Consider the following 72089-nt stretch of genomic DNA (forward strand, 5'->3'; position numbering starts at 1 on the left):
TAATTTTTTTCTTCATTTATTTTGGTATCTTTGGTACGAATTTGTGAAGGGGTCTGGGACAGTCCATTTTATTTATAGGTGTGAGCCCTTAAGAGAGTGACGGCAGAGCACCGGCAGTGTTTATTTTTGTTATATAGAAGGGAGTATTGACTCAGTCTTGACAAGACCGGGGAGCACTGATACGCACCTAGCCCCCCCCCCCCCCCCCCCCCCCCCCACTAAACACGAACTAGACGTATCCCTTCATTGTCTGAATAAGTATACTAACTTCACATCATCAGCACTGCTCCCACTCTCCTGGACTATACCCCTCTCAATTAGAAGCATCATCCTTTGATTCTTTCAAGAAGGCACTGAAAACTTACCTGTTCTAGTATTGATGATTGTATAATAGATGTTATGTTATGCTGTGTTTGATTGTATGTTATGTCAAGCGCACAGAGAATTTACGATAATTATTATGCGCTTTATAAATATGTGTATAATAATAATAACAATAAAAATAATAATAATAATAATGAATAATTGTCGTTGTTATTATTGTTATTATCATTATTGTTATTATTATTCTTATCATTATCATCATCATTATCATTATCGTTATTGTTGTTGTTCTTTGTACTCTTATTAGCACAGCCGTTACGAAGGCTCGATCAGTTGGAAAGATCACTTCCTTTGCTTATTATTCTTTTCAAGTTCATGGTAAGGTTCATTATAGGAAGATCTGATGTAAACAATACTCACTCACTTTTCACACTACAGAAATTAACTATAGAGCTAGGGTTTGTAGGTTACGCAGCCATGTAATACTACAAATCAAGTTACCTAAATCAATTTACCTGTTCAGTAATATTCCTTTCCCAAAGTGGGACAAAGATTCTGCAGTTCTGGCATTCTAGAGTGCGTGAACAGGTGACAGTAAACAGTATATGCTACACGTGAAACTATCATAAGGGAAGGTCCGAAGACTGAGGATACAGTTTTTGTGCATTCTAACCAATGCCTCCCAATACAACGGAAAATCTCTCCATCTACTCCCCCCTCTTTCATCCGTAGGAGCATGCATGAAAAACAGACATAATCTCTGACCCTTGGAACGCAACTTCTGCGAAATGTAGATATTATTCTACGCGTCTGCTGGAAAACACATAATTTTCTCAAGAGTGCTTGAACTTTGACCCCTCGGCCTGACGTTAATGCTGTCTCTTTTACATCATTTCAGGACGACAGATCAGATGGAATACATTCCCATAACGACAAACAGTTTAGACTACACAGATGAAGGTTCTATTCTCTTTCCGGACGCAGGGTCAAGGCATGTATACGTCACAGTTTGTTGTGGTTTAATGGAACTTTACTGTGTGACATTGCTCTGAAATCATTTTATTATACATGTACATACACTCTGGGGATACGTCTTATTGTGTATCCACGTGCCGTCAACTTTACTAAACACGTCATTTTCAACAATAGTGATATTGCAAATGACTTCTAATATTGAACACATCCCGTTTGCTAAACCTCCCTGCTAAACCCTATAACATATACTTATATACAATCCAAACTGACTTCGCCCGCTCAGATTTCCAGATAAACCTCAACGTGGCACTGAGGTCAATGTAAACACATCGCACGTGATATGATCTCATGTTTCACCTCATGGTTAAAGTATGATTTCACCTGATGTTGAAGCTGAAATCTTACACAGAGAATGGTAAAAGCTTTAGGTATGAAAATTGGCTAATCATGATAATAATGATACAATCAAGGTTATACAGCACTTTAAAAATTCATCGTTTTTCATATAACTCAATGAAATTGAATTAGTTCTATAGGCCTAATGCAAATGATTCCGTTACCACGACAAAAAAAAGATTAATCTTCTGTTGGTTTGTAAATAGAAATATTATGATCTAAATGACATTTCTTCTTGTTCACAATTAGTAACGGCAATTTCTTTAGCCTTCATTATTGCAAGGCTGACACCACAATACTCTGATGTAACGGATATTTTGTTTCTTTTTTTTTTTCATTCTTACAAAGGGAAATCTAATGACTATTTGTGTTTGCGTGAATGTGAAAACATATAAACACTTCATCAAAATCAATACACTGCAATTTCAATTAATATCATGATTCCGTCAATGTATGTGAAAAATAATTCACATATTTTAATTTTCTTATTGAATGTCCAAAATGTGAAAAAGACTTCTACCTTAATGACTCGGGTTTCTACTAGCTTACTTTGTTTATCATATATCATGTATCATGAACTTTGACTTGAATTCATTGTTCACGTTATATCAAAACAGTCATAAGCTTAGAAAGTTGAGGAATATCTGTCTTGTGTTATTAAGACCGAAGTCTGAAAGAGGAAGTCATAAAAAGCAAATTCGCCCACGCAGGAAGATGGATTTTCTGACTAAATGGGTAGCTATCAAAGAGATTTGAATTTCTTTGGTATATTGTGTAAGTGGGCATTCTCTGTTGATGTTGCAAACATTAATTTGATATTCATTTTGTTTGTTCACAATGAATTTCATACATCCAGACACTTTCTAAGGATGTACGTGTTTTATCAAACAAAACAGCAAAGGCCAAATTGTGGAGTTGTCCACCTTCATGGACATGTGGGTTGAGTAAATACTGCATTATCTAGTAGAACACATCAGTAAGAGTTTGAGGAAAATCGGACAGTCCATTCAAAAGTTATGAATTTTTGAAGTTTCTGCTCAGTCACGGCTGGATGAGAAGACTACTAAAGCTTGTGATGTCACATGTGTACAACGATATAATAGAAAGTATAAAGAAAATTCAACATTTTTTTACTTTTCTCGCATAATAAAAGAAAACTTGACTTGCCTATTCCAAAAGGCAGGGGGAATAATATTTCCTTAAACATACGTCAGTGACAAGTCGAGGAAATGTGCACTTTTTTCAAAAACTAGAATTTTGTGAAATTCTCTTTATATTTTCCCTATATCGTTCTACGCATGTGACCTCAAACACTGTAGTAGTCTTCTCATCTACCAGTGACTGCTCACAAACTTCAAAAATTCCTAACTTTTGAATTGATTGTCAGATTTTCCCCAAACTTTCACTGATGTGTTCTACTAATATTGCTGCATTTACTCAATCCAAAGTGGACTTATCCCTTAAGGGGTCTGCATGTTGAGATGTAAAAAACACTGCTCAGCTAACTCTTTGTCTGAGCAAGCGATTAGAGAAATTAAGAATCTTAAGCGGCGATCGTGAAAATCTTGATGGAAATTATGTAAACTACAGTGAGCCACATATAGTTTGACTCTCTACTTGGCCTGTGTCCCTGCTATCTACAGTCCAGGTTTAGATGTTTTCTCTGTTGTTTTACTCCAGTCAGTCAGATAGTCCACTTTCTAGATCCAAAAAAACAACAACAACAAATGTTGCTGAAAAGAAATAGAAGAAAAACATGAATTGTGTGAAAACGAAATAAAAAAACCCCAACGAAACAAGCTTAAACACCGAATGACAACATGGCTTTATATTCATAAAAAAAAGATTAGGAATATATTTATTATTGCGTATAATGAGAAGTGTGTTTTGGCTATACCCTCAATTTCCGATGTTTTTGCCAGTGTTTGATGGAGGTTGTCATTAGTAGCACGCCAGAGAGCGGCGGTGAGTGGTATTCTGTCTCCGCTTCCTCCCGACTTCCTGCCAACCAATCCTAGATGAGAGCACAGAGCTAAGTACCAAGCCTGCCGTCGAATCGCTTGATTAGCACAGACGGCTAGGCATAGGCAGACATGTAGAGGCAGCCAGGACGTGAGCGAATGGTGGTGGCGAAAAGTTACAGTGACGGATATACAATTTCAGCCGGTGAGTTACATTCTATTCTTGTCTGAAACTTTTGAGTGACATTTTGAGTAAAGAAATTGCTCTGACTTTGCTCATCTATACAAAGAAATATCGATGTGATCTGTACTCTGTCTTGCTCATCACAGACAGTGTATAGCCTGTAGGCCCCTTTATAAGATGATATTTCTTTACCGTGCAGACTGTTGGCTGGAAAGTTTCATGCCATCATTGAATGAAATACTTTAGTCTTCAACTTTTATTCAAAACAGCATACTACACTGTAGGCACACAGAATACACCTTGTGTCTGTTTAAAGAGGTAAAAAAAAAATAATGGCACGAAAAACTTAATGCACTTATTCACATCCACAAGACAGTAAAACAATGATCTATACCTAAGTTTCATTTAACTTTATGTGGAAGATGTACGGCCGTTTGAGTTAGATAATATATTTGTATGTTGTGTATGGTTTGCGTATGTTTGCTGTTGCTGTACGCATCACGTGATAATTATTTCCATTGTCTAATCGTCCATAGGGCTGTAGGGTGCATAGTAAATGACTCACTGATCGTGCATGGTTCGTAGGACAAAGGTCTACTTCGTTCCGTGTTCTTTGTTTCTGAATTTTTCCTCAGGGCATAACACTGATTGAGACCTTTCGGGTTAGATGCTGGCCCTGAACCTGTCACCATCAATCTAACCAATAAATCAAGTCATGAAGATCGCTTTTTTTCCCTCAACCGGTGTGCAGAATGTCGTTTACCGTGAAGAGCACAATCATTTGTTATCATGATAGCCATTAATACGAAATTCTGAGAATCATTATATTTTATTTCTGAAGCGTTTTCTTTAAATTATTTTCTTTAACTTTCGCAGGCGATTTGTGAAAATCTTCCATTCATCATTGTGTGAAGAGGGGCTTGAATCTGCACAAATCATTACATCGTGTAGAATATATGTGCAGAGACTATACCTATGCACTTGTTTTACAACTTTCAGTCTGTTTCAGTCATCCGACTGCATGAATGATATGGAAATTACCTGCAGCAGATCGATGAGATATATAACATCTCCTTTGAATTGCTCATTTTCTGTCATAGAGCATTTATCATCTGAAACACCTAACTCGATTGCTTTTATTAGGAAGTCCCAAAAGGGAAAAGGAAACAACACAGGAAATGTATGTTACATCAAAGGGGGTGAGGAAAGTGAAAAGGGGAAATAAGATTGACATATAGAGATGTAGATAAACACACAGGTAAGACCAAGAGGAACGGGTACTAATGTAAACGAGACACAGCCTAGAAGATAAAGAGAGGAGAGCAGAACTACAGTACAAAACAACGAACACAGTGTCCTCAGATAGTTCGTGTTTAACTGCTCGGTCGAGAATCTTGTCTACATCTAAATAAGAAGAGGATTCAGGTGTGTGTTTCTTCAATTTGTCTCCCTCTATACAAATCAAATTTGTTAAGAACGCAACTGCTGATCTGTAAATTAACAAACACGACACGTTTGAGTCCCACTGGTTCCTTTTTCCGACATGTTTGTTAATTTACAGGTCAGCAGTTGCGATCTTAAACAAATTTAATTTGTAGAGGGAGATAAATTGAAGAAACTCACACCTGAACCTTCACCCCTCTGCATAATATCTTTCTTTCAAGAAGTGGATTGCTTGAATTCAGTAAATTAGTCTGACAGTCCTCACTCTCTATCATATCTTTTCTCCTTAACAGCAACGAGCCTTAACGATTGTTTGCTTTCTTTGACTAGGATACTGATCATCACGTCACCGTTCGAGAACGTCGTCTGATTGCTGATCGTGTCTGAGACGATGACGAGTCAAGCAAAGTTCTTTGTCACGTTCGTCGTCCTTGTCATCCAGCAGGCGACTTCACAAGCCATCGTTCCAAGTGAGCACAGCTGCCTTATTTCTTTTAGAGTGTCATGAATTCCCTCAAAGCTGTTTGCAAGAGTACTTGAGACTCAGACCAATTATTTTTCGACCTCTCACTAGACTATTTCGTCTATGGATTTTCCTGTTCCCATGTGTAATAGAACTGTAGACCCTTGAAAGAAAAATGAAAAAAGAAAATACAATTACATACCCGCCTCAAGAAAGCTACATGATTTTTATGTCAACATTCTCTTTCGAACCTATATAATGACAAAATATGAGAGCATGTCTTACATCTAGCTTTATTTGCTATCCGAGTAGAAAACTTTTCTTTGAGCAAGAAAATTGAAGATTCAAAACGAGTGTAGACGCTAACTATAATTACACGTTTCTTTATGTTTTTTTTTAACATTGAACGAAGGAAGATGGAGGTTCAAATTACCCATCAGACGTACTAGTGGAAAACACACATGTTTGACTTATACTAGTACTCTTTTATCCTTTGTAAAGTATAGCTTTGTGTGCGGATGAAACCTTAAGATAAAAAAACACACATGTGTTTATCCCAGGGATAGTGAATGTTATGTCATTGATAGAGCAACATAATATGCCAAGAAAGGACTGAATGGTTGTGGGTATATGTTGTAAATGATATTTTCAGAATGGAAGTGTCACCGAATGCTATATCATAATCTTTCACGTATGGATTTCAGAACAGCTTCTTTTCAATAAAGAATTTTAGTTTAGTAGTAATGATTCAATTGCTTACGATGATAACCACAAGATTAGAGATATAAAATCTACGGTTATCGATGTGCAGTCATTTTTAAACGTACTTGTATATGACGTTTGCTTGTTTTTTTGCAAATCAGACACACTGACCAATTTCTACTTTGGGAAGTCAGCAGTGTCACTAAACTTTATTTTATTATGCAATAAAGGGGACACGAGTCGTCTTCTGTATAAAAGACACCAAAGATAAGATTGCTTTTAAAGATGAACAAAGTGACTTGTCCCTCCTCCATGATATTATTGTGTTGATGCAATAAAAACCATGCTTTAGTGACCACTTGTCTGTAAAGACCACACCTCTCCTTCAAGACCGCTATTAATCTGTTTCCGTTCAAGGTATTTTACATTTTAATGAAACTCTCTATTTAAAGATTACCCCTCATTATGACTGCTTTTGCTGTATTTACAATGTGGTCTTTATGCATGTTTCACTGTAGAACTATATGCTCATGAAAGCATGCGGTAACACTTAAAAAAAAATTGCGCTAATCTCCTAAAATCAGTTACGCAATGTACCACATACTCCCATATAATTGTAACCTTCCTATAGAGTGAATAGTGATTGCTCGTCGTGTGCTACAATGTTCAAACATAGAATTCAGTACGAAGGTTTTTTTTTTTTTTCCGATTCGCATGTCGCTCGCCAACATGAACAGACGTGAAAGTGTAAATATTTCGACCGCAATATTGAAGAATTATTGCATGTACAGGTGTATTATGCCATTGTTCTCTGCAACGTGACATAATGCAGAAATATTGTTTCTCCCTGCATTGACCGTTTACATGGTTCAGTCTATTTTATAAGAGTAGGTGTACATGCTTCTCTGATACATCACCATCTTTAGGTATACCTACTTACATGCTTACTTATGTAAAGAGAAAGAATTACAACATTTTGTACCAATGTTAGATCGAATTCTCTCGGGATATATTTCAGTCATCCCGGAAACCAATCGCTTTTTTTTTATCTGTTTGCTTGTCTGTATATATAGCGTTCTGAAACACTGCATCACCAAGTACAGTCACATCGCGAAATAGTCAATTACTTGTGATGCACTCGAGGATAAAACGTTAATTTATGCATATATGAGTTAGGTGTCGTTGATCTTTTTCTACAGACTTTCTGACTATCGCATTGTTATATATGTCTGTGTGCGTGTGCGTGCGTGTGTGTGGATGGGGAAGAAAGAGGGGTTGGGCAGGTGTATAAAGGTATGAGAGAGGTAAGGAAATCTCGGCGGTGATTAACTGATTAACCTCTGTGATGTCCTCACCCCTCTCATATCCTTATACCCCACCCCCGCTCTCCTCCTCATCCCATTCCCTGAACCCTGGCCTTCCCCTCACCCATTCCATTTTTTACCCCCTTTATTTCCTCACCATCCTATGATCCCGTCATCCCTTATTGTCCCCAATCCTACCCTTGACCCCCATTCCCTAAACTTGCCAACCCTTTGACCCCCATCTCCTCATCACTCCCCATCCCCTCAACTCGTCCCCATCCCTTGACCCCCATCCCCTCAATTCGTCCCCATCCCTTGACCCCCATCCCCTCAATTCGTCCCCATCCCTTGACCGCCTATCCCCTCAACTCGTCCCCACCCCTTGACCCCCATCCCGTCAACTCGTCCCCATCCCTTGACCCCTATCCCCTCAACCCTTCCCATCCCTTGACCCCATCTCCTCAACCCTTCCCATCCCCTGACCCCCATCTCCTCAACCCTTCCCATCCCTTGACCCCTATCCCCTAAACCCTTCCCATCCCTTGACCCCCATCTCCTCAACCCTTCCCATCCCCTGACCCCCATCTCCTCAACCCTTCCCATCCCTTGACCCCTATCCCCTAAACCCTTCCCATCCCTTGACCCCTATCCCCTATAAGCCCTTCCCATCCCTTGACCCCTATCCCCTCAACCCTTCCCATCCCTTGACCCCTATCCCCTAAACCCTCCCCTATCCCGTCCCACCCCTATCCCCTCAACCCTTCCCACCCCTTGACCCCCATCCCATAAACCCTCCCCATCCCTTGACCCCCATCCCCACAACCCTCTCCATCCCTTCACCCCTATCACCCAACCCTCTCCCATCCATTGACCGCCTATCCCCTCAACCCTCCCCATCCCCTGACCCCCATCGCCTCCACTCGTCCCCATCCCTTGATCCCTATCAAATTAACTATCCCCCTCCCTTGACCCCTACATCCCCTCAACCCTTCCCCATCTCTTGACCCGTATCCACCCTTCCCATCCCCATGGTTGAGGTGAAGATTCATGTTTTGAACATTCCTAAGTGAGATAATGAGAAACCTCTAATGAAATATGAAAGAGCATGTAATTTTAAGAAGGATTCAACGTTTATTTGATGAAAATTGGTTTTCAAATGGCTGAGATATCCAAGAAAGTGATAATGATAAAAGGCGACTGGCCACACCTTTTATTAGGATCTCTCTGTTTCACCTTGTTTTTGGGTATTTCAGCCACTTCGAAACGGATTTTCATCAGATACACTTTTGATACCCCTTAGAATTGCATGCTCTTTGACATCTCATAGAGTGGTTTCTGAATATCTGGCAAAACGTTAAAAGCTAAATCCTCACCTCAACCAGAACTGTACACACCCTTTAAGGAACACTTGAATTTGCCTTGGAATACCAGAGTAAATCCCCCACCTTCACATCACTGACTGTTGTTATGTGTGATTTATGTGATTGTAAGTGACTGATGATACATTTCAGCCATGTTTTATTCTGTTGACCTCTCAATAGCTATCTTTACACCGGATCGTAACGTCACGGCCTCAGGAGGAGATGACGTCTTACTTGAGTGTCGCCAGACCGCTGGGGCAGCGATGGTCAGCTGGAGAAAAGACGGTGTAGTGGTTGAAGCCTCCGACACGTACCGGTACGCAACGGAAATAATCGATGTTTATCAAGCTCATCACATTCCCCGAAAAAGTAAACCGTCGAATTCCTTAGTCCCCCCCCCCCCCCCTATTCATTTGTTTTGTGTCAGAAGGATCTAGATCTTAGACGTTGAAAATATGACATGATAGTTTTCGTTAAATTGTTGTTTTCGATCAATCCACAACATTAGTAAAACATGTATAATGCGAATTGTGACAGCAGGTAGGCTTGTAAACCGCATTTCAAATATCAGTATTTTTAGAAAATGCGCCTATAACGCACATCTCAACTGATAATATATCATTGTTATTTCTGTTTTATTGCCTTTTTCTCAGGGATGGCCGGGTTTACATGGCCAAAAGCGAAGGGATGTTGATTTTGAACACGGAATTGTGGGACCGCGGTTTGTACACCTGTACCATCGTCCATAGCAACGTCATCGTCATTCATCGCCTTTGGCTTGATATAGCTCCACCTATTGACTCAGATGTGCACAGCAACAGCGCTTGTAACTAAATATTTTCATTACATTTCAAAGAATGTTTAACGAAATTCTATAAGCTGATTAGCAAAAGAGGAGACACGTTTGATATTACAGTGACAGTAAACTACGACAGAGATAAGTGATTTTGTTAATTGCCTTTTTAACTGGGCAACTGGAATGAAAAACACATCGTGGACAATTTGAATTCAGAGAGTCACTTTGAACAATTTTGCCGTGTTTTCCAAAGGGCGTAAGAAAACAAAGATGTTTTCAACTTTTGACAGTACATTATAAGTCATATAATGATTGATGGGGTGTTTAATTCGAATAATTGAAATGCTGGACTTGAGATTTTGTTCTTTTGTTAGATCAATTCGCCAAACAGTAAATACCAGAAACCCATGTCACTGTAAACAGTAGCTATACGTTGACAACATTACACGCATATTACTTTAAACAGTTCAGTGTGGGTACCCCCGTGTACGTGGAAAAGTCGTTGGGGGTAAGGTGTCTAATGAGGGCCAGTCACCGTGGACAGCTTTGTTGTGGAACACCGTTCATAACGAAGCCTTCTGCGGAGCAGTACTCCTGAATCGACGTTGGGTCGTCACCGCAGCACACTGCTTCTCGTTGTCAGGGCTCTCCAAGGACGATTTTGAGGTATGAGGCATCGAGTTCTACTTGTAGGTCTATTCTCATACATAAGAATCTGATGTCTGCTTGCTTTGATTCGATACAATTATTATCTCTGAGCATCCCTTAGAATATATTTGTTTTTAGCAATGTGCGATTTGGAGATAGATAAGGGTTCACTCGACAGCTTCAAATGAGAGGTGACCTCATTTACACATCGATTTTCATGACCTTTGATGATTATCTTGTCTTTCCGTCGTGAAGATTCGACTAGGAGAACACGACACGCAGACTATTGATGGGTACGAGCGAACGTTTCGCGCCGAACAGATCATCAAACACCCGAATTACAACGAACAGACGTACGATTCGGATATCGCTCTAATTAAACTTCAGCAGCCGGTCACCTACACTGACCACATTATTCCATGTAAGTATGTGGGAAGTCGAGATGAAATTCAAACTAAATCAAACAAACAACTGGGTTTATCCAGGACAGGCTTTCGGAAGAAATTAAGAAGAATATATGATGCATTGTATTCGATGAATCTTCCCAGATATAGATCCATCGAAGACGCTGGGACTTTTAATGAGGAAAGAGTGAAAAACGGCAGGGCTGCATGCGATAGGCTTAAATCAACGAAGGTATATAAATTATCAAAACTACACTTTTAATCACAGTTACAGAAATACCCTTAATCAGATTTACAGACCGGAGTTGATGTAGAGGGGTTTTGAGAATGCAGTACCACTGCGACACATCCACGAGTCACTTAATATATTTTCCGTGTCTTCTCATAACATTTGATATTCGGACCTTTTTTTATTTCTCCCACGCAGACGTGCTCTATCAATATACAATGCGTTTCTTGTAGTCATACTGCGTAGGCCTATATAGAGGTAAGTGTATAGCTTCATATGTGGCACTGTTACATTGCTAGTGATTCGTTCTCATACACAGCTATTGGGTATATTGGGATGTAACTTGTGAATTTGGCGTGTAAATGATGCGTTTTCCAGTGTGTTTGCCGAGTGAGCTGCGAGCTGAAGAACTCCTCCAATCGGGTCTGCGAGGGTTCGTCACCGGCTGGGGGCACACTGCCGAGGACCGTCAGGGGGAAGATTACTCTCGCTTTTTACGAAAGGTACTCACCGCAACCTAATCTCTCATTCGTGTGAATTATATACTCCATCGTGTCTGTATTTCATTGCAGGCATATATGTATCACAGAAGACTAAAGCGTCTTGATTGGTTATTGTGTAATTCAGGGAAATAATGAATGCATATGAAATACATTGAAGTCATTAATCAAGTATAATAATTCTCTTGAAGGACTTCGTTGTTGGGAAATGTCATCACTACAGTGTATAGTGAGCCAATCAAACACGAATTAGGTCGACAGTTAATACCTTCCCGATGATAACCGATATCCTGTAAGCTGATTTGCCTTTCTACTGCATCAGAAATTGTCCTTTCTCTAAGGATCTTGCATCATTGATTTGCCACAAACCTGGTCCAATCTCTCGCTCGTCTTAGGTCCGGCTGGCTTTCGTCAGCCAACAGGAGTGCGGTAATCGCCACAGTGACATCATCACCAACAACATGTTTTGTGCAGACGGTGGCAACAAACCTGACAGCAGAGATGCCTGCCATGGCGACAGTGGCGGCCCCTTCGTTACCAAGGTAACCACAAATGGACACGTATTACCTCGTCCAAGATAATCTTCATCCTTGAGGCATGTTTTCTTGTAGAACGTTTAGATGTCACAAACACCATGATTTGTATGCAAATTATATTAATCTTATTAGTTGCTTATACTGCAGCTTTCTTCTTTCGATAGACAGAAATAAAGTATGGTTTGAATTGAATGCTTAAATAGAATCAGTTTAGTCTTAACTGATCATTAAATACAGTAAACATGATGTAAAACGTCTTAATCAGACACTCACTATGAATATCACTATATTCTGCGTATCAATACTTCTTTGATCCCCTTCGTAACGGTTCCAATTCTCCGCTGCAGTATTGCCTCAGGCTATCGTATCCATTTAATACACCGATCTGTTCCATGCCTCTGTATCTGCACGCGCCAAAGCTTAAATCTGATTTCATACATCCATCTGTAGTATTCATCTCCAATGTTACCTTTTGATGTTGTTTGTTCATACAGGACAAAAAGAGGTGGTACCTGCTAGGGATCGTGAGTTGGGGTATCGGATGCGCCAGGCCGGAGTACCCTGGGGTCTACACGCGAGTCCACCGCTTTAGGCAGTGGATAATGGACCTTATACAGCAAGACATGATCACCTGTGAAGGTGAGTGAGGAACATTGCTTCTTGCAAGCCACTCTACCTTCTCTTTACTCCAAGAATTCTGCACTTATAAGAGATAGAGAAAGAGGATTTAGCTTGAGCGACGACAAAATCGTACAGTGTAATAGGAATCTGGAGAGACCAGTAACGTTCTATTGTATTGCTTTTACATTGTCCTTGATTATACTATTACTAACTGTAGTCGTACTGTCGAGATCCCAGGGGTAAAATCTATATATAGGTAATGTAACCGAATGTGTGTATATACTGGATATCAGGGAATAGTGCTTTATATTGTTTATAATACTGGATCGATATAAAGTACAATTAACAGACTTCCACACATTCTCTGTTTTTTTTTTAACATGATGAAAAAGCATAGATGTAATAACATTACCTTTAACATGAAGCATAACCAAGTCGAGAGAATAAGTGTATGTACTTATAAGTATAAAAAAGAAGATATTTCGTTGAATTATCAGTTCATTTTCTTTTTATCATACCATTACTTCTTTGATATCACGATTTATTGTAGCCTTCTTATCAAGCGATGACTGGATATAGATCCATCCACACTGTAAAAATATATTTCAAGTTTTGAACGGATTGTCGCATTTCCTTCAACTTTTGATGAGTTATACTTCCCTGTGTCAGAGTCGTCGTTTGAGATGGGCGAAGATCTGCGTGCCTCTACCAAAGAGGCCAACAATCTCCGGTTACTGAACCAGGAACAAAGTCGGCAAATCGAACACCTGCAGGCGGAGCTCATTAGAAAGAACCAGGACATTTTTGAGCTTCGAGGTGAGTCACATTTTGGTCCGAGCATTCTCAAGAAAGTAAACAGTTGGGCACCCTCTCAGCTGTAATAAGGCGCCAGTAGGGGGCAGCAGGTGTAGTGTCATTGATATTATCCACCAGCCTTATAGGCAATACATGTACCATATATATATCGTGCTTTTTATCTTTTAAATGATAGTCTAGAAACGGGGAAATGTAAACGTCCTCATTTATAGTTGCCAAGCTAAGGACTATTTGGTAGAAACAAGCAGCTGTCTCCCCTCCCTCTCTCTTTGCTTTCTGTCTGTCTGTCTCTCTTCATCTGTCTACCATTTCATCTATCCACCAGTAAGTCTGGCTATTCAATTATATGATTTTGGCATATCTAATTTTAGCGATACCATCATTTTACTCTGCTAACCATCGCAATCTTTATAGAGCGAGAGCTAAACACTAACTGCGAAAATCCGTCGTCAACGACCAGTGCGTCGACAGTCACCTCTGCTCCACAATCTACCACGTCACCTCCGACCACGGAAGCGAGACCGGTGACCACGATGGCCCCCATCCCGGAAGTGTCTGTGCCTTGTCGTCATAACATGTGTTGGCACGTCAGTGTACGGGCTTCGTGTCACGGCGGACTGTGCGTCTGTAACTCGCCTGATCACTCCCGTATCACGTGCCTTCGTGAGTTCTGCATGTTCCTCAATGGTTATGATACTGATTTGAAAAGAATCTTTACGTTAGGCTAGAGCAAAGTAAAGTTCTCTCTGAAAGATTCCTTTTCAAACTGCATTTGATAATAATGCGTTACCTAGGGAAGTAGCTAAAGGGCCTATCTCAATGGAGGAGACTTTGTCGCGACTGATCAGTCGACGCGTGAGTCTTGCGACTCTAAAGACCAAAAAATGGTTTGCGCTCTCACCAAGAAGGTGACTCCTGAGCGACGTCTAAGCGTCTCCAAACAAGGTGACAACTTGTTCGCCGCGACGTCTCCGAGACATTTTCTCAGTCGCCGAGACGTCTCCGCGAAATATTCCGATAGGTCACCAACAGGTCTCCGCAAAGTCGCGGAGACGTTTCGGAGACTTCGCGGACAAAATTGGTCTCCAAGAATTGACTGCTACAATAAGGAGACGTTGCGGAGACGAACGGAGACGTCTCCGAGACCAGCTGGAGACTGGAAAATGTCTCTGAAAAATTCGAACAGTTTCAATTCTCTCGCGACTCTTCGGAGACCAGGCTATAATCTCCAGAAGACGTCACCGCGACCAGTGATACTCGAGTCGTCACCAGGTCGCCATTCAGTCTCCAAGTCAATGAGATATCCACTTTATACTTAACGTTTAAAGATGCCGTAATACTCTTCCACGAATACGAAAATTTCTAGGTATTTATATACCAATCACACCTGTCTTGATTTCTTTATTCATCTTTCTGCCTATTCATATGTTATTATCATAATGATAGGGAAAATGAATTATCGAATGAAAAGATAGACTACTACTGAATTAAACTAACCCAGAATAATTAATTGCACACAGGAATTCATTATTTTAACTTCTTTTCCCGTACCCATAGCTTCAGTAGGAGCTTGCCATATCTACCAGAACAACTCGTACGCTCTAGCTCGTGCATCATTTCGTGGCGAGTCCCGCATTGGTACGACGTTTGCGTGTAAAGGAGACCGAACCTCAAACATTCACATCATCAGTGTGCACGAGGGTCCTCATCGATCTAGACCGCCAGCGCCCGGAGACGTGCGGGTTCAAATCACTGGAGGCGATCAGGGGCCACTCACACTCCTATTTTCTTCCTACGAACCGGTCCGCTGGCTTGTCAACGTCGATCAGGGAATCGTTGTCGAGAGGGTTATTCTTGTAGGTGACATGAATTTCTCGAGAAAACAAAATCTCAACATCAAATTATACATGACATGACAAGACAAAGGATGAAAGTTGGATTGTCATTACTGTTTCGCAACAACCATAAGGACAAACTCATAGAGCAATTTGTCGATCAGTTTCAACAACCCATAAGGACATTCGACCATAAGAAATATGTAGGACAGTAACTAGAAATTCTCAGTTACATAGGGCCTATTAGTTTTATTTTTGTTTTGCCTAAAATAGGAAACGGTAATCAAAATGCGTTCATTTCTTGAACGAAGTATTCGTGCAATCCTACTGATTCTTAAATGACCAAAAAAAAAAAATGCAACCATGTACTTGTATGTTTGATTTTAATCCATATCCACTAGTTTTGATATGTAAGAATACTATTCACGACACAAGGACACTCGGCGCTGTTGGTAATCAGGTGATGAATCACTTTACTATAATATTGTTGCCTATAGCAACGGCGCATATTGTAGTCAATAAGGTTGATTGGAAGAAACTGGTATCTTTCTCACGCTAGGAGTAAAATCAGGAAACTCTGGTATACAATTAGCTACAATAGCGGTATGCAGATCAAAATGGTTTTACTTTAATAGTTTGGCCTTACATGACAGAAGTATGGAGGTTTTCTTTCATGCTGCTACAACTCTCCTGGAGTAAGATCGTATGCGCTCTATTATGAACACCAGAGTGAAAAAAGAAGAACCTAGTCACATGCTGCTAAGGACAGGGTAGAGAGACTACTACTGAGCGGAAGGCAGTCTACAGCACTGACGCGATGTTTGAACTAATCCCGCACTAGATCCTTCTTTTTCACTTGGTGTTCATGATGATACAACTCGAGCATACGGCTTTACTCAAGGAGAGGAACAGCAAAATCGAAAACCCCTGTAACTATGCACTCTCTCCGCAAAAAAAAAGCCCTTCATTCTAATGGAAAAAAGATTATCTAAACAAACTAATATTCACACGTCCCTTTCTTCACCCGTATCCTCCTTTCAAAGACGGCTTACTACCTAGCCCTCAGCAGCGTTGAACTTTCGACCTGGCCTTCTCATCCGAACACAACAGTAGTCAAAGTCAGCCGTGTTCCATTCGGCTACGGATTGGACAGTAGCGGGACACATACGGCCGACTTCCTGAAGTATGTCCGTAACACATATGGTGAGATAGGATCGTTTACTGGTACCCTTCGAGCAGACGAGTGGGTGTTGACTGTGCCCGGAGCTCCCCCGGTCCAACACTCCTTAGGAGGCTTAAGTTTGCCGCTGCCTATGGCCAGAGGTACAACGATTTCCTTTCCATCATTCATTTCATCATTATACTCCAGAGAAACACCGATTACACTTTTATTATCACCTACAACTATCATCGGGTGGGCGCGTTTTGTCTCCTTTAACATTTCGCTCTTCTACTGCTGCGTCGTAATGTTTCATGACATGTCATGATGAATAAAAATGGCTTCTCTAGGCAAAAAAAAAATATACTTCGCAAAAGGAATACAACTCATTGTCCATTTATACAGATCTCAACTGTTTTTCTGGATTGACCTGAAAGCAGTCTTTCAGTGTGCTGGAAAACTCATACAATACTTATATTTTTGTCATATGAAAATAAATCGACGATAACCTCTCATAGTTGTGCGTTAAGGGGGTATCTCACTGAGCGGCGAACGTTTGCGAACGTAGCGAATTTGGGAATTCGCCAGGGTTCGTAAAGCTGGTATCTCACTGAGCGGCGAACGTTTGCGAACGTAGCGAATTTGAGATTCGCCAACTTTTCTGACGAATGTTTGCGAAAAATCAAAGTTCGCTTCTGCCATTAGCGACAGTTAGCGACTTTTAGCGATGTTTAACGACAATTAGCAACACTTTAGCGAATGTTTGCGAAAGTGTTTGCGAACACAGGTGGCGACTATTAGCGAATGTTAGCAAATGTTAGCGACAATTTTGCAAATGTTAGCGACATTTTGCAAATATTAGCAACTGTTTGCAAATTCTTTGCGACAATTTTGCGAATGTTCTTGGACCTAGAAAAGTACCAGGCGATTGTGTATAGTAAGACCCATATAACGACATAAAACCTTCCACTGAATTCAGATCTCTTGTGACAACCATTCAAGATGGATTTCCAGGATATGGAAATAAATTTCTGCCAAGAAGAGGCTCAAGGTGTTGCTATCCTTGAAGAGCTGCTTTGTCAGGCTGCTGCTACAGCTATTCTCTCTAAAAAAGGAAGAGTGAAAATGTTCACTCTTGAAGAAGTGAATAACAGAAAAGTGTGAGTTTCAAGTGAAATTAGAGTGATTTTGGAGTGAAAATGTTCATTTTCACTCATTCTGGAGTGACCTCAGGGATCACTCCAAGATTTTCGAGTGATCCCTGAGGTCACTCCAAAATGAGTGAAAATAGATATTTTCACTCAAAATTCACTCCAATTTCACTCAAAACTCACTATTTTCTGTAATTCACTCCTTCAAGAGTGAACATTTTCACTCTTTCTTTTTTAGAGAGTTGTGCAGCATAAGAGAAATAAAATAAAGAAAAACAAGAAAGGAAGAAGAAAAGAAAGAGAGTCAGAGAGTGCTTGTTGCAGAGGACAGACTTTAGTCAATATGAAAAGCTTTTGAAGCAATTACAATCATGATGGAGATGTCAAGAGCTTCAAGAACTTTCTTAGAGTGGAACCTTGTCTGTTTCAGAAGCTTTTATATAGGAACCATGTGGTTACTTGTTCGCTAGCAGTGGCGAATCACATAAAAACGTTAGCGACACCGTATTACGACCGTTTGCGAATTCTTACGAGTGTTTTGCGAATGTTTGCGAATGTTAGCAACTGTTAGCGAAAATACAAATTCGCAAAGGTTCGCAAAGAAATTTTGAACATGTTCAAAATTTCTTTGCGACAAGAAAAACTGTTTGCGACAATAAAAACCGTTTGCGAACTTTCTTGCGAATGTTAACGAACCTTTTGCAACCGTTTACGAACCCTGGCGAATTCCCAAATTCGCTACGTTCGCAAACGTTCGCCGCTCAGTGAGATACCCCCTTAAACGGTTGCAAAAGGTTCGTTAACATTCGCAAGAAAGTTCGCAAACGGTTTTTATTGTCGCAAACAGTTTTTCTTGTCGCAAAGAAATTTTGAACATGTTCAGAATTTCTTTGCGAACCTTTGCGAATTTGTATTTTCGCTAACAGTTGCAAACATTCGCAAACATTCGCAAAACACTCGTAAGAATTCGCAAACGGTCGTAATACGGTGTCGCTAACATTTTTATATGATTCGCCACTGCTCCTATATAAAAGCTTCTGAAACAGACAAGGTTCCACTCTAAGAAAGTTCTTGAAGCTCTTGACATCTCCATCATGATTGTAATTGCTTCAAAAGCTTTTCATATTGACTAAAGTCTGTCCTCTGCAACAAGCACTCTCTGACTCTCTTTCTTTTCTTCTTCCTTTCTTGTTTTTCTTTATTTTATTTCTCTTATGCTGCACAATAGCTGTAGCAGCAGCCTGACAAAGCAGCTCTTCAAGGATAGCAACACCTTGAGCCTCTTCTTGGCAGAAATTTATTTCCATATCCTGGAAATCCATCTTGAACGGTTGTCACAAGAGATCTGAATTCAGTGGAAGGTTTTATGTCGTTTTATGGGCCTTACTATACACAATCGCCTGGTACTTTTTTAGGTCCAAGAACATTCGCAAAATTGTCGCAAAGGATTTGCAAAACTGTCGCTAACATTTGCAAAATTGTCGCTAACATTTGCAAAATTGTCGCTAACATTTTGCTAACATTCGCTAATAGTGGCCACCTGTGTTCGCAAACACTTTCGCAAACATTCGCTAAAGTGTTGCTAATTGTCGCTAAACATCGCTAAAAGTCGCTAACTGTCGCTAATGGCAGAAGCGAACTTTGATTTTTCGCAAACATTCGTCAGAAAAGTTGGCGAATCTCAAATTCGCTACGTTCGCAAACGTTCGCCGCTCAGTGAGATATCAGCTTTAGTCAGTGAAAACATTTCATATTACGACATCACGAAGAGTAGATGGACCCCCTAAAAAAGAGAAGAAATAATAAAAAACAATTAATGATAATAAAAACAGTTTTGACTATAAACCATGTGAATTTATAAGATGGCAATATGCAAGCCGCGAGTTTTATCAGTCATGGTATGACAGATATGAAGATGTAATAAAGTTTCCGTTATATCCTGTACGTCAACCTTTGCGTCGCCGTGTTTATCTCGCTTCCACAGTCCAGTCGCCGCTGTCGTACGCCCACTGGACACGTTACTCGTTCCGTTATGACAGCTCTTGGTGTGCATGTGATGGTGGAGACCAATACGTGAGGATGCTGGGCGGAGGAAACCAGCCTGGCTTCGGAGTCAAATTCGTTGGAGTGGTCCTCTGCCAGACTCCAAATCGCTACAAGATCTTTCTATCCAGCGATTTAACTGATATTTTCTTGTGAGTAACTTATTTTACGGTCAAGAAAAAAAATCACTTAAACTTCTCTAGGTGGTCAAATGTCAGAGAATGAGGTAAAAAAAAAATCAGGAAACAATGCAATCACTGTTCAAACGATGCACGTGACTTTGTGTTATACCATACGAAATTTATGAAATTGTATATGTGTTATACCATACGGTATGTGTTGTACCATACGAAATTTATTTATACCATACAAAATTTATACCATACAATAATTATACCATACAAAATTTCTGCTGAAACTTCAAACTTACTATGTAAAAACAAGGACATAGGGTGTCGCAATGAAGGATACTATAGTTCACAGCAATTAAAACGGAAATCTCACGAGTAAGTGTTCTCGACTTTTCCTCTCGAAATCTAGGTAGGTGCATGCAGTAGACATATCAATAAATACCGGCACTTTTTTGACCAGAGGTAAACGCTTCAACGTATTTACCTAAATGCAAAAAGGAACATCGCTTATTGGTATATTAGGACGAACATTACGAAACCATTCCTTTCATATTTTACAATTCATATTCATACAAACAGTAATTTGCGTGAAGTATATAATGTTCCTCTTCATATTCAATCGATACACGTAGGAACATCGGCGACTCCCATGGGCGTGGTCACGATCATTGTGAGTTTGTTGGTGCTCAAGCAGAGAACGAAAGTTTCACGCTGACCGCTAATGACTTCTTCTACGTCCCTACGGCCACAGGTAAGTATTGTTTTCAACACTTTGGACAGAAGATATTTCTTAGGCCAACGCTTTCCGATCAGACTATTAAACGGGCATGTTGTGTCTTCATCGGTTGTTGTACTGCATGGTCCAGGTGCGGGAAACTCCAACGTTTGAACCATGACGATGTAGTGGTTCTTGGGGAGTGAATTGTAATTGGTAATTGTCCTCTAAAACTTGGAGCTGCACTAGATCGATGATTGGAAGAAAGTTTGCGTGTTGCCAGTAAATCATCGGAATTGGCATTCTACGTCACTGTGGTTGTCGTTCTCATTTGATGTCAACATGACCTAGTCTCAAATCATCCGTTTTTTATTTAGATGTAGTTAGTCTTTATTCATTAAAGGTCCATAGATTTCCTCGACATTGTCTTGATAACTCTGTGTGGTTAGCAATTATTCCATAGATTCCCCCAGAATGACAAGTCAATTACCGGGTAACTATCTTCCAATCTGTAATCACGACCACTATACAAATATACATGTATAAATCACCTACTTTTCACTGATCTATTGCTTTCATTTCACTTGTTCTCCCCCCCCCCCCCCCGAATAATCACTTTAATATGAACTTTCTTTTGAAATCATTCATAATTGCACAAATCGATTTCCTTTAAAAAAATACACATTTCAGTAATGGTGGTATTAACATGATAAATATAGATGATTGGATAATTGAAAGATCACATTATTTTGTACATGCCCTTCACAAAGTTAATGAAAACAATAAATCACATGCTGTAGAATGAACTTTGAATATTACAGCTTGGTTCATTCTGCTCTGGAATGAATAGTGAATGTTTGCGACTGCTGAACAGAGTACAATGTATATTCCACGTCTTTCCAGTAATTCAAACCATTTCTTCTCTTTTTCTTCAGGCTATTATCGAGATACTTGGGGGAGCGATGTTACAGTTGGGACTATAGGGGGCGGCATCAGACATTGGACAGGCAGGACAATGGTTGGATGGTACGACTGTGGAGTACCAATACCTTGAACCTCAATCAACCAGCCAGAGTCTTGGGTGACTCATGAATGAACAGCTTGAGAGATGCTTAAAGATCTTGTACAATGTATGTCTGGCTCACAGTAATCAGGTTTTCAATATGATTGGAACTGATGTGATAGGCAACAATTCTGAATTGTTATGCTGCTGGGTTTGTTTGCTTTGATTGACTAACGTCATTTTTAACTCAAGAAGCCCAGGAAACTTCCCATACATTGTAATTGGTAGGCTGAAATGTAAAACAAGGCATTGTAATTTAGTTATTGCATCTACATGTATAGCATACAAGGAAACCTACTGGCTGTTTAACCTGTGCCAATGAGTCAAATATGCACCAATTTCACACACATACTTATGGACTGTTAATTCATGTGGCACAAAGAGATTTAGAGTTTTTTGTTTTTTTTTAATCTCTGAATGTATGGGGCAGCAGTTCCAGACTAACATGTTTTTGTACATTTATTAGTCCAGAAATGCCATTGGTTAAACCTGAAAGAAGACAAAAAACACCAACACCGTTAGTTTGTGAAGAGTACTGAATGTGTAAATCAAAAGTTGAGCAGGATGATCACACTTACTTGTTTTTTAACCCAGTTATCTGGTGCTGATCTTCACTTTAGATGATCATTTGTAGGCAGTTGGAAGAGGTTTCAGATGTCATTTTACTCAGAAACATGGAACACTTGATATCAACCCTTGTGACAAGTCTATCAATCCTGTCTTTGAAAACGCTCTATACCAGCTAATCTGCCTTACAGTTTTTGTCATAACATGTGTATATTTTTTTGTTTTCATTAACTGTGATATAAAATAGTTGAAGCATAAATATCAGTAAATGAGAAAATATGTAAAAAAAAAAAAAAAATGTGTCAAAATATCATGATTCAACATTAAATTGAATATTGTACCAGTTTGTAGCCAACATTGTTCTCCATTTCTGTGCTGTCTCTTACGCTAGGTTTACATTGTGTTCCAGGTGGCCACTGCAGCCCTATGTGCCTGAAATGTAGTGTGCTGTGGGATTTTGGTAATTTTTTCCCTCTGTATTTAAGTTTTGTTAGGTCCTGCTAAGATTTCTCATGGTCTGTCACTGTATATTGTAAGTCTCAACCCCAGAAGCTCAAAGGCGTGTCATATATAGTGCACAGTTCAGTCTTCAGTCTACCACAATGCCATTATCTTCCCTCCAGGCCTGTCCTTTTCTCATGGGGTCCTTCACACTTCTAATGTTCTGATCAAGATTTGACATGTTTTCCTCATTCTGTCAAGGCTTTCTACACAGATAAAAAATGCATACCAGGCACCTTTAAAGCAGGTTTATGCCCATGGTATAAAAAGAAGGCTTCCAAAGCAATAGCAATCTTTTTATCCTGAGACTTGATGAGACGAGATCATGAATGCCCAAGATGAATAAGATTTGTTGTTTAACTGTTTGCTGGTTGCATACACATGTATATCCAGTTTTTATGGGGGGCCTTCATACATTGCAGCTGCTTTAGTGACATCGCTTGGCCTTCTTTCTTCAGAGACTGGTCTTTGCTCTTCGTATTGTTCATGAAGATGCAGCAGTGTGTTGTCTAATGCTCACACTTGACTGAAGTTCCCCTGCCGGGCCCGGCTTTAATACTTCCCTACAACATAGAGCATTGCAACTGATTGACAAATTGCCCTACATCGACGTAAATAAGCACTGAATTGATCAGTGTTTTAGTAGTAGCCATGATAAAAAAATCATGGGCGTACATACTCGAGCAGGATTCGAACCCACGACCTCCTGATCACCGGACAGGCGTCATCTCCACTAGACCACCGAGCTTTCGCCCGACAGCAAGTGTTGGTTCTAATCCTTATAGCATGCAGCGGGTACTGCTTTGTTATTCAAATTTATGAAGTTCTTCCGTCGAGATGTTTTCATTGCAACTGATTGACAAATTGCCCTACATCGACGTAAATAAGCACTGAATTGATCAGTGTTTTAGTAGTAGCCATGATAAAAAAATCATGGGCGTACATACTCGAGCAGGATTCGAACCCACGACCTCCTGATCACCAGACAGGCGTCATCTCCACTAGACCACCGAGCTTTCGCCCGACAGCAAGTGTTGGTTCTAATCCTTATAGCATGCAGCGGGTACTGCTTTGTTATTCAAATTTATGAAGTTCTTCCGTCGAGATGTTTTCATTGCAACTGATTGACAAATTGCCCTACATCGACGTAAATAAGCACTGAATTGATCAGTGTTTTAGTAGTAGCCATGATAAAAAAATCATGGGCGTACATACTCGAGCAGGATTCGAACCCACGACCTCCTGATCACCGGACAGGCGTCATCTCCACTAGACCACCGAGCTTTCGCCCGACAGCAAGTGTTGGTTCTAATCCTTATAGCATGCAGCGGGTACTGCTTTGTTATTCAAATTTATGAAGTTCTTCCGTCGAGATGTTTTCATTGCAACTGATTGACAAATTGCCCTACATCGACGTAAATAAGCACTGAATTGATCAGTGTTTTAGTAGTAGCCATGATAAAAAAAAATCATGGGCGTACATACTCGAGCAGGATTCGAACCCACGACCTCCTGATCACCGGACAGGCGTCATCTCCACTAGACCACCGAGCTTTCGCCCGACAGCAAGTGTTGGTTCTAATCCTTATAGCATGCAGCGGGTACTGCTTTGTTATTCAAATTTATGAAGTTCTTCCGTCGAGATGTTTTCATTGCAACTGATTGACAAATTGCCCTACATCGACGTAAATAAGCACTGAATTGATCAGTGTTTTAGTAGTAGCCATGATAAAAAAATCATGGGCGTACATACTCGAGCAGGATTCGAACCCACGACCTCCTGATCACCGGACAGGCGTCATCTCCACTAGACCACCGAGCTTTCGCCCGACAGCAAGTGTTGGTTCTAATCCTTATAGCATGCAGCGGGTACTGCTTTGTTATTCAAATTTATGAAGTTCTTCCGTCGAGATGTTTTCATTGCAACTGATTGACAAATTGCCCTACATCGACGTAAATGTCTACTACTAAAACACTGATCAATTCAGTGCTTATTTACGTCGATGTAGGGCAATTTGTCAATCAGTTGCAATGAAAACATCTCGACGGAAGAACTTCATAAATTTGAATAACATAGAGCATGCTGTGTCAGACCATATACATGTGAAGTAGAACACAATGTGCCGTACGTAGCGTACATGATGAAACGGCTACCATACACCCTCACTTGCTGTCAAAACCATGGTGAAAGGTTGCAGCATTTTTTCCCAGTAACCTGGTCAACACTCTCCCTATGGCCTGATCAACACTCTTTCCATGTAACCTGGTCAGCACACTTTCCCCATGACATGGTAAAACACTCTTCCTGTGATGGGGTCAACAAACTTTGGGTAGACTAACTCAGCTCAGGATATGACCCAACTCTGAATGGAAAAGAAAAAAGTGCCTAGGAGAGTAAATTTGTGTGTGTGAGTGTGTGTTTAAAACACTTTCAAAGTAGAAGTAAATGTGATGAAATTAAATGTTATGAATTGCACGAATTCTCACAATGGAACACAAAATATAATATGCAATGATTCACCCATTTTTTTTTCAGTACACATTACAATATTCTGTACTTCACCAATTATCTTTAGTTGAGAAGCAGGGAGTTTTCGGAACATTCTGGTCTAAAAAGAAGATAATTCACATATTTGGGCCACTGACACTACAAATGCACTCTCTGATTAATCACGACTGAAACCTGTACCAAATTCATTACCTACTGATGTGGTAAGAGGCTGATATCTCCACTAGCAAACTAATACAACAATCCCCCCCCCCCCCAAAAAAAAAAAAAAATAAATAAATAAATAAATTAAAAAATAAATAAATAAATAAATAAAAAATAAATAAATAAATGAAAATTAAAAATTGAAAATAAATAAAAGAGTAATATATCTGTAAAACATACACTGTATAAGTATCAGACAAAACAGGCAGATCTGATCAAAACATCAAGAAACTGCTGGAGAAGTACCAGCAATTTTCTTTTAATAGGGAAAGCTTTTTAAAAAATGCATCAAGAGAATGTACAACTGTATGTACAAATATTGAAGATGACAAGGTACAGAGTGAAAGGAACAACACAACACATGGTAAAACCAACTATCATGAACAAGCTTTATGTGAGCCAACTGTAGACAGAACGGTCCACAGAAAGTTCATAAGCCAAATATCCTGATTTTTAAATGACTTCTGGTGTATTGATGATCTTCTTCATAATAATTCCCTACATGAAGTCATTCTTCTTTAAAGCCAAATTGGTCAAATAGAAGAAAATTGCATTCATAGTTTGCTTTGTTACTTAGTTGCAATGATATTGAAGAAAGCAACTTTTATCTTATCTTTATCTTTGTATTTACTATGAAAGCAGAGAACAACTGTTCTGGCTGGATGAATCACAAGACAGAAATAACTGTGTATGTAAATGGAGTTCTATGAGAGCATTGAAGATAACATGGCAGAATGACAAGGAAAGCCAACATTTCAAATGAATGCCACAAATATTTAAAGTCAATACCAGGCCTACTAATGGTGAATGAAAACTTGTACTACAGCTGTAATTCAACAGTGAATAGAAAGGCTTTGATTAATTTTGAATTTACCATGCACAATTTCAGTGAAAAGCAGTTACAAACATGTCTCAAATATTGTTCAATTATATCACTTTTCTGTGTTCCTTCATCTTTGTTTGAACTTTCTTCAAAACAGCACAATTCACAACACTAATAAACACTGGCAAAAATTCGATTGTCAGGATCTAGATCAAATATCATATAGATATATCAGGTTTGAATGATAGCAGTATATGATATCAAAACACATTATGATCCAATCTACTTCAGCCACTTCGTCTTCTCTAAGTCATCACTTGATCTCATGTCAATTTTAAACTCATAATATTGTTTGGTCAAAGTAAGGAAAGACTCCTAGGTGCCAAATTTTAGCAAAGCTGGAATAGTTTGCACAACAAACTTAGGGACCCACGTTAGTGTGTTACAAAGATTGTTGACATGATCAGTTTGTTTATGATTACAATGTAGATTGTGTAGAAAGTGAAAACTTTGCCAAACACCAGCTTGGCAAAGGAACCTTCATCTACAAAGAATAATAAATGTGACTTTAATAGGTAAGTTGACATGTAGGTGAGCCTGTAGTATGAGAATACCTGCCTGTAAAGGTTGCTATGCTGTTTACTCTGGGCACTATATAAACACATAACTATCAGCATGTTAACACCATCTTCAGTTTCACAAAGTCAGTTTGAATGCATTGTGAGAAATGGGGATTGTAACAGAAAACAAAAGTTGGCCAAAGCATGTAGTTTGGGATATAGCATGCCAATCACAAATAGGGGCAATCCCTCCAGCACTATAGCAGCTGGTCTTCACAAGAGGATACCAAAGTGGCGATGAAGAACAGTGGTGAGCCTACAGCTGAAGTGAGCCTACAGCTGAGTTTAGCCTATGTCTGAAGTTAGCTTAGAGCTGAGGCAGGTCTACAGCTAAGGTTTGCCTACTGGTAAGGTGAGGATGCGATGAGGTTACAGCTACAATAAGGTAAGGTTTGCATTAACACAACTCATGTATGTATAACTCCATGTATTTTTGTATTTAACAGCCTAGTGGATAGTTGAAATCTGTCAATTTGTTGCCAAGTAGAAAACTCCTCTTATAACGCACCCTGGAACTGATTTTCAAAGCTACATGTTTTCAGTCAATCCAGGGAGATATCACATAATCTCTAAAGTGAACCATTATAGTTCACAGATAAGAAGAAAACACAAAACTTGCTTCAACTAGGGCAACAGCAACAAACAGATAAACAAGCTAGCAAGCCTCCTCAACCAACACAATAATCATCATTGGTTTGACCTAGGCTACTCACATCACCCTTCCAACAGCCCTACTGTTGATTAAAAGGTATAAGAAACACTTCAATGTCAACAGGAACATGACGAAATAAGCAAAATAAATAAGAACTGATGAAATGTTGGTGTCATTCTGTAGTTGAGACATATGGCTTAGCACCTCATTCACATCTGTAGCATATTCTGGAGCTGCAATCAATGCAAAAAATGTACAACTCTTCCTTCTTTTGTGGTACTGGAAAAGCCATATGGGATGCTCTACGACAACTGTAGGAAGGAGGCAAAATGGTTACCATGGTGACAGCATGCATCACTTGACTGTTGGTGTCTCTGTTCTCAGGGTACTGATGACATCTTGGTTGACAAGGAAGATAAATCGCAGACCTGCAATCTGTAAAACAATGAATAAAACAATACAAACTAAGCCGTTACCACCACGTCTGCAGAATACACACAAACTAAAAAGAAACTGCAACTTAAGTTGGTAGAGATGACAACATGGGATTCTTCATTGTTTTTTTCATTGCTTCACATGTAAATCATCCTACAGATACTGCCATCATTGTGGGCTGCAAATTGTTTTAAGGTTGACATTGCAGCTCCCTAAATAGCACTCGTAACCTAGAAGACACATCTTTGCTTTTAGTATACAAAGCACATAAACATCTCATTTGGTCATAAGTCTGCCTGCTGTGACTGCCTTGAAATTGTCACCAAATTTACCCTGTATTATCATAACTACCCCCTGGACAATCATTCCCTGGATAAATATCTCCAGGAATTACTCATAAGGACAGGTAACTCCCTCTCCCCCCCCCCCCCCACTTGTTGTTTTGTAAGAAATATAAACATAGTTGTCTAAGAGGTACACTGGTAGGTATCTCCATCCCATAAATGAAATGTGTCTACTGGCTAATTACAGCACTTATCTTACCTCCACCACTGAGTTATTGGCCAGCTTCCATTTTTGTCCCTTGAGTACTGGCTTGCCGTCAATGTGCACTGCCCTCTTGCCCTCATTAGCCAGGTAGAATTCTCCATTGTTCCTAAGTTTGATGACACCTTGCTTTCTAGACACCTTCCATGCTGGTCCTTCCAGTGAGAGATCTACGTCAATGGTGTTATCCTGACTGGCTCTACCTATGGTAATCTGGCAAAGCAAATCACAGACACACAATGGCTTACCATTCACCTTATCTGTACAGCTTATGACAGTGTGAAAAGTACTACAGTGCACTCCCGTTATAACGAACATGGTTATAACGAAATTCCGGTTAAAACGAAGTAAAATTTAGGGCCGCAACATTGTAAACTCTATGTATTTTTATTGTTTATTCATTCGGTTATAATGAAATTTCGATATAACGAAAGAAAATTGCCGGTCCCAAGGACTTCGTTATAACAAGAGTCTACTGTATCACGCATGGGTTTTATGTTTCTAAAGAATTCATTTCATTCTATGCACTCATTGGACAAGGAGAACACAAATGAACCTCATTAAAACCATATCTTAGTGACAAATCAACAGAGAGCGAGAGAGAGAGAGAGAGAGAGTTGGCAGGAGAAAAGAAATATTGCTGCATCCCATAAAAGATGGTTTAATTGATGCTGAATAGCATCAACATCTTGTCACCTGTAGAATTCCCTGGAAATCTACTCCAGTAAGACTTTATAAGAAACTCACATCATACAATATGAGTTGTGAATAAACACAATGTATGACTTAGTGAGAACAGCAACGTACCTCCTTGGATCTCATGAGGTATCTGACCAGACGTCCACGAAGCACAGCCAGAGTTTGGCTATCAAACTCCTGAGAAGTCATTCCTGAGGAACGATAAAAAAGTCAATTGGTAAATATTGTCACTCCCACTCTCCTTCCCATCTTCCATCAAGAGTTTAACTTTGAACATGTCACAGAAATCAACAGCTTTGCTCTTTTCAGCTTATATGATGACCAGATGATTAATTTGTAGAAGTGGAAATATTAGCAGGCAAAAATATGTATCTTTCTCATGATAATTTTTAACCTGCAAAAAATGGGAAAAAGATGAAACATATTAAGTTTTAGTTTGTATTTGTATGTATATATGACCAACACTAATCTCAAACATCAACAAGTAAATGATATTGGATTCATTTTCATAGAATTTAACTCCACTATAAGGGCAGAATTGGCAAGAGAGATTATAATACTGGAAAGCAATGCACATCTTGATACCGGTAGTCATTATTTTTTTTTTCCCCAATTTAAAACAGAACTTGTCAAATCTTAGATGTCTACATCTTTTGGTCTAGCAGTGCAGAGTTAACATGCCATACAAATTTTCTTCATTTTTCTTGTGTGTGCAAAGCATTTCACAGATCAACAATAATAGATCATTCAGTTCCATGGTAGTCTACCTAATACTTGCAGTAAGAATATTCAAGAAACACATGTCCACCAAGACCCACCTCCCTAAATGCCATAAAAATGAGAAGTTCACCCTTAGAACTCTTGTCATTACTCATAGAGATACCCACAGCTAGAATGTCAGACGCGATACAGTCCACCCCTACAGCTAATCCCTCCCTTCACATCTTGTTATCTTACCTGTCACATTCTCCACTAAGACTTGCCACTTAGGAATCTCATTCTCCAGGTGACGAATTTGTCTCTTTTGTCGTCGGTCAAATGCAGCAAGCTCTGAGCAGAGAAATAGTAAAAATAAGAATTTATCGTATTTGTTGTTTGGTATTGCAGTATGATTGCATCATGTGTCCGCTATTAAATGAAAAAAAAAAATGTTTGTAAGCAATCCAGTGGGCCGCTACATCCCTTTTAAGTATACAATCATAAAATCTACCCATATAAACACTTTCTGGACAACAAAAAGGACTCCCATTATCATGAACGTGGTTATAACAAAATTCTCATTACATTGAAATAAAAATTCAGGTCCCAAAATTATCATCTTTGTATCTTTATACACTACACTGTTCAGTTGTAATGAAATTTCGATACAAAAGAAAACTGCCAGTCTCGAGGAATTTGTTATATCAGGAGTACACTTAGTTGGCTGGACTGATAATTTTTTTCTTCAATGATATCATTCAGTTGAAAGTAATATGGTAGAACCTATCCCATCAACAGCTGAAGGTTTGTACATACTGGCAACCAAACACTTCAAATGTAAACTGGCATGAAAACTGCCATTTTATATGAATGACCTACCCTGTAGCTAAGCACACTTGTATGGTAGTTTGTACATCCACTGCATACATGAACATGTTCAACTAATTCATTTAATCCAGTGCATCAGTACATACTTTGGCACCAGAGTTCTACAGCAAATCCCCTGCATTCCATCACTAACACATATAACGGATCTCATTATCTAGTGGAGTATCTGCGTATAACCAAGGATACTGTTATAATATATACATCACCTGAACTACATACTCTGTAACTTCCATTTACCAGAGGATGGGTATTATAACTCTCCAGGGGAATATGTTACTTGGGACACACTAATGGTCAGCACGGACTATTGGACTGTGGTCAAGGTCAAGATGTGACTTATCCCAAAGTATTAGAGACGTACAGACTTTACTGTCATACCAGGCTGAAATACACAACAAACAGGTTGCCCTATATTTACTTTGACTTTCAAAAAAGTAGAAACACATCACAAGAAATACAAAATGATGGAAGTGTGTATTCTAAAGTGCGGTCCAAGATATCAAATAGTGTCAATGCTTGTCCTTCAAGATTTGGATGAAAAACAAAACAAAAAACATGAGTACCATATGGCCAGTACTTGCCCGAGGCCTGATACTTACCATGCTCTAAGATTTCATCTCTTGGATCCCTGCAAGGAAGACAATAACAGATCATTACTATGCACATGTCTTCAAAGAAACACATCTCTTTTTCACCTTTCCCAAGTATTCTGTTTTTGAAGGCTAGCCATAGAATATGACCAAAGTATGTTCCCATTCCTATAAGGTTTGAGCATGCTAGCTAAAATATCATAAAATTAGAGCATTTCGTGAGCCTGAAGAAGTGCTAAATAAGTCTCATGAGAAAATCTAACAATAGTGTGAAGTGTGACATGTGTTTGATGATATAGTGACCAGTCAAAGAATACTCCTGGAGGCTGTATCAGCTCTTGTCCCACTCAATGTTTATGGAGTACAGTGTACTAGACTTCATCTGCTTCATTCTTGCTTGCCTCCACAAGGATCTAGTTAGACCTGATTATTGAAAAGTTTATGATTTGAGCTGTAATTTCATAAATGCTATAAATGGAACTTATCAAGAGTACAGTAAGGTTTCAGAAAAGAGGTCCAGAATCAAGATTAATAGAGACACGGCTGACAAGAATACTTACTGAAGCTGGGAGTCATCCATCATATCCTCTGCATCAGAGAAATTGAGAACATGGTCCCCTCTTGGCATGGGTTGCACTGGGAGTGAGACACACACACAAATCACACTTGTGTCAAAATCACATGGAATCTTTAGTCAAGTGCATTAAATAATCACAAGGAGGATAGTACCATGTAGCTAGTCTATTACTTCAAGGCAGTACACACTACTATGCACACATGGTTTACAAATTGCAGCTGTAGTAGCATCCTCTATGACAGTCTCATTTACTGCTTCCAAGTATTATTAATCTTTTTTGTGCCCATTTCATATGAACACACACAGGGAAGAACATCACACCATTAACCCCTTTGAGGGGGGAGTACGATGCTCATATATTCTCAACATCATCACAATTGAAAATATGAAAACTTGCCTTTGACTAACATTGAGCAATATACAAGTTTGATGACAGAATCAGGAAACCTGACACCATCCTCAAACCATCTTGCAGTAGAGCAAATTGGGAATGATACACACATATGCTGGGCAACTATTTCAGTAGATTAGCAGTTTATGTGAATGTGTGTCTTCATAGGAAGTTTACATCAGAGAAATGAATGTTTCCTGAATTTGAGGGAAGTCTGAATGTGAAGAGTAAATGAGGCATTTCAAGCTGAGCAATGTGCTTCCCTCATGCAACACCTGTCACTGAGCTTGGGATGTGTGAGCTACACGTACCTGTTTGATCTGGTAGGAGGTGGTACTGTTTCATGATGGTCCAATGAGTCTGAAGGCCCTTTGGTGTCCGCATGGGGTTAAAGGTGGAAGCATTCTTGTTGAGTAGTTCTTGGAAGGTGTCTACAGTAGGTTGGCTAGTCTATGAAGAGGGAACAGAAAACAAAGAGGGAAACCAGCAAGTTTAGCTTGTCAAAGACTTCTAGGAGCCAAGGTGATTTAACTCACATAAACTCAACTCACAATATGGCATGCAGAGGTGGCTTGACTTCATTACAAACATGGAATCTAAACTGCAGTGATGAAGAGTATGATATACACTGTATCACTGATTTGGAGAAACAAACCCTACCGTCTGCTGGACATCTTACTTAAGAATAATTCCATTAAAACTAGGAGAAGTAAAAACTCACCGATGTTACAGAACCAAGAATCTTTTCCTCGTCTTCTGAGTAGAGAGCTTGTGACATGATGGCAATCTTGATGTCTGGATGTAGAAGCCTCATTGCAGTCTGAGATGCTCTGGAAGGATATCAAGTAGTACAACGCAGTTAAAGGTACAGTTTATCTTTGGGAGCAGTGATTTTAAAATTTTAGAGTTATCACATTTGATGCATACAAACTGTGTGTGTAGGTCAGTTTTATCACAAAACATCCTATCAAATAAAAATCTTGCAAATAAAACCAAAAATGTAGGGAGATATCACTGTTTTTCTCATTAAACCACAACTGTAGACGGTTTTGTTCAGAAACAATTTTATTATAACTATTGTTCACATTTTGTATATTTAACAATACTTCACGTTGATTCTCCTGATTAAAATTTTTACAATGGTTATTTTAATGCCTCACATTTTAGAACTATTTTGAAGAACTAAAGCTGGGTTTTTGTTTCATCTGCAAATGGTAAATAATGCCTTTAACCGTCACTGTGAGGCATTGACGTTGAATCACTACACATTTGGATTTCTTTACAAAGGATTTGAAGCTTTAATAGTAGTTCTCTTAAACTCAATTAACCCTCTACATTCCTGCCTATCATTTTCTCAAGTGTCACAGGATTACTGCTAGTATGTGTGCAAGGCTCAGAATATCCATATACGAGGGATATCATGTATGTGTTAAAAGTTCAATTTGTTTGTTTCATAGCCATTTATACAAATGAACAAAGTAATCATTCTATGTTACTTGGTAATCAAAGGAATATGAAAATGATGTCTTTGGTAGCTTTGGGACAAAAAGATTACTTTTTTGGCATACTCTACACAAGTGTATATGTAAGCAGACCAAAATAAACAATCAAAGATATACTGCTCCATGAAAATGACTTGGCAAAAGGGAATACATTATATCAATTTCAATTTGAAAAAAGAAAGAAAGAATTTCTGTAGTAAGCAACTCATATCTCTGTAAACTATTCATCTTTTAGTAAATCATACAATGTACGTCTTTACATTGTATGTTAAAATGTAATCTTCAAGCAATTTAAGTTTAATGTTACTGCAAGATACAATGTAGTAGAAGGGGATGTGGGCATGTGATGATTTAGGGTCAGTAAGTTTGTAAAAGTTGTAACAAATAGCTATGTTACTTTAAAGAGATACACATGTTTCGGTCATACCGGTCTGCACGATGTTTGTTTTAAATGCACTGCCTTTGTTACACTGCTCTGTCACAGCGTTCTAGAGGTTTTGAGCCCAGCTGTGAACCTATGGACTTACAGCACAATCTTCTGAATGCCCCTTGTTATTAAAACCAATGAAATAGTGAGCAAAGATTAACTTGTGTACCTTAAAAAGGACATCATCACTTTAGCCATGTAATCTCTTGTGTTGTCACTGACTTGTTTTCTGTTTGAATGGTGCATAATATTCATGCTGGCCTGATTTCATAGCAAGATTCAAACAAGGACATCAAATTGAGAATCAAACTTACTTTGATGCTATCGGGTCATACAACAAGGCATACCATCTCTCTTCAATTTCCTTCATGGAAAATCGGTGAGAAAACTTCACACCCTGGAAGACTTGCTCAAGGTCGTTGGTCTAACAAGGGAAAGATAGCAACAGATTTTTGTGTAGTTGCTTGGAGTGACCTGTTTACAGACAAGTGTCTACTGCAGGAAATAGACACACAAATTCAATGTTAGGTGAGGCAGTACACAAAACACCTTGTCCAGGACCCTGTTTCATTAAGCTGTTTGTAAAGTTATGTATGACTTTACGAATGACTGGAATAGGAAGTGCCAATATGTGTGCCTATTTTTTCCTTTTTTTTAAACGTTTTAACAAAGTACGACTGTATGGCAATATTTCATCTACATTGGGGCAAAAATACACTTATAACTAAAAACGTGTAAGAATAATCATTACCTGCAAATTTCAGCTTTAGCTATTGAAATTAACGACGATTAGGATACCCACTTGGTTTGCCATATTTAAGTTGTTTGTAAAGTCATGTTATTTCAGACTAGTAAGAATTACTAACATCTTTAAAATAGAGTCTCTACAGAATTTCTTTAAACATTTCTTCTTAATTTATGTTCAAGCTAACTAAAATGGGATTTATCACACAACATACAGTGTAAATTTGGCAATCAAGTTATGGAATACTGCATCTTCATAATAGGTAATGTGACAACAGTGATCTAAGTAAAAAGCAACTCTAATTTCAAATTAACTTAATAGCTAATGACAAAACCAGTAAAATCAACCAATTTTCCAATTTTTTTCAATACATAAGTTTTCTCCTACACCGTATGAGACAAACCTGATGTACAGCTGTGATGAGTGCCAAGTCATCCTCTGCAGTCCATCGACTGGTCTCTCTCGCCAGGGGAACGAGGGACTTGGATTTCTTGGATCGACTAGACTTGGAGGAGCTTGACTTGGAGGGCTGAGACAAAAAGTTGTGATTCCATTTTTTAGTTAAAAATGCTCATAATAAGGAAATATGGCATTGTTTATAAATGTAATCAACAATGAATTCACTGAAAAAACCCAAGAGTAGAAGACACACCCATATTGTGTAACATTTGCTTTGAACAACAACTTCTTTTCATGAGCTGGTTAAGAACTTCAAAAGTGTTAACTATACAAATATTTAGGTACATCACTAGTTTGAAAACAAAATGATTTAAAAAAAAGGAAGACAAGTGTTTCTTTATAAATTTCATAGAAGCTCTCTTATAATACACACAAAATCACGTGAGATATTTGAATCTTTTAACAGGTATTCAAGATTAAATCACTGCTGTCACTAAACATATCAGTGATTTCTTAATCAAATATGAGATAAACAAACCTACTGTACATGTACAATCTCTTCCATCAATACAGTAACTAGTGACTTTTACCAATGGCCAACACTAGGAGTTACAGTCAACGTAATATCTAGCATTTGAGACAAATCATATCACACACTGTGTGTATGACGACAGTAAACAAATATACCTAAATTTTACATCATTTACTCATTGTCGCCACACTTACAATGGTTCAAGTACATGTACCTTCCTGCAAATGCTACTGGCATAGCATAAGATTAAATTTCCAGTCATGTTACATGTTTGAAAATTTAGCAGAATAAGAATTGATAAGCTAGATAATAAATTTCCTACTCACAAGAGCTTTTCCCTTCTTCTTCTCTGGAGCAGGTCGTGGTGTCTCCACTTTTTGTTGTTTGGGTGGGGGTGGTGCTGGTGGTGTGGGGGTGGGTGGTGGTGGTGATGGTGGAGGAGGTTCAGCCTTTGGTTTGGTCTTGACAACTTCTGGTTTCTTTGGTGGTGGTGGTGGTGGTGGGGGTGGTATTACAGGTTTTGGTGGTTCAGGGATTTTCTTTTCCTCTATCTTCACCACTGCTTTCTCGATAATCTGTGGCACAGGTGGTGGTGGGGGTGATGGTTGAGCTGGTGGTGGTGGTGGTGGTGGGGGAGGTGGTGGGGAGTGATGGTATTGCTGCTGTGATGGGGGCATGGATGGAGAGAGAGTCATTCCAGAGGGGGGCAGTTTTCCACGAGAAGATTTGACAAGGCTGCTCTCTACAAGCTCATCATCAAACTTTTTTCTCTTGATAGAACGTGATGAGCTACGCCGTTTCACCAAAGCGTCCTGACTACTTTGTGGTGTCAAAGGACTCCCACAGGACATGGCACGTCCTCCTACTGTCAGACTCGTTGTTGTACCAGAAGACTTTGGAGTGGACACACGATTGGATGCCTGCCTGGTCTTCATAGTTGCATTGCTACTACCGACCGATGCAGCATTGCTGGATGTGGCAGCTGCTGCAGCTGCAGAGCTAGTTCTTGTCTTCATGGTTGGCGTGGACACAGATGGCTCACGTGCAGCATGGCGTGTGATGATAGCTGGAGATACACCAGTCTTTGGCATTGTAGAAGACTGCTGGGAGCCAGTCTGTGATGCTTCAGGTTGCACTTTGATGTCTGGTGTGGAGCTCTCATTCTTAATGGTAGCTGATCAATGAGAGATAAAAAGTGACAAACATTCAAATATCAGGTGCTGATTATCACAGACAGTCAACAATCATGATATGAAATGTTACAAGGGTCTCATAGCAAAACAAATATCAAATCTAATATGGGTATACTCAAAACCATGAATGGTGCCTTATCTTTTTATTCACTAAAACATTAGTCAGGTCTACTCATAGGGTGTACAGTGCAGTAATATATCTGCCCTGTAATTGTATTATATCCATAATCATGAGTAGCAAAATGTAGACGCATTCACTCCCAAAGAACATTTTTCTTACAACAGTAAAAACTTTATTTCCCTCAACCCTTGACTAAAGTACTCAGCATGCACACTGACATATTCTCATGAATTTATTCTAACAGGTATGATACAGCTGTACATACATATTGTACCAACATTTTATATTCCAAATATATCTTTAGCCATATACAATTAGCATGCCTTATAAATATAAGAGTGGGTTTTTAAAATCTTTTTTATTATTATTATTTTTTTAACACAAAGTTTACACATACAACATATTCACAATCCCTACCTACACCTTCAGTGAGTTTGTCAAAGAAATTCAATGTAACATTAGAAAGCTGATTTATTTCTGGTTAGATTGAATAACACGGGTAGTTGGTAATAAAAGATTAATTTATATACACTGCACTGTACTTATATTAAACAGAAATTCTGTGATGACAACAAATCTGTAGCAAGCATCACATACAGTGTACAAGTTGCCTGATCATGGCATGTTAGACTAGTACCATATTTACAAATATATCATATCATTTGACTGGGAATAATTTTCCTGGTATCGCATCGTAATTCGCCATGCATTTTTATACTACTGCTACACAAACTAACTTTTGTGTAGCAGTTTTCTTCCATAGAAGTGTACAGAATACCATTTAAAATATTATTCATCAGCTGAAATTGTTTATCAAATTTGAGTTGGAAAATTATTCCCTGTTTGATAAAACTCATCAAAAGATGAAATATTTCTTACAAAGCAAAACATATGAAATGCACAAATTCCGAAAACTGTTTTGAAAAACAAAAAATGAAATGAATCAGACTATTTGGATTCATGAACACAACCACAAATGAAATTAAAGAAAAAAAAATGCAAATTTAGCCTTATGGAAGTTGAATGTACATACTATGCATGTGTTGACATTGGGTTTGACATTAATTGAGTGACTACCAAGGTACATTTTTTCAGGTTATTACGGGGGTAATATACACCGTGTACATTGGGAGTACAAAGTCTTAAAACACTGATTGTGTGAACAAGATTGTAGTAACCCGTTTGATACTGAATTCTGAAATTCCCATAGACTTAATACACAGGCCACCAGGTTCCCGCATGGAACGGGTTGAAATTGCCTGAATCTGGACTGCTTTTACCTAAATGATTGCAGCAGAGGAATAATGCAGACTCAAGTTGCAAAATAAAGAACTCACACTGCAACTGGTGCAGGTACAATGTACAGGGTAATTTCATTCAAATGGAGATGTGAATTCCAAAATGCCTGCTCTGCACCATGTACCACCCTGATCATTTTGTCGACAAAATGTTGTCATTTCATTGACGAAATAACTGATTTCGTAACGAAATATGCCATGCGACACTTGGCGCTCCATACTTAATTGTCCATGGTTAAACCATGGTTTCAATGGTACTTCACCTCTGTGAATTCGGGCATGTAAGTTTATAAACATGAAGATTAAATTTCCTCGTATGGAAAAGTAATACACCTGAATTTTCTATCTGATATTTGGACTGCTAGAAAGAATGGAGCTTTGGAAAAAGGAGCAAAAATCAACCTTAAATTCTGTGACCATCCAGCACACAGTCAAAAGCAGGACTTGCTAGTTGCCACCCTTTTCAATAAATTTTATACATAACTTTAATCTGATTCGTTAACTGTACACAGTCAAAAGCAGCTATACTTGCCAGTTGCCACCCTTTTCAATAAATTTTATAAATAACTTTAATCTGACCCATTAACTGTACCGTGAACAATATGAAAGGGTAATAACAGTGAGGGGAAACATCTTTCTGATGAATGTACTGCACAGTGTACTTTGTTACACATAGTATGTGCATTGATCAGGCAGATCTGTATGCCAGGCAACAGACAAAGCTGAAAAAGAAAGCAAAAGTGCTGACATTCAGATTCTCCTTGGAAGAAGAAATATTGCATGAAAGATTGTGTAGATTAAGAAATTATCAACACATGTATGCATGCGAATATGAAAAAATAATGAAGAAATGCAAAAAGAAAAGAAAAAGAGGTTATAAAAACAACTTCAAATGTATACTGCCTATGAATTGGCATGATTGATACTGCAGTACACATTAACAATTGACGATGTTACTTAAAATTTATGTTAATTTTAAAGAGAACAGAGTAAAACATAAATCTGTTAATAATGTTTCAAAAATAAAACTGAATTTTCAACAAGTCACATGAAAACGGAATGGAACCAATTTCAACCTTGAAGTTAGTAAAAGGGGGAAAAATGTGAAAGTATTCCCTGGTGTCAGTAATGCACTGGGTTTACACCTTACAATATATAAAGTGGGGTACATTCTTGACAAGTTCATTTTGTGAGTAGGGCCAAGCTGGTTGTGTTCTGATGTAAAAAATATTTTCAGACTTTAAACTTAAGTTTCATGCAGATACACAATAAGCTACAAAATTCATATGCAGGCTTGACATTAGTGGTGGCCCTGGGCCACAACAAACTGATACTGCCCCCCCCCCCCCAAAAAAAAAAGAAAAAAAAAGAAGAAGAAGTAAGCTTTTTGTGGCCAATCAGGCAACTAAGTTTCAAAATGGATTGTCATGTGCTTTTATTTTGTGACATTTTATCTTTTTCCTCCACGAAACATTTCAGATACTGGTATAGAGATTATAGTGGTCTTAACATGCCACCAGAGATTTAGGTTAGTGTAGTCATTTGTTTATGGTTTGGTACACTGAAGCTACATACATTGTTCGGTACTAACATACATTGTACGGTACTAGGCAAGCCTTGAAATACATAGCACCTATAAAACATTGTCAATGAAGATGAAATATTGTTTCCAGAGGAGATATTTTAGGACATAGACCTGTCAATTTCATTACTGCTGATATCAAATCCCAATTACTGATTTTTGGAAGTGTCTTAGGTTTTTCCTTTCTACTGTATTACCTTTACGTAAAACTTGGGAGAGATTTCTTCAATGTAGTGAATCATATCAGTGAGTCATCATGTGGCCACTATGATGAAACAGTGCCACAAAACTGCCCTCGAGAATACCAACACCATAAATCACCAAGCAAAGACAGAGGCTCACCTTAACAAAAAAAAAAAAAGGCTTCTCAACATGAAATATCAAACATTATAGGAACACCAACAAAATTTGTCAAAGTAGACAACAGGAAAAACTCTCTTTCTTTGGACCCCTACGTGAAAGCCGCGTTCCTCCGACAACCAAGGGAACAGATTCTCTGACTGGAGTGACCTTTAACTTCAAGTGCCTTTGACCAGCTATGGGCACACTCTGAGAAGGTGGGGTTCTACGCGGAGTCAGCCGCTGACCCCTTCTAAGACCTCGTTTGGAAGACTTGCCTCTTAGAGCAGTCTCTGTCTCCAAGGAGACCAAGTAGATTCTCTTTGGAGGTTTTATCCTGCGGGTAGAGACTGGAGAAAATGGTGCTGAAATCACTCTATCATTGGGCTTTTTCACAAAAAGGTTGCTAAAACCAGGGGCAGATCCAGGAATTATTCAGTACTGTGATTTGCACCTTTTAATACAAAATTAAAGGGGGGCGCTTGCACCCTCCCCTTTTGTTCCTCTTATTTCTTTTGTATTTAATAAAAATAAAGAGGGGGCGGGCACCCGATGCGCCCCCCTCTGGATCCGCCACTGCTAAAACACACAATATAAACCAAGGTTATACAAGAACACTGGTTGAATATCTTTCTCCTAAAGAGCAATGGCTGTACATGGTAGTATCATGAGAGCCAGATTTCTTTGCAAACTTGTATGAGTTCTAATTTTCATATAGAGTTTCTAAACAGTTTACTGTGTCCTGTTATATTTTAACACAGGAGAGCAAAGTACATATTGTGAATGTATACAATGTACATTATGGTGTGGTGTTAATAACTTCCTTGCAATCATTACAATTCACTTTGACATGCATACAGCTGTATCATTGCTTTTGTAGACAATGATTCTCTTTTAATATCATTTTCTCTATACAACACTGTTTATACTTTCCTTGCTCTCGTAGGTGTGCAAATCATAGTACTCTGCCTTACAATGGTCAGGAATAACACTAACGCTTACCTCGTCTGGTGACCATGGTGGATGTGAGAGTAGACGATGTTGTTGAAATGGATTCCATCTTTTCTGATGATGTTGAAGGCGTTATAACTGAAGACTGGTCTGAAGTTGGCTTAGTTGTCATTGGTCCTGTGGTGGCTGTTGTTGATACCTTGTTTACACTGGTTTCAACAGAATCTCCAGCAGAAGGGGACATAGACTGAAGAGAGCTTGCTGTAGTAGCAACTGAGTCGTCTGAAGCAGAGGATGACAGTTGTGTCTTTTCTACTCCTTCTGACATCTTGTTGGTAACATTCCTAGATTTTCTCTTGTCTTCATCAAACCTCCAATCTAACATCAGGAAAATTTGGAACATAAGAAAAAAAAATCTATAAAAAGTAATGTCATTTGAAACTGCTGTGAATTCGCACAAACTAAAGATCTCAGCTACACCCGTAGGACCCCATTTACAGTGAAAATGAGGTCAGGCCAACTTTGAATCCTCCGAAGACCAAATAGACCGCATTTACATGTAGCATGGACAGGAAAGTGAACATCCAATATGTTGTGGAGTATGCGGCTGCAGGATATCCACCAGAGTTCATTTACAATGTAAACATGAGTGCTTACCGTCTGAAGAGGGAGTGCCAAAGAGAGGCCTCTCTTTCATATTCCCTCCACTGAGCTGCTCCAAACAAGGTTGTTAGGAGCAGCCACAGTACACGGCCTATGGGACACTGCCAGTGGTGCATGTTGAACCACTTTTCTAGTCTTTTTGGCACAGACTTCTTTCCGATCAACAAGGGTTTATGCCTGCAAACTCTTCCTCCTCCTCTTCCTCCTTCTTCTTCCTGATCCTGTTCATGTACATTTAGTACAGTCCATCTTTGGTGGATTGTCGCACTGTTGGCAGGCATCGCACGTGTGTGGATGTGTTTACGTTGTAATTTTTGTATGTACAATGTATGTTAAAATGACTAAATTTCCTAGGCGTGCGGCTAAAAACACCCTACTCCCATCTCAGACCTAGTGGATTTGAATATGCTGCACTACTTGCCCTAATTGTATAAATTAAACTGAGCTAAACGGTACTAAAGCTACTGTGCATTTAGTGGTACATATGCTACAATTGAACTTTAGTTGTAAGTTGAAGGTAGGGTCTATCTTGGCTTGGGGCAGATCATTCCACAGTCTGGTTGTGTCTGAGAAGAATGTCATTTGATACAGTGTACAATTGTAGCCAACAGTTTGTGCATATGGAATAAAGTCAAAAAGAGCTTGTGAGAAATGTCCACGGATCCATGTTGTATTACACGAAGGATGCCGGGTGTACAGTCAGTGTACGTTTTGTTACCCCGGACTATCGAACAACCACATCATCTTCTCTGTCTCACGAGTCAGCTTACTTGGGCTCCTTGTAGTTGTACACAGTTACTGTAAAATGAGGAATTTTCATGTGCATTTTAATTTCGCGAATTTCGCAAGCGCCAAAATTTGCGAAATTAAAATGCACGCAAAAGTTTTTGTCTACACTACATGCATTGAACGCCAGTGGCAATTCACGAAAATTTCATGCCACGAAAAAGGCTGTCGGCTCCAATTCGCAAACATTTCACGCCGCGAATTTATCATGTTTTACAGTACACGTAGTTTGACTGTCTTCGTACAAATTTACTGTGGGTGCACCCTAGCCCCGGAGACCGCGCCGCCAGGCGCGGTCCTGGCGGCTTCCCCGCAGTTTCGCTTATGTTAGTTCAAGTATTCTGTGCGCTTGTGCAAGTGATTGTGAATTCTGTGAACATCGGTGAGCTGCTTATAAGACATCATTTTGTGCATCACAAGCAATGAAATGCATCAAACAGTCGCCGATGATAGTCATTTAGGTTTCATCGACCCATGTAGGTATTCCTAGTAGCTTCTGTTGAAAAATTAAGGAAATATAGCGCCGCAAAGGCACCCGTTTGTTCAACATGAAGATCTTTTATGGGAGCACGGCGCAGCCGCCACACGCACACACTGCGTGTGCCGGCTGTCGCAGTTAGGTGCACCCCGACTAGTCAACACTCACAGAGTGCTGTCTCACTCTCAGTACGTACGATCGATCAATGAAAGAGGAACACAATTTTTCGCCCCTCTTTAAGTTAAGTATTTTACCAGCAAAAGGCTTACTCTTATACATTATACGTTATACAAATCCCCGACGACCAGATACAGACCGATCTTTCGGTCAATGCATGGCATGGGCATGGCATCAGCAGCATGCAGAAGAGCAGAGGTATAACAATACATTAAATTAAATGCATGGGACTACAATAAACTAAGCAAACTCTTCTTGACCTATATTCTATAGGTTCTATACATTCTCAGCGACATGGTCTTATTCCAATTCATTTCAAATGTACGGGCACATAAGAGAGGTCTCAAAATTAGTTAAACACGGAGTTCATTGAACATCAAATAAAGGAAAACCCACCTCATGAGACGTACCCTTTCTTGATTCTTGTACTTTCGCGTGTGTGTATCGTACTGTAGTGCATGTGTAAATGTATGTGCACGCACGCCGCGGTAATCGAGCGGGCGCGCGCTGTGCGTGATCGCACGACCAAAGAGGTTCGGTTCTTGTAGATAAGAACCTCCAACCCTACCATTGGCCGTCGCGCGTCGACTTGTACTTGCATGCTGTGATGGAGAACTGAGTGCAGTGTATGTGGCTAGCTTACAACCTCATTGAAACATTAATACAGAAAGTCAGTAGAATTTTGTTTTCTTTGTTATAGTTTACCATTGGAATCTGTGGATACTGACTCATATCATAACTTTAACTGTACAAAAACACAAATAATTAAAAAAAACAAAACAAAAAAAAAACAAAAACAAAAACAAAAACAAAAACAAAAAACAAAACAAAATAAATGTATAAAAGGCGCCAGATGAGACTGTCAACCATATTTAATTAACATATTTCCAACAGCTTTTTCGGCCGGGCGTTGTGGCGTGCGCCTGTAATCCAGCTGCTTGGAGGCCGGGGTTGGTGGATTGCTTGAGAGCGGGAGTTCTGTTCGTCGTTGCGCTATGGCGATCGGGCGTCCACGCTAAGCTCGGCATCGATATGGTCATCTGATCGGAGGACCGGACGACCAGGTCGTCTAAAGAGGGACGAACCGGCCCAGGGCGGAAACGCAGCAAGCAAAAGTCCCCGTGTGGAGCAGTAGCGGGATAGCGCTCGTGAATAGGTAGCGGCGTGCAGCCCGTTCGACACAGCGAGACCCAATCCTTTTGCGTTTTTTTCTAGTGTCCTATCATTCATGTTTTCCTTTTTTCTTTTTCTTTTTATTTATTTATTATATTTTATTTTATTTTATTTTTTTTTTTTTTGGGGGGGAGGGTGATCCATAATTGCATGCCATTTTTATATATCATTTACCATCACATACAGCTGGAATGAGAACAACGACAAAAGTTACATTCAGTATACAGTAGGCCTAGGGCCCATCAAAAGGTCTTCATGAAAATTATTCTCAAGTTGCTATCAATCAAATAATGAGAGGAACCCTTGTTGCTTTGCTTAATAGTTTCATAATGTTTCCAAAAGCCACTAAAATCTTTAGATTCGAAATTCATGGCCCCGGAAATAAAGAATAGAAAGAAAGAAAGAAAATAGAGAGGAAACACAGAAATCCATTTTGCATCTAGACCCTATAATAGGCCTATTTTGATGTGTAGGCCAACGTTGGGACCTACAACTTCATTCAAAATCTGTTTACTCTAATTTTTCCGTATTTCGTGTTGAATTTAAGTGCCGCTAAACTTCTTAACAATCCTTAGATATACCACATCCTGTTACCATATAAACCGTGAAGCACCATGAAGTTATGTGAACTCCGTACTATACAAGCAGATTCATCGTGCACCATAGGTCTACATGGAATAGCTCCATGCTACAACCGTAACTTAATGCTATACTTCCCCCCCCCTCCCCCTTGTATACCCCCCAAAAACAACAACAACAAAATCAAAGCAGTTTATCTACACAATCTGCATGTAGAGTGCAAATTCAGATTTTATTCAACCTTAAATATCTTTGAACTTGTTTTAGTTTTAGTTTGAGTTCATTTTATTTATACACGGAAATAAAAACCTGCTTTCAGCTGGACAGCTGTTTTTCAGCAAGGCCGTGTTTTACGTCGAATAACAAAGCATACATACATACGACGAAAATGCAAACATACTAGTATACAATGATATACAATAAATGACAAGTACTGAACAAGTTACAAAACAAAAATACAGATATTAGAAAACACAAAGAGAAAATCGATATACTTCTATGGACACATTAAGGGATTTCCGCTAACTTCATGATCTCTTTCGAGAAACTTTTGATGTCACCAATTATTGTTCTTATAAATGAACCGGAAGATTGTTTATATTTCATTTCATTTTGATATTCATCATCACTTAAAGAAAAGAATAGAAAAAGTGCAAAAACATTCTTCATAATATCGAAATATGATATAACATATAAAATAAATCATGATGCCAAGATGCATTTATAATTATTACGCATTCCCCTCAATACAAAACCATATTAAGACGTTACAGAGAAATGTTACCGTAAAACCCTTGGATATATAGGCCTACAATTTACAAAGCCCAACATTGATAAATGGGGCCCAGGTCTCCTAATTCTTACAGCAAAAGAGGAAGGGGCAGGTTTAGGAGTCGAGTTGACTTTGAAACGGACTGAGAGTGAAAGGAAACTGCCGATGAAAAGCAACAAATCTTTGCACACAACTCAAAATTCGGAGGGAGAAGAATAGGCCCTGGACCTTAATGATCAAAGGCCCTACGTGCCATGACATCATAATTGGGTCCGGCGATTATCTTATGAATTAAAGCAACAAAGTTAAAAGATTTGGATGACTGAAAATTGTAAGGCTGATAATGAGTCTCTGAAGACATGCTGTTAGGAACAATCAGTCTATCAAATGACGGGTATACGGACAGGGCAATATTATCCCCCCCCCCCCCGGACAAATTATACCCCCTGCCAAATACTGATTACATTTTGTATATAGTGATAAGGTTAGAGGAAAGATAGTATTGGTGGAGATGAGAATTGGGCTTTTAACTTTTTGCGAGATACCAAGAAAACATTTATGAAATAGAACAGAGCATACCATTTTAAGAGGAAGTTAAAGTTTATTTGATGAAAATCGGGTTTGGAATGACTGGAACATCCAAAAACAAAGTAAAACAAAGTGATCGTAATAAAATGTGGGTCCCATACTTTATTAGAATCACTCTGTTTTGGATATCTCGGCCATTTCAAAACCAATTTTTATCAAATAAACGTTGAATTCCTCATGGAATTACACGTTCTTTCATATTTCATAAGAGATTTCTCATTATCTCACCAAAAAATGTTCAGAAACCTGGAATTAGATCTCAACCAAAACTTTACTATTCCTTTAAAGGTTAGGTTTAGGGTTTGAGTTACATAGATAGGATTAGGTTCAAGATTAGGATCAGTGTTAGGGTCAGGGAAAGGGTCTGGGGTAATACTCCAGACAGCCAGATGGTAATACATTGTCCCAGAACCCAGGTCAATTTCTTTTTCATCGGATGCAGAAACAGTAATCTCGGGGAGGGGGGGGGGGGGTGTACTGATCCACAACCCCCTCCCCTAAACGAACAAACAAAAACATTCCGCGGTTTTGTGTTTTGGTATACAGAGTTAGCCACGTTGATTTTCTCTTTTAATCAAATGACAATAATTGAGGATCCGTGTAGCCATATAATCCCATATTGAATTTCCCTTTCTCTCCTGCTATAATATATACCCCTCAAACCTTGACACCATTCCCATCCATTTCCCTACCGTACATTTTCAGTCTCCCTCTTTCATGAAGTATTTATGTTGGTGTGTGTATGTGTGTGTGTGATTGTGTGTGTGTGTCTATTAGTTATACATAATTTTTTATCATACATCTTTTCTGTTCTTATTATTATTATTTTTTTTTTTTGCAAAATAACGTCAGGAATACATCGCGTCTCTTCTGTATTACTTTTGTAGTTTGTTTTGTCTTATTTTTTTTAAGTAATCACTGCTGGTGAAGATCTAATCGCTAAATAGGGATGAAAGACTAATGTAAATGTACGAAACACTCATATAAAAATTGGTAGGTGCATGTGCATTGACTTTACTCATGTATTTAACCAGGCTGCATGCATGTAGACTGGAAGAACGCTCAAAATATCACAGCTTGGCTTTTCATAACATCTCTTGAGAAAAGTATGACAGTTTGCTCTTCGAGTTATGCTGGAAACGGTCGGGTTAATAGTTCGTACCACGCAATTGAGGTTGGTGAATATTTCATGTCTTCTCACACGACTCAGGGACTCGTGTCCCGTAGGGAGTGCGGGCGCTGTCATCAACGCCTGCATCTTTCATAATGCGGGGAAAATGGAAGATTGATTCTTCTCGAGGGAGTCTAGGGAAGGACTGAGCGCACTCTCAATAACATGCTAATAGCGACTTAGCCACATCAACACTTCCATATACAAGATTATGATGTGTTCATAAAGATGTGAAAGTGGTAGACCCGATGAGATTGTCAGCGAACGTCACGGCAGTCACAATACCAAGGCACTTGTACACACGTTGATATTTTACCCTTTAAATCATTTATATTGCATCTCGAAAACAAAATACCAGGTCAGCTTTGCGGCAGTCGTATACTTAATATAGCCATTTCTAGAAGTTGTTATGAGCAAAAGGAGAAAATTGTCAAGTTACACCTGCTGAATTTCTGTGTCTTCATGCTCCATTTACACTTAGTGTTTACTCTTACATTATGATAATGACAAATACAACCAGAGAGGCTGAATTCTTCTCACCTTTTAGATATATAACGTGCAGCAAAATATAATTCCTCATAGATCAAATAAACTGAACGATGATATAACTCCGCCCGTTTACAAAGTATCTTCTATATAGCTTCTCGGTCGATTGCACTCACCATGATACTGCATGTCATCCTGCATGGGCCTAATGATGCTATGCAATGTGCAACTCCAAACATCATCTCACATGCCCCAGCTATTGTGTAGGCTGATGAGAGGGGTAGGTATTACCTTAGTCATATCTTATGCCAATCGACTTCTCCTTGGGGAGATGGCAAACTTTGAGAAGAAGATCTAGCGTGAGGATTCAAGAAGAATATTTTACACTTCCTATATAATATTTGCTTTGTCCTTGAATTTTGTGGTATCTTTAACCTTAAAGTGTTGTATTACATACAGATTCAAACATCTTTGGAGTGTCGACGATAGACTCATCAATACCTATACCGATTTGTAACTGTTTATGTGACATGACAGACCGATAACTGAAACTTGGACTATGACCAGAAGACTCACTAAAATCTTAGATGGATGTTACACAAGGATGCTCGGGATGGCTCTAAACATCAACCAATACATGATGAGGATCACTAACTCAGAACTGTATGGGACCCTACCAAAAGTTAGCTCCAAAGTAGCTCAGAGGAGGCTAAGGCTCGCTGGACATGCCCAAAGACACCCTGAGCTAACACTACACTCAGTCTTACTATGGGAACCACTACATGGGAGAGCAAGACGCGGGCGGCCTTGATGCACATAATCAGTAGACACACTCAGAAATGACACTGGTCTGGATGACACAAAGGACATTGCGAGTGTAATGGAGAACAGAGAGCGCTGGAGGGACATCATCCATGGATCTCGGGAATACTACCCGACTTAAGTCGAGTAAGTCATAGACCGATAAGCACGAACATGAGTTTAACGAACGTGTATTGATTATTTGTGATACTGGTGGCCCTCTACAGTATAAAAATGTTTGATTACATAACAAAGAAAACTGTCTCAGTAGAAATCCAGTCACCTAAAGGGGTTTTTGTGAAATTGTACTTTGTGAATATTAAGAACTGAAGATTCGCTGTTATTTTACTTGGAACAATGGAAGTATACAGAGGGAGCAATGTGCTCTATTTCCATCTCGATCATTATTATTATTTTTTTACTCTCGGATTGTGCGCAATGATCGAATATGTATGTCCGTCATAATCCATATCCTTATACATCGGCTCAATGTCCAACAATATTCATCATATCGTTTAGTTTGCAAAGATGAAATGTTGTGGTCAGTGCGTTTGGATTTCTTTTTAGTAGTATACTCCCTCCAAGCCATACTTTTTAAAATTCATTGAACACTGTTGAATGGCAGTTATTCATTTTGCAAGCCGTATTATATGATGATTATATCCCACTATCTATAACCACTACTTCGAGGGTATGCATTTGCTTAAGCCCATAATAATGTCTCTCTCTCTCTTTTTTTTTGTTGGTTTCATGAACTTAGTAGTACCTACAGTTCTGTTTATCTATGGCATAATACTGTCCTCAGTTCAATAGCGCTATCGAGCTCATGTCGTTTTTAAGTACGCTGATGTAAGTGGTCCGACTTCTCCCTCTTCTTGCAGGGTGTAAGAGGGGATAAGCGAATATAGTTCAGCTTGCCACACAGTGGTCAAGCTTTCCAACCCTCCTGTCACACTATACCTTGACAAACACTTTTGGCAAATCACCATAAATAAGTTGAATTTCGTATGTAATCAATCCAGGACCCATTGTGAGCTATCCTCAGCTTGCATGACACTTCATCTCATTCAGTGCCTTCTCCTGTAAGGTTGTCGTGTCCATTTATCTGCTCCAGAGGTACACAGTAGTATATACAGACATGACAGAGTCAAAGGTTGTAATTAAAAGTCGCCGTTTTATGTCATCTTTATGCTGGGACATCCACATTTTCCACATTGTACAAAGCATTCCATGCGAGGCTACGTCTGATCCTGATGTCCTGCGCCGTCGAGGCAATCTAGGAGCCTATCATACTTGAAGTCATTTTCCACCTCAAGAACTGCACCATGATTTGGCTCAGTGAGTAGTGCGTCTGCCTCCAGATCTAAACGGACCCGGGTTCGATTCCCGAGTCTAACTGAGCAAAGTTGTGTGTATACCCTCTAAGAAGAGGCAAAAAAAAAAACAAACAAACAAACACTCTAACCCTCGCATTTGACATACAATGGAGGGCCCGTGTGTGAGAATTAGGTCACAACTCATGCAATATAAGTAAATTTAAAGATCCCGCGCTTCATTCATTCATCGCAAAGAGCAGGGTAAAGGGGCCCCGCCTCACATCCAACTGAACCCCGTGGAAGACCAGCTAGTGCAGCTGAATATGGGCTATCCAGCCATCCTATTCTCAGGTGGAAAATGAAACAAACAAACAAACAATCAAAACAAACAAACAAACAAAAACAAACACAGAGATAGAAGTATTGTTAGATCATGAGCAGGAGCGTTATTAGGTTTTAAAGTAGGCCTATATGCATACTTTTTATTTTGCATCTTCAATGAATAAACAGTGTTCATTAGGTCCCTACTAGAATAACAATCACCACAATCATATTTTTTTTTATTAAGCTGATTAGAAGGTGATGTCATGACCTTGAAAATTCCTTCATGACCTCCAACCAAATCCTCGCTTTAAATGTATTTTTGCTTTTTCTGAAAAAAAATTATGTTAAAGAAAAGATAAAGTTGATTCATTCAAATAAAATCAGTTGTAATGCAATAACCTACAACGAAGAGAGGGAGCGGGTTATTCAGGAGAAATGGCATGCGAAGAAGTCTTCGGGATGGACGATATATACTTCCATCAGCTGAGCAATATTCCACTCTGACTCTTGGAAGGATTTTTTTTTTGACTTGCACCATTTTCGATTTTTCGACATAGTCTAGCCGTATTTACGCATGTGTGTATCAAACGTTGTTTAGGAGTGTTTGTGTTAACAAACTTAATCCTATGTTGCTGCTGTACATTACATTATAGTGAAAGAATTAAAGAATCCTGAAAATTGTCCATGTTATTGTCCCCTGATTATACATTTCATCTCGGGTCTTTTTGATGAGGCATATCGGCTTGGAAATTAAATGACAGGGACAGCTGAATGTTATCAAGTGTGTGTGTGTGTGTGTGTGTGTGTGTGTGTGTGTGTATGTGTGTGTGCGTGCGTATGTTTGCTGGAGGCGCCCGTGTTTGGTTGGGTCAAGGGCCAATTCCCCCCCCCCCCCCCTTATCATGGAAGAGGTGGAACCCTCGAAAGTCATGAGATCTCTTCTGTTTCTTTTAAATTGTTCCAGTGTGTTTTTCTTTTGAGAGCACCAGCCCACCCCCTTAATTCTGCAGAGATACACACTGGTATATAAACGCAATATTTTTGTGTACAAGGTATCACTATCTCTAATAGCTTCCTCACTCCAGTTCATGCATTCGTTCACTATATCTCTCAGAGGGTTTTTTTTTCCTGCCTTGATTGCTAGTTTTGTTCCATAACTATACGAGAGTCATAGAGAGAACATGTATGCAGTTATGCAGTTATTACAATGTATTTCGAACGAAAATCCTGTAAACAAGCAATCTGTCCATAGAAAATGAATGCTATATGTATCAATTTTATTTCAGTAACCCTATCTTCATGAGGCAAAGATTTACTGGGGAACTAGTAATCATTTTTCCCAAAAACAGCGTTGGTGTGTCTGCTTGTCAGCAAACTTATCTTCAGTTTCGTTTGTCATATTAAAATACGAACAGAGTTTCTGCGCTCGCGGCAGCTAAAAGCGTGCGCAGATAGTATCGCACAGACAGTGCGTGCCCCCGAAGAGATTGAATCTCTTTGGTGCACCCAATGAGCATGGACAAGTCCTTTGGTTTGCGCCACAGCCAACACGAAGCACTCAATCAACACCATCGTCAGCTACCAAACAAGAATAAGGATTTCACGCATCGCACACTGGGTAATATCACTTGGCTGAAAAGATATTAAAAAGAAACACCACGGATTGTTCCTTTGGCAACATGGCGATTCGCTTCTATTATCTTCGCTTACTATACTCATCTCGCTGGAGAATGTTCTTGCTCGTTTTACTTGGTGCCGTATCTCTAGTTTCCTGGCATCTATTTCGTGAGTATAATCTCATCTAATTAACGCTATCTTTCCTTCGTTTATTAAGACAATTTTGCCGTATACGAAAACGAAAAGGTTAACACGAAACAGCACAATGTAGAGTCAATGTAGAGTAAAATGCAAATATTTCGTCACGCAAACATTTTGCGATGATAAGGTGAATTTTCTTCACTTTAGAGACTCGGCGGAGTTGCAGTAATGTTTTTGTACATTTCAAATACATTGTACCTCGTTCAAAGAAGAACGTCGCCCCTCCGAATCTTTTGACCCCTGAAACCTTAAAAGTGTCTTTTTAATTTAATTTTTAATTCATGATAAAACAATCTTATCTTAGATTCCTACTAAGACTTGCTTGATCAACTTTTTTTCTTTTTTTCCCTCAAACCTTCGAGGATCGTTGTCTCTGTTGTATATTCCTACCTATTTTCGTACTTCTTTGTCACACTAGTCTTGTTAAAAAAAAAAACACCACATGATTTTGTTTACAGTTCGTTTTCAGAAGGTTTGTAATTCCAAAAATGAAATTAGATTCGTTACTCTTAAGGTTCGTTAATCCGAAAATGAAATATGGTTCCTTATTCCAAAGATTCGTTACTCCAAAAATGAAAAAAAAACAAACAAACAAACAAAGATTCGCTATTCGGACAGCTCGTTAATCCGAAAACGAAATAGGATTCCTGATTCCGATGGCTCGTTAGTAAACATCTTCTTTTTTTTCTTTTTCTTTTTTCATTTCCCGGCTAAGGTATACCTTCCCAATACTGAACCTTACTAGTATTTCATTGTGGGATTAACGAACTTTCGGAATTACAAATCTTATTTCGTTTTCCTGTCCAAACCTACTGAATAACGCCACAAAATGCTCGGATCAACGAGACCTGTTTCATATTAGGATTAACGAACATCTAGGCACACAATATTCGTATGTTTCGGAATAAAGAACTTTCGAAATAACATCGTCCATGTTTAGAAAAGATCACTATAAGAAGGACCCAGCTCTGACCCGTCTTACCTCGTCCTTTGTTGAACGAAGCGATTAGTGTGCTCTCTCTTTACAATTGGGAAAGACATAACAAAGACATCCTTCAATACCAAATCACATAAAAGTGACCGTTGGCGAACTGCCTCACCGTTCTCCAACTCCATGACTGCTTACTGTAAGTATGCAATTCGTACTGCCTATTATGATTGTTTTCATAGTATAGGCTTAAACTGTAGTATATGATCATAATTATCGCTTCAAAGAAATTCATTTCATTCTTCACGTACTGACACTATGTTATCTACTGTCTTGACAGTAAACAGCGTTTGGTTGGAAATGACAAATATTTCAGTGTATGTCATGACGTGGATGGGGGTAGTATTAGTGGAGATGAGGATCGGGCGTTTAACTTTTTGCGAGATACCAAGAAACCACTAATGAAATGATACAGAGCATACCATTGTAAGGGGAAATCGAAGTTTATTAGATGAAAATCTTTTTTTTTCTTTTTGTGGTGGCTGAGACATCAATAAACAAAGTAAAACAAAGCGATGGTAACAAAAGGTGGGTCCCACCTTATATTAGGATTGCTCCGTTTTGGGTATAAATCTCGGCCATTTCAAGACCAATCTTTATCAAACAAAATGTTGAATCCCTCTTAGAATTAGGGCCTACATGCTCTTTCATATTTTTAAAAGGTTTTTTATTATCTCACCAAAAATGTTAGGAACCTGAAGTTAGGTCTCAATCAAAACTATACCATCCCTTAAAATGTAAAATATTCAGTCAAGCTTTTGGAACAAACTACTTTCCTCTAACGGTACTAAAGAGATAGAAGATACAGTATATCTACCGTACATGTGATAAGTTTTGATTTGAATTGATTTGATTTATTCTCTGTATGACATCATTTACCTTTTTTAGCAATAATTATGTAATCAAACATAATATAAACAAATAACTGATACTCATTATAGCTAGTTTCTACAATTTTAACAATTTTCATTATACACACACACACACATTGTGATATAATTACAGTGCATGTGTTATGAATTACCATACACTTACCGTCGCCAATAATAAGTTATACGCTTATCAAAGCTAAAGTTAAAGAAATTAAAGCTATAAGTTAAAGAAGTTAAGTTCCTTTGTTGGCTGATATGTAATTTTCTATTAATGATCTTTAGAACATGATTGTGTTTGGATGTGTTTGAATTAGGAACAAGTTAAGATTCCACCCGATAAGAGTGGTGTTTATATGATATTACTAATATCGTCAGAGAGATTAATATTGCTTTTCATATCATACTCTCAACACTCACGCTCATGTACTCGCAGTAAGTATTATACTGCATGCACACAGGACCTACATAACCTATACTTTTTGGAGAAGAAAAAATGCCAACTATCTTTCTTATGGAGTTGGCAAATAAAGGGAAACGCTCATACTTATAATAATTTAGTCAGGAGGAAGGTTTACCGGGTACATATTATATTCAATATTGTCGACATTGTTGTTGTTGTTGTTGTTGGTTTTTTTTTTATGGTCATCAACCAGGCCTAACTACATCACATCAGAATTTCGTCTAATGCAATTTTGATGGGATATGACGTCATCGTCCATTATTTCGCCCCTATAAAAAAAATTGGAATCTGATAAATTCTGCTATCATTCCCGAACTCTCCAACGTATGCATGTGACAGATCTTTACATTTTATAAGGTCCAAGGCACTAGCTGTTGCTTGCTTGTTTTTTGTTTTATCATAATAATTATTCAGGATAAATTCAGATGATAATCCTCAAATCCTTACATTAATTGCAGGTTAGCCAGTGCACTCGGTCCAACGGGCTTGTCGCATTTAAGGAATTACAAACCCTATTCATTTTCCAGACTTTTTTTGTCAATATCGGCGAAGAAAACACCCTAGCGGACGTTCCAATCGGCGAACAGAGCTCGCTCATAGATTGACCTTTGTAAACGTCATTATATATATATACCAAATGCCACTATATCTTATACATACATGTCTATACGGTAAAGAGAGGAGATTCAGGTTTTAAAAATGAATCCTCGCTGTGTCTGCACGCATTAGTAGATTTGTGCTGCCTCCTTTTCGACTGACTCTTCTCAGTAATTATTACATCTCATTAATGAAGCGATTCAAGTAAACACTTCTTTGAATGCTGCACAAAATCAATGTGAATATTGTCACACCTTTTGGATGTCGACATTGTCCTCTTTATAAGGTGTATACTTCAAGCGTTCCGTCATAGGCCCTACTTGTCGCCATTAGTCACGAACATTGCCTCATAACTTGAGTCAAATCACTCTGCGCCAGTTAGCTGTAGAGATTCATTGTCTTCTCATTGACATTGGACAGTGAAACATACTCTGGTTGTTCTTGAAGTTCATTTGAATGCCATAAGGACAGACAAGGTCCACTTATTTGTCATCTTTCAGGTTTAATTACGCGGGATCGGGGGTGGGGTGGGGGTGGGGCAAGGGGGGTTAACCCCCTTGGGCTGCCAAGTGAAAATGTGAAGTGCATAGAAAAACAACATAATGTGTCCACATCCACACAATGTTCCTAGCATTCTGTTTCAAGCTTAACCAAACGTTGTCAAAGTTGGCATAATTATGTGAAGACCTTTTCTGCTTGTCAGCAGATTTAGCGAGAGAATTGTTAGTGGGTCACCCCCCCCCCCCCACCTTAGCAAAAAGCTAGAACCGCCTCTGGTCGGCATCCTTTGTCATCATTATCATTCAATCTAAAGCTGACGAGGGGCAAAGAAACAAATATCAATAATCACTACATACGCCACAATACGGGAGTGTTCACAGGAGAAAGTTTCATGGGAGAATTCATGCAATCACAGCGCAACATTTTGATTTGATTTGATTTGATTTGATTTGATTTGATTTGATTTGATTTGATTTATTGGTTCCTGCATTATCATTGCACGTGCAGATACATACACATACACTGTCATGTATACATACCTTGTTGGTGCCATACATACATACACATGAATTATTAACAAAGTAAGTTTCTTCATTGCCTTTACAATGTACAACAAAACATATCGGCGATGCAGTGAATAATACAGAAGGGCTACAGCTTAAGCGTTCTTGATTTGTATGCAGTCCTCGTACATAATACATAACATAATAGGAAAAATAGGAGGGAGGGATGACTTGCATATAGAGATAGGATAGAAGAAAGGAGAAAGGAAAGGAGAGGTCTGTCTGCTTTCGCTAAAGGTTTACACAAAGTTAGATCATTCTCTCGATATGTCACAAAAGGGGGTCAACGAGTTATAAAGAAATTAATAAAATGTATGCCAACTGTATACAAGTGAATGATATTCTACAGAACGTTTTCAGATCTGGAGGTCCTCCCATGATATCTGCCTAATCTATACCTATATAGGTCATATCTACATGTTAACTCAAAACCTCATATTCCTCAATATGAAAGAGAAATGAAATGAAAATAGGAGAACCAGTGACAGCCAACCAATCTATGATTTCTTCTACCATGTAATGAATATACCAATTTGCTTATTTTGTATGCAGATTTGTTTGTCTCAGACTAAGGTGCATTAAAATTGTGACTGGGCTAACAACTATAATCTTTTGCAAGACACTTTTTACATGATTTATATAGTATTTACTCTGTGCATGTCGACTACATGCAGAAGATGCAAAATAACGACCTTAATTGTGAAGTTTTTTCAGCATTTCAAACTGATGGTAACGAAATGTTGAACACAATACTTCGGTCCATCTTAGTTGGCTTTGCGCATGCAATTATATTTTGTCCAAACACAATATAAAGACATTATTCTTTGTTCTGTAGCCCCCCTACAATATAGCACCGTCTTATTAATGCTTGTGTGTAATACTATGGGGATTAGGTGGATCGAAAACGAATAATGAATTTCACTTTCCTTATGCTAAAAACACCCCGATTTGGTTTTGCGTTTTGATGTTTGGTCTGCAGATTCCTACAATCATGAGGTGGTGATCTTTGGATTACGTGATGAAATGAATGGTGACTGGAATAAAAGGACTAAAGGAGAGAGATCGTCAAAAGAGGTATCAGTCTCTTCTATAGCAGTTTAAGGATTGCCTCATCTTATTTTCAATTGCAAGATATTTGAACTATTATAGTTCCATTCACATACGAGGGTCACTTTTTGATTAAAGATGGCTGACACTACTTGATCTATATTTTGCGATGCAAGTCACGTTTGTCAGTTTGTGTAAATATTTTGAACGCATACATCACAATAATTTAAAAATGAATGAATAAATGAATGAAAATTAATCTAAGGCCGGAATTGGTTAGATGTACAAGGCATTATAGTTAATGCTTGTTTTCAGACCAATTAAAATCAACAATATACACCGCGGTCGTAACTGGTTCCTTTTTTGTTTTAGATTACACGTAAGACAAATCCGTTACGCATTGTACTTACCGGTGTAGGTTGTATACTCTACGCAGGGGCGGATCCAGGAATTCCGTAAAGAGGGGGCGCCTTACAAAATCAAAGGGGGGGGGGGGCGCACGCACCCCTCCCCCATTTTTTCTTTTTATTTATTGTTTTTACAAAAAATAAAGGGGGCGCATGCCCAGTGCGCTCCTCCCTGGATCCGCCACTGCGACGAGCGATCGCAACCGTTGCCTCCATAAAAGCTTCAGTGTCTGACCGTAAACGATAAACACACGCACACGCACACACACACACACACACCTTACCATCAATATTATTCCAACACCACATACCTAAACTGGGAGACGGAGGAAGGGTCAGGCGGGCTGGGAAGGGAACCAATAATGTACATTATAAAATGGGTTCAAGAATGTAGCCAATTGGAAGCGCTGAAATGAGTCACGTGTGCGTGCATTAATTTCTCACTAACATGCACGGCCTAACGTCACAATGTTTACACTAGCAGTGCGCACTCAATCAGTTGTTACAAGTGCGTCGCGCGCTACAATACGCGCTGTCAATCCTGTAAACAACTTCTAGTTCGGGCTGCCGGCCGGCCTTTCTTGTGTGCATAACATGTGTGGCGTACGTATACTCTTACGTACAGTACTTATGTGCGGGATTTCCGAGTGCGACGTGCGTAAATGTTTGGGACGAACATCTTCGGACATCTTGACTCTTGAGCGAGTGCTACATGTAGCTGACTGGTATTGACCCACAAAGGTACGTGAAAAATGCTGTTAGTTTTCGACCCATTTTATAAAACAAATGATGCACAGGATTATTTCGTGGCGTTAGTGGAGATGTAGCGCACTCGAGGGTATTTACAATTGTGAAACATTAACACGCACTCTATCCTGTGCATCATTTGTATATTATAGATGAAACATCTAACAGTCTCATAACAAAAACAAAGTCTGCCCCGCAGGCTCTCTGATGTGGGTTTGGCTAGAGGAGCTATTAAATCAAGATATTCTGCGTTGTCGAAAGTTTCCTGATTTACTATTGCAATACATTTTAAGGGGTGGGGATTGCCTGCAAGACCCCCCTACCCCCCCCCCCCCCCCCACCATCACCACTAAAGAAAAAGAAAAGGAAAGGAAAGAAGGACAAGAACAAGAGGGAGAATTTATGAAAATGAAAATGATTTTAAAAAAATCCTTAAAAGCCACGCGGAGCCCATTATGCCTGCCGGTCTGCACCGCTTTTCTTGAGTCAATGCAGTCATCCTAATAGCATTTATGTTTGCTGTTTCTCATCTATACACAGATGTCTTGGTCCATTTCCGTCCTGGATCGCCAGTATCAACGGCTTTCACATCTACGTAAGACGTGCACGCGATTTGGTTATACGAACACTACTTTAGAGACTGATTTTCTCAGCAAACAGTCGCTTTCTCATATGGATCACATATTCGTGCTTGACGAATTAAAGACACTTTTTTGCTATGTCCCTAAAGTAGGTTGTACTGGTTGGAAGCGGCTTTTACTGCTTCTAAGTGGGGCAATAAATTCAACTGATGCCATCAGCCATGAGAATGTTCACGTGCTTGCTGAGAAACAATTACTTACACTACCCAAGTTAGACGTGGAAGGGGCTACAAAAAGGCTACGGAACTATACTACGTTTTTATTTGTTCGAGAACCATTCGCCCGAATCTTGTCCGCGTATCGAGATAAATTCCAGTTTGCTTCAGGTAAAAACCTTATAATCAAAAAGTACTTTACGCCGCTGATATCTGGATCAATAAAGAAGAAGTCATTCAAACAAAATCAAAATACAAGATCAAATTCGTCGGATATCAACAGTGACACGGTGACTTTCAGTGATTTTGTGGACTATGTAGGTAGCTTCTGGAACACTCTAGATCTTCCTGCAGAAGAACACTGGAAAGAAATGTTTCGCCTTTGTGCGCCGTGCGATATTAGGTATGACTTCATTGGTCACTTTGAAACGCTTCAGGAAGATTCTAGAGTGATCCTCAATAGACTAGGTGTTCTGGAAGATATTAGATTTCCTAATTCCTCGAATCCAACAAATAGTAGCAGCTCTTCTGTCCTTGACCAGTACTATGGACAACTTTCTACAGAACAGCTTGAGTCATTATACCGACGTTTGTCAACAGATATAGAATTGTTCGACTATCCGATTCCACCAAGTATCAAGACGCGAGTAAATGCCTCATCTGCATCAAACAATTATCTGGGCGAAAAATGACATGAGTTTCTCAGTTTTCTTTGATGCATTGTTACCCATCATTTTCCATCTAAGGATTGTTTAGCTCTGCTCTACATGCAGCTCGCTCTTTCTCTTTTGTCATCAGTATTATCATGAGCTGCCGTGACTGTGCGGTTGATACTACGCGAATAATAGACCGTACAGGCTTCAATGCGTGCATGCAGAGGTCTTCGGTTCGAATCCTATAGCCCAGGAACAGTAATAATCTATATCCTCTGCCATGGCGCTCTATTTTGCCGGGTTTTTAAGCGAATATACTGAAAAGTCGTTGGTTGTCGGTGTAGGAGAGTAATACCCTATGTACGTAAACCCACTTCACTTCTCGTAAAGATTTTTTTAAGCCTCCTTGAAGTGGTCAAGAATAAAAACTCCGCTGATGCACTCTGGTGGCAACATCTTCTTGTCAGAAGTGACTGTAGGTTGAATTTCACTGACTATAGGAGTTTCCGACAGAATTATACGATAAGATATGATTTTAATGCGTATTTTATACTTTCTTGATTTTTATGTGGGCTTTATGTTTTTCCATGGTGTCCATTGGCGTCATATCTGTCTGTTTTAGAATTCATTTCAAGGGAACTGGAAAACACAGGCTGTTCAGCTGATCTTATTTCTTGATTTCTGTCTAAAGCCATATCACAAGAAACTTGTCTTAGAAGTCATGGAAGTAATGGAATGATTAGAAGTACACTGGATACATGTATCATAAATGCTTTATAATGAATAATTTAGACCAAAGTGTAAGAGGAGCTGATGTGGGTGAGTGTGTAAGACCACGTCGTGTCAATCACTATGATCATTGCCTTCGAGTCCCCTCGCTGTAGCTAGCGCTTCTGTCGATACCGGGTGGTGTCTAGGCAAGGCAATTTATCCTCGTTGCCTGCTATGGTACTTTAGAGGGGAAACCAAACTGTTGGTCACGTGGTTATTAGCTCACAAGCATTCATTACCTCCCTTGTTTCCATGTAAGACAAACTAATTTGATTCAGTTCAATTTAACCAAGTGAAACCGAAGCTTTGTAACCAATACAGTAATCTGGATAGTAAACTTTCGAAATGTGTTCGAGACTTCAAGTATTTATTTGGTGAATTTATTATACTCTAAACAAAATATTCCATGTTTGCACATCTTACTGACATCGTTATACACATCACGTACTTCTACAGCTCAACATTATCATCCCATTTCACATTTTACCATCTCACATTTCACCTCACTGCACACATCCTATGAACGATCTGTTAACTCAGTAAAGTGGCAAGATTTAACGTGTACTGTGAGATAATTCACTGAGTGCACAATTTGCAACATTACCATGATTACCTGGGACCGTCTTATAGTCAGGCTTGCCTATAAAGATGGTCCCATGTATTCTCATTACTTTCTTACAACTCTTCTTTGAATGTAATATAATAATTATATTCGTTATGAAATGCTCCACCGTGTCATAATGCATAAGACTTCTGACTTTTAGACGGAGGTCCTGAGTTCGAATCCCGTTATGTGTGTACCTTCCCGGACAGGACTTTTTACCCATGAGTCCTTCTCGACCCAGGTGAATAGGTGTACCTGGCAAAGCTAGGGTGGTGTAACTGACAAAGCCCTCTGTTAGAGCAGAGGTAACACTGAGGAAGCTATACTCTGTAAAAAAGACCAGGTGTACTTATCAAATTGCTTTACGTCATATTTACTTTATGTATGTATTGGATGTCATATTACAATAGGCCCTACATTAATTCTGCTTTGACGTATATCGACACTTGATTGGATTTTGTGACATTGTATTGATAATAGAATAATGGATTAAAACTGAACTGAACTATATTCATTTAATTTCATTTCATTTCATTGTACTTCGTCACAAAACTTTCACTGTTTTACTGGTAAGATTTTACCCTTGGACTCTTGGACTTTCTTTTTTTTTTGCAAATAGACATCAACATATCGAATTTTATGATACTTTTTTTAATGATTTCTCCCAGTGCCCTCTGGAGTCCGCAAGTGTCTCTGCTTTGGTCCTTCTGTTACTTTGTACACAGGATATTTCATTTTAATACCTATAATGCATTCCCAAGCTGTGTGGATAATCCTATACCATTATACGCAGATAACACATCCACATATATAAGGTTTTTGTCTTTTACTCCAATGTACTTGCTCCGTATCACTTCTAACATGGACGATGTGGAAATTAGATATAAGTGAAAGGATGCTGCAAAACCAACACACGGTAAATGACATTGAGTTGCTACCTTTAGGCATATTTAGGCAGACATCTAAAATCAATTGTAATAGGGCATGTTGGAAGTTCTGCCATAAAATAAGAATTATCTTCCAAAACTAAAAATCTTGGGAGCGCTCTTTGATTCACACATGAACATGGAAACACACATCACAAAATTAATGCATGTAAATTGTCATACCATATCATATATAACTATGGACGTATTAGAAAATACGTTGATAGAAAAATCAAAAATCCATGGATAACGAAAGGAATTTTCCGATCAATAAAGAAAAGAAATATGTTATATAAATGCAGTTTACGGTATCCTAATAATGATAACGTTAATCGATATAAATTATATAGAAATAAATTGACACATATTATAAGGCTTTCCCGTAGGATGTTTTATGCAGAAGCCTTTCAAAATGCTACTGGAAATATGTCAGCCACTTGGAAAGTTATTAATGATGTTATTGGTAAGCAAAAGAATATGTCAACATTTCAAATTATGCGTGACGGTCAAACACTATGTAACCCTAGGGATGTAGCATGTTGTTTCAATGAGTATTTTGTTGCTATAGGTCCTAGTCAAGCTTCAAAAATAGATCCCACACAAACTGATTTTTCGCAGTATTTAGGTGCGTCAAATGATAATTCATTGTTTTTTAAACCAACAGATTATGGTGAGATTCTTGACATTGTTCATTCATTAAAATCAAGTTATGCAACTGGTCATGATGAAATGAGTACGTATTTTTTTTAACAGATTATTGGTAGTATACTGACACCCTTAGTGTACATTTGTAATTTGTCACTCTCAACTGGTATATTTCCGAATGCATGTAAAATTGTTAAAGTTATTCCAATATATAAAAAAGATGACTCTTCTTTTGTATCAAATTACCGTCCTATTTTTATTCTTCCTAGTATTTCTAAGGTAATAGAAAGGCTTGTATATAACAGATTGTATGATTTTTTGACACAATATGATATATTTAACCAAGACCAGTATGGTTTCAGGAAATTTCATTCAACAGATATGGCACTAGCCCAATTATACGATAGAGTGTCGACTGCCTTAGCTGAACAAAAACATGTCATCGGTGTTTTCATGGACCTAAGCAAGGCATTCGACACTCTTGACCACACTATCCTCATACGTAAATTGCAGTCTTATGGTGTTCGTGGCATTCCACTTGAATGGTTTAAAGATTACTTGTTGAATAGAAAGCAATATGTGTACTATGAATCTGTTAACTCTGAAGTATTACCTATACAATGTGGAGTCCCACAAGGATCCATATTGGGACCGTTATTATTTCTAGTGTATGTAAATGATATTTCAAACTCATCTAAGTCACTGCAATATATTATGTTTGCTGATGACACCAATGTATTTTGTTCCAATTCTGATTTTCATTCGCTCCTAAGAACTCTTAACACTGAATTACCGAAATTATCTATGTGGTTTAAGAGTAATAGATTATCACTTAATCTGAAAAAGACAAATTTTATGTATTTCTATAACAAGAAGCACAACAATGAAATGCAACATTTAAATATTATGGTGGATGGTGTATTATTGGAACAAAAAGAGAGTATTAAATTCCTCGGAATATATATAAATGAAAATATGAAATGGAATGTTCATGTACAATATATCTCTGATAAAGTAGCTCGTAATGTTGGTATACTTCAAAAGTTAAAGTATTATGTCCCTCAGAATATTTTATTTATGTTATATAATTAATTGATATTATCGCACATTTCTTATTGCAACATTGTATGGGCAACATCAAAAAGCCACATTGATAGTATATTACTTTTGCAAAAGAAAGCAATACGTATATGCACCAACTCAGGTTATCGAGACCATTCAGATCCTTTATTCGCAGAATTAAGAACACTTACTCTCTAAAAAAAATCGAGTGAAAATTTTCACTCTAAAAAGAGTGAATACAAAAAAGTGTGAATTTCGAGTGAAATTGGAGTGAATTTTGAGTGAAAATGCTCATTTTCACTCATTTTGGAGTGACGTCAGGGATCACTCCAAAATCTTCGAGTGATCCCTGACGTCACTCCAAAATGAGTGAAAATGAGCATTTTCACTCAAAATTCACTCCAATTTCACTCGAAATTCACTCTTTTTTTGTATTCACTCTTTTTAGAGTGAAAATTTTCACTCGATTTTTTTTAGAGAGTAAGGTAAATGACATTAATTTTTTTGCAAAACTCACTCTTTATGTTTCGCTTACATAATGATCAGTTGCCATCTTCTTTTTACTCATTATTTCAATTAAATAAGGAAATACATTCTTATCCAACAAGACAATCTGATAAGTTTCACTTGTATAATCCCAAAACAGTGATGGCTCTGAAATCTGTCAGACACACCGGACCCGATGTTTGGAATTCTCTTCCTTCTGAAATTCGAAGTTTAAAGTCCACGTATTCTTTTAGGAAGGCTGTAAAAACGATGTTGTTATCTGAATATCAGTAATTCCATTGTCATTGTTATATACACGAAATTCTTTCGTACAAATATCGACACAATTAATCTATTATGTAATAATGATTATGTAACCGACCATGACCTGTATCAACTGTCCACCTGTACCTCGTTGAAGAAATATTTTGTCATGTTTTGCTAATCAGTGATACAGGTGATTTTATTTTGTATAAACCTTTAGTGAAAGCAGACAAGCCTCTCTCTTCCCTTTCTCCTTTCAACTATCCTATCTCTATGCAAGTCATCCCTCCCTCCTATTCTCCTTCCGATGTACATTATAATATTATGTTATGCTACGGGGGCTGCACGCAAATCAAGCTACGCTTATGCTGTAGCCCCTCTGTATTATTCATTGTAGTATGTTTTGTTGTACTTTTGCTGTACATTGTACACAGGCAATGAACAAGAAAATACTTATATATATTATTATATTTATGTTTGTACATGAATGTGTATATGTACAATGATGATACAGAAACCAATAAATCAAATCAAATCAAATCAAAAAGGTGAAAATACTCGCCCGTGTAAACATTATCAATAAGTTATACTGTAGCAGGTTGATATAAAATGGACTCAATAATTTTCAAGTTAGGCAGCTGCAGCAAGTCAAAAAAAAAATAACTTGCACTAGACTGGTTTGTCAAGTAGATCTAGATTCTCAAGGATCACCCCTATTTGATAGATCTGCACTCTGGCTTCCAATTCGCCAAAGAATATTGTAAATAAGTTGATGACTGTATAGTACATCAGTGTCATAATGCACTTATTACTAGTAGTCAAGACCTTAGTTATAGTCATTACCATAACATATCTACTACTATTCAAATCTGCCCAATACATTAATATGCTCATAACCTTCTCAGATATAAAGATATTCTTTTTCTACAAATTTAGACACGTAAAACGATATCAGTAGGAGACCGGGCATTTGACTGAAATTCTTACCACTAGAAATCAGGAAATCCCCAATTGTAGCATTATCATAACACATCTCTTCATTCATCTGTTCACTAAATAACATTGTTGCAGCCTATCAACGCAGAAAAATATATTTACATAAATTCTCGGCTTTATTATTGATATCATTATCTTAATTATGTCTTTTCTGCAAAATAGTGAAGGTGCTTGGGATGTTTTAGTCTATTCCCAGCTGTGAGACCTCAGACATTCATAGATTGTCGTCTGCGCATGTCAAACACATGGTAAGAAATAGTCTGGTTTCCAAACCCTTTGCCAACTGTACTCCTTTTACAAAATGCGCCCTCCGCGGCGACGACGTCGCAGTCTTTGCTGAGGGCAAAGGACCATCCACCAGCTATAACCTGCTACTTCTTTTTTTCCGTTAGAGTGCGTTAATATTCTGCAAAGGAAATTTAGTACGAGCAGACGGTCTGGAAGCCAGACTAGGTAAGAATCGGCGTCAGCTCGGTTTCAAATCTGCTTGGGAAATAGAGATCGGATAAAACTTTACTACATTAAAGCACCGCAGGTCATGACAATAAACTTTCTTCGTGTTAGGAACAAATTTAGTGTTTCACAAAACTTCTTCTTAATAGCAATTTCTAATAATAATATGAAAGGAGGAAGAAAAGAGAAGGAAAGTACATGCGTGCAAGAACTGCGAGTCCATTTAACTTTTTTACCTTTATGCTTATCTTTCAGCCTTTGGAAGATTTGATCACGTCTAAAATGAATGATCCGGTATTAGTGTTTTATCATTACACATACAATAGCCCTAATTGTAGGATTTTCGATAACAAATTATGTGCAACCACTACTGGCTTGTTTCCCACAATAATTCAATTATATAATCAAGGTGTTGCTGATAAACCCACTTCTTTTCCTAATCCACATAGATAATACCATGATATCCATATCCATGAAATTGAGAGCATTAAATTTTGCATCATAAGAAATTTTTATCAAAAAATGTTTCGCATGTGGGACTATGTCTCTTCAAATGGTTAGAAGATATTACATTTTGTATTACCCTTCGAAATTCGTCAGCAGAGTGGAACAAAGGACGTAATATCTAGTATGAATGTTAGAATTTAATTTGCCATCTGTGTCGCAATCAACAAACTGTGAATATCGAAGATGATTCCTAGATTTCTATCCTGGGGGCGCTCTTCACTCAATCCCAGCTTGTAAACAAAGGGCGGTAGACCTCGAGACTCGACCTGTTTTCCAGGTCAGCATGAACCATGTTTTACTCCTCTCACGCCGATGCCTTCTGATCACAAGTTGGAAGCGTGCTTCATACTTCACCATCTGGCTACTGCTCGACCTTGTTTGTTCTCTCCGATATCGTCCTGCCAGCTAATCTATTTTCATCGATTCCTCCTGAAGAGGAATAAACTCTCTAAACTTAGTAGGTGCTAAAGAACACATCGTGGTTGAAAACCAACAGCTTGGAATTTACACGACCTTGCTTGACAAACAGTAATGGATTGTATTTTACGTCACTCGATTTGTCAGAAATATGGATGAAGCTGCTGTTTCTATAATTACTCACAATTGTGATAAGCAAATAGGGCAAAATCTGGTTGAAAAGTAGCATTGCAGGTAGCCACTTACATATTTCTAATTATGATCACTGTTAATTGATGTTAGAATGAGCTAGTTGGGCAATTAGACAATTTAGAAATTTGAATCATTCTCAATATTGTTAACTAGGATAATGATCCTGTATTATTCTTCTCCATGCCCTTTTTGATTAACATTTTGTACCAAGTGACAGTAGTACGATTGTAAAGCTGTTTTTTTTAAATTCATCACAGCGTAATTTTACTGGAGAAACATTTCTGCTGAAAAGCACCGCAAGCATTATACAACAAGCAATGCTTATACAATGGGAACGTTAACATTAACATTAACATCAACATTAACATTAACATTAACATTAACATTAACATTAACACACACAAAAAAATCACAATGGTATAATTTGCCAAAGTTTTCATGTATATTAATGGATGATTTCAATTCATGATTACAAGAGCTCCAATTATTCATATAACTGAAAGTTTGTTGATGAGATTCATTTCTGTTTTCTCTACATTTTTCTTTTTGAATCAATTATCTTTATGGTCTATCACAGGACATCCACTTCTCTGTACATATTCTAATAAAAGGGATTATAAAATCTCTTTTATTGGCATATCATACACACTTCCAATACAATTATTAATGTTCGAGCGTTTGTCTGGTGTCTGTAGTTACTGTATATAGTCACAGTGACCACAGATATATATATATATATATATATATATATATATATATATATATATCTTGGAACTTTCCACGTGTTGGACTTCGAATGTTGTAATTATAAGAAGAAAGAGTCTCAAGTACGCCATGGATCCAACGAAAAGTTTTTCATTACAAAATTTTCGGTCTGCCTCAGACCTTCGTCAGTGTAAAGACAATGATAGACAATGATAGACATTGTATATCATTGTCTTTACACTGACGAAGGTCTGAGGCAGACCGAAAATTTTGTAATAAAAAAACTTCTCGTTGGATCCATGGCGTACTTGAGACTCTTTCTTCTTATAATTATATATATATATATATATATATATATCGTCGGTGTTTTCACGAAGTGGCACGACCGGCCAAAATCGAGTAAATTTTCGATTTTAAGATTTTTGCATATTATGATAGTAAATACCGAGATCTACAACCTGACAAATTTTTGAACCTCAATCTCAAATAATTACGTAATAATAACGACCGTGTCACTTCGTGAAAACTTCGACTGGTCGGTCTACGATTTTCACGAAGTGGCACGATCGCGGGTTGACGGTGCGTATACGCCGGACGTCATCATTAATCATTCATCTGCCAAACGTCCTCGTACGCGCGCGTCTAAAATGGCTGCGCCCAGAGCAACGGAAGCTAGACCGATGAAATCGGTAAAGTTACATTTCGCTCTGTATTGACACTTTAATTGTTCATTTTTCACATTCTTGAATGTAGATTTATGAATGAGGAATTAGAATATCAAAACAGCGTAAATATGTATTCTTGCAGATCACATTGACTTCGTTTGGCGCTGTCCTAGGTTCGTTATCTACGTGTGCAGTCCCACATCTATTATTCGGTGTAAGTGGAGAATAGGCAGGGAAAGTGATTCGAACTAAAGTCAAATGAACACGTCTCACATCTGCATCGAATCTTAAACGCACTAACTGGTGATATATTGTGAAGTTTTATTGTTTCCTGTATTACGAGCTCAAATACGTAATGCAACGACCTACTTCCCAGGTGGCAGGTAGACTGATTTAACTCTCTTATCTTACTTGATTATGTCTGAATCTTCCAGGAATTTAGATCCATTTAAGGGAGTCTATATCTAGGCCTACAACTTCAACATCTAATTAAGATAGTTAACAGTGTTACAATGTTAATAGTGTTCTTGACCTGTCCAGGTTACCTGTCTAGGTTACTCTAAAAGTGATGTTATTTCACTGACTACCTTTGAATTCTCAATGAAAAAAAAAAATGATTTTAGAGTTACTTCTGCTAAAAGTCTAACGTTAAATCAGGGAGGTCCTCTTCCCATCTCCCTGTCTAAATTCAGGCGTTAACAACAACAATGGAGACTTTGATAATGTTGTCGAGAATACCGTAACAGCAAATTTGATTTGGATAGACAACAAGCAAAATGCATCGTTTATACTCAGCACCTGAATTCATAAATTGTTCTATCATGCTATATTATGAGCCTAAAAGCCTCAATGTGGTCGTAATTGGCCTATACGTGGCAAGTACTTTTGCCTTAGTTTGCAATTTTTCGTTTTGTTTGTTTTGATTTTCTACAATCTATGGTTCTTTGAAACACTAGGGTTTTTTTTCGGGGGGGGGGGGGGTGGAGGCTGGGGATTCGGAGCTGGGCAAATTGTAAAATTAAACCAAAGAGATGTTCATTGTTCATAAACTTCAGATTCTGGTAAGCCGGAGAATATAGACCTGAAAGGGATGGGGGGGGGGGGGAGGGGGGGGGGGGGCAGTGTGATGTTTTGCAAATCTGTGCATCAATTTTATGATCTTACAGAACTGGTAGTGATGGAGTTTCATGTGACTGACATCTTTCATTCATCTTCCTTTACAAACAGATTTTGAGGCCTTTGTGTGGACAACCCAACAACTTGCAGACTGGAATGAAATGAGTGCTGTCCTTCGATGATGGGCTACTTTACAGTATTGTACTCCATACCGCATTCCTGCAGATTTCTCCTATCATCTCAAGCTTGAACAAGACCCGTAAGTTACATTGCTATCTGTCAAGGATTTAGAGTAAATTAGACAGACCAGTGTGTAATAGACAGTGCAGGCACACTACTGGTAATAATAATATTACTAATATGATTTGCCACACTAATATGATTTGCCACATACTAAAATAATTGTTTTGATTACCTTTGAATTCTCCATGAAAAAAAAAAATGATTTTAGAGTTACTTCTGCTAAAAGTCTAACGTTAAATCAGGGAGGTCCTCTTCCCACCTCCCTGTCTAATTGAGGCGTTACCAACAGCAATGAAGAGTTTGATAATGTTGTCAAGAATACCGTACCAGCAAATTTGATTTGGAATAATGGATAGACAACAAGAAAAAAAAACAAAAAAACTCCTGTGCAACGTTTATGCTCAGCACATGAATTCATAAATTGTTCTGTCATGCTATATTATGAGCCTAAAAGCCTCAATGTAGACGTAATTGGCCTATACGTGGCAAGTACTTTTGCCTTAGGTTGCGATTTTTCATTTTGTTTGTTTTGATTTTCTACAATCTATGGTTCTTTGAAACACAGAGGGTTTTTTTTGGGGGGGGGGATGGAGGCTAGAGATTCAGAGCTAGGCAAATTGTAAAATTAAACCAGAGAGACATTCATAAACTTCAGATTCTGGTAAGCTGTAGAATATAGACCTGAAAGGGATGGGGGGGGGGGGCAGTGTGATGTTTTGCAAATCTGTGCATCAATGTTATGATCTTACAGAACTGGTAGTGATGGAGTTTCATGTGACTGACATCTTTTATTCATCTTCCATTACAAACAGATATTGAGGCATTTGTGTGGACAACCCAACAACTTGCAGACTGGAATGAAATGAGTGCTGTCCTTCGATGATGGGCTACTTTACAGTATTGTACTCCATACCACATTCCTGCAGATTTCTCCTATCATCTCAAGCTTGAACAAGAACCGTAAGTTACATTGCTATCTGTCAAGGACTTAGAGTAAATTAGACAGACCAGTGTGTAATAGACAGTGCAGGCACACTACTACTAATAATAATATTCCTAATATGATTTGCCACATACTGAAATAATTGTTTTGTCTTACTCTTTCTTTAATTACAACTGTATTTGTAGTTTTATGAATGTGAAGCACTGACATAACATGGAATCCAACATTTTGACATCTAATTATCTGTAGTCATGTTGCATTTTGGTATAAAGGCAATGTTGTCCCTCAGTCTGATTTTGATGTGGTAGCAGTGTGCATTTCTTCAGTGTCATGTATCTTTCAGGACTGTTGTAACTGTAGTTTTTTATTGTTAGTTTGATTATTGTTGTGTTTTTATTTTTTTATTGGGGGGGGGGGCAAGGGAGATGAGGAAGAACAGTTACACACTCTGTACTGATATGAGATACCATCAACTTTGCAAAAGTCAATGGCACATACTGTATGACAAATTCTTGGCAGAGAAGATGAAAATGAACTGTCTCAATATACATTTATAGTTTTACTCATGTCAATGTGTTTTTTTCTTTGTTCACTCAGAAGTCAAATGTCTGAGACATTACTTACATGGAATTGACTGTGTCACTGATTTTCACTTGTGATGTCCTGCTTTCTTTATTCTTTACTTTAGTTCTGCTCCTGATTCTAGTCAACAATATGTTCATTCACCATTTCGTCTGGCGTAGCATCCTCTTTTTACTGCACTCAAAGGTTACATTGTGCA

At 38.5% G+C, this 72089-nt stretch overlaps 3 protein-coding genes and 1 long non-coding RNA gene across 4 annotated transcripts in view; 3 read left to right on the plus strand and 1 right to left on the minus strand.

The window, feature by feature from the left end:
• Positions 1-3779: 3779 nt before the first annotated feature.
• Positions 3780-21778, plus strand: LOC139721191 (uncharacterized). The gene is made up of 16 exons (XM_071632519.1): positions 3780-3861; positions 5614-5753; positions 9294-9429; positions 9767-9939; positions 10376-10575; positions 10813-10978; positions 11569-11693; positions 12086-12232; positions 12721-12865; positions 13517-13663; positions 14078-14326; positions 15221-15519; positions 16542-16821; positions 19793-20003; positions 20615-20733; positions 21633-21778. Exons 2-16 carry the CDS (start codon positions 5675-5677, stop codon positions 21749-21751), a joined length of 2595 nt encoding a protein of 864 aa, XP_071488620.1. The 5' UTR covers positions 3780-3861; positions 5614-5674; the 3' UTR covers positions 21752-21778.
• A 5703-nt stretch (positions 21779-27481) lies between these two features.
• LOC139721163 (uncharacterized) lies at positions 27482-41825 on the minus strand. The gene is made up of 12 exons (XM_071632492.1): positions 41602-41825; positions 36393-37240; positions 35539-35664; positions 34705-34814; positions 33183-33291; positions 32773-32911; positions 32054-32129; positions 31503-31531; positions 30274-30366; positions 29425-29507; positions 28615-28830; positions 27482-28071 (listed from the first exon to the last, which is right to left on the minus strand). The coding sequence occupies exons 1-12, from the start codon at positions 41792-41794 to the stop codon at positions 27991-27993; spliced, it is 2103 nt and encodes a 700-aa protein (XP_071488593.1). The 5' UTR covers positions 41795-41825; the 3' UTR covers positions 27482-27990.
• Positions 41826-59536: 17711 nt separating this feature from the next.
• Positions 59537-60352, plus strand: LOC139721124 (carbohydrate sulfotransferase 11-like). The gene has a single exon (XM_071632454.1). The coding sequence runs from the start codon at positions 59537-59539 to the stop codon at positions 60350-60352; it is 816 nt and encodes a 271-aa protein (XP_071488555.1).
• Positions 60353-70249: 9897 nt separating this feature from the next.
• Positions 70250-72089, plus strand: part of LOC139721164 (uncharacterized) — a 2529-nt gene continuing 689 nt past the window's right edge. The window contains exons 1-3 of the long non-coding RNA XR_011710210.1: positions 70250-70381; positions 71178-71325; positions 71997-72089. The exon at positions 71997-72089 is cut by the window's right edge and continues 11 nt beyond it. This is a non-coding gene — a long non-coding RNA (uncharacterized lncRNA). The remainder of the gene's footprint in view (positions 70382-71177; positions 71326-71996) is intronic.

Source organism: Diadema antillarum, unplaced genomic scaffold, assembly GCF_040938485.1.
Source record: "Diadema antillarum isolate AM-2024a unplaced genomic scaffold, OU_Dant_1.0 scf00000139, whole genome shotgun sequence".
In the NCBI taxonomy this organism is placed as follows: Eukaryota; Metazoa; Echinodermata; class Echinoidea; order Diadematoida; family Diadematidae; genus Diadema; species Diadema antillarum.

Excerpts from the sequence above, each read along its gene's own strand:
- LOC139721191 (XM_071632519.1), top strand. The coding sequence starts at position 5,675 with ATGACGAGTCAAGCAAAGTTCTTTGTCACGTTCGTCGTCCTTGTCATC. Across the intron at positions 9,940-10,375 it reads TGTGCACAGCAACAGCGCTT|TTCAGTGTGGGTACCCCCGT; the intron begins GTAACTAAATAT and ends TACTTTAAACAG. Across the intron at positions 15,520-16,541 it reads TTGTCGAGAGGGTTATTCTT|ACGGCTTACTACCTAGCCCT; the intron begins GTAGGTGACATG and ends CTCCTTTCAAAG.
- LOC139721163 (XM_071632492.1), bottom strand. The coding sequence starts at position 41,794 with ATGTCCCCTTCTGCTGGAGATTCTGTTGAAACCAGTGTAAACAAGGTA. Across the intron at positions 37,241-41,601 it reads CACCATGGTCACCAGACGAG|CTACCATTAAGAATGAGAGC; the intron begins GTAAGCGTTAGT and ends CTCATTGATCAG. Across the intron at positions 30,367-31,502 it reads AGATGAAATCTTAGAGCATG|AGCTTGCTGCATTTGACCGA; the intron begins GTAAGTATCAGG and ends TTCTCTGCTCAG.
- LOC139721124 (XM_071632454.1), top strand. The coding sequence starts at position 59,537 with ATGGATCACATATTCGTGCTTGACGAATTAAAGACACTTTTTTGCTAT.